At 55.5% G+C, this 69,926-nt stretch overlaps 1 protein-coding gene across 1 annotated transcript; it reads right to left on the reverse strand.

Moving 5' to 3' along the window:
• Positions 1 to 9,395: 9,395 nt before the first annotated feature.
• Positions 9,396 to 21,646, reverse strand: SHH (sonic hedgehog signaling molecule). Its single transcript, XM_024991301.2, has 3 exons — positions 20,859 to 21,646; positions 15,459 to 15,720; positions 9,396 to 12,813 (listed from the first exon to the last, which is right to left on the reverse strand). The coding sequence occupies exons 1-3, from the start codon at positions 21,165 to 21,167 to the stop codon at positions 11,990 to 11,992; spliced, it is 1,395 nt and encodes a 464-aa protein (XP_024847069.1). The 5' UTR covers positions 21,168 to 21,646; the 3' UTR covers positions 9,396 to 11,989.
• Positions 21,647 to 69,926: the final 48,280 nt, after the last annotated feature.

The raw sequence follows: 69,926 nt of genomic DNA on the forward strand, positions 1-69,926 counted from the left end.
TCTATGGGCTTCCTTGGTGGCCCAGTGCTTAAGACTCTGCCTGCCAAAGCAGGGGACATGGGTTCAATCCCTGGTCCAGGAGGATCCCACGTGCTGCTGGTCAATTAAGCCGTGCCGCAACTACTGAGCCTGTGCTCTAGAGTCTGGGAGCCCCAACTACTCTGCAATAAGAGAAGCCACTGCAACGAGAGTCCTGTGTCTTGCAACGAAGAGCAGTCCCTGCCCCTCACATAGCAGCGAAAACCCAGCACAACCTACAAGAAAAGAAAAGGAGACAACGTCTATAGCGTATCGAGTACACTGATCGTAAGATACTTCTCTCACCCTCGACGTCTCTGAGATGGGTGTGTCTGACACTTGCCATGGAAGCACTCAGGGCACAGTTGCACACATTGTTAATCTCGAAGGCGTCATCAGACAGCGGCGGCCTTGACATTTCAGAAAGCAACCACCGAGGAAGGACCGTGTTGTTCAACTGCTAAGTCGTGTCTTTTTGCGCCCCATGGACTGCAGCACGCCAGCCTTCCCTGTCTCTCACCATCTCCCAAAGTTTGCTCAAACTCATGTCCATTGAGTCAGTGATGCCATCCACCCATCTCATCCTCTGTCGTCCCCTTCTCCTCAATCTTTCTCAGCATCAGAGTCTTTTCCAATGAGCTGGCCCTTTGCTTCAGGTGGCTAGAATACTGGAGCTTCAGCTTCAGCATCAGTCCTTCCAATGAATATTTGGTGTTGATTTCCTTTAGAATTGTCTGATTTCATCTCCTTGCAGTTCGAGGGACTGTCAAGGGTCTTCTCCAACACCACAATTTGAAAGCATCAATTCTTCCCTAAACAGCCTTCTTAATATCCAGCTCTCACACCCACACATGACTACTGGAAAAACCACAGCTTTGACTACGCAGACCTTTGTCAGCAAAGTGAAGTCTCTGCTTTTCAATATGCTTTCTAGGTTGTTCATAGCTTTCCTTCCAAGGTGGGTGGAAACTCCGGCCTGCGCCCTCACAGATAAGTTAGGCAGCTTCGATCAGATAGCACGTGTAACAGCTGCTGTCTACCGGATACTTGTAAGTGCTGGGCACCTGCAACGTGTGCCGTGTTACTTATAATCTATAGCACACGCACACACAGTGTCCAAGGTGCGTTGTGAACTTGTGTCAGCGACTGCTGCGTCCGAGAGGAAGCCACGCAGTGTGGCTCAGTTGTCAGGTTAATGCCGTGAAGAGTCTTAAGACACACAAGAAGCTCATGGGGAATTCGGAGCTTTGGAAATCCCGCTTTGGGGTTGAAGATACAGAATCTTTCTAAGCGGGGGCCCAGGAGCGGATGGAAGTGCAGGGCTGGGCGGGGTCTCCCGGCCCCCCTGAGGCTCCTCCCCTCCGCTCTGCCGGGCCGGGGCCCCCACGTGTCCCGGCATCAGTCCCCTCCCTGCTCCGTTCCTCTCCAGACCGGTCCTCAGAAGAGCTGATCCTGAAGAAGTGAGGACAGGACAGCCTGCACTCCCCCGAGGCGCGGCGTTTCTCTGCAGGGGGACGGCTGACTTCCGCACTGCGGGCAGAATCTGGAATCTGGCTGCTCCCCCCACCTGCCCCGAGTCTGGAGCGCTGTTCCCTCCCCTCTGCGGAAGGAGGATGGGCCTCGCTCTGCGCCCCCAGACAGCGCCAGCAGGCTCCTCCCCCACCCCGCCGCTCGCGCAGACACACGTGTGTACACACACAACTCAGGCAGCATACTTGCAGACATGCCCACACTCCAGTCACACAGGGCACACGCTCAAACCCACACACTCACACGTACACACACGAGTACACTCACATGCTCAGACCCACATGCTCATAAGTATGTACATTCACGCTCACAGGAACACACACGAAGACACACACACTTGTGTGTGTGTGGTCTGAGGACCCACACACTCCCATATATGCACACTCACGAGTACACACACATACGCTCAGACCCACATACTCACACATAAGCACACTCATGAGTACACTCTGAATGTGTATTCAGACCCACATGCTCGCACACTCATGAGTACACTTACATGCTCAGACCCACATGCTCACACATGTGCACACTCGCAAGTACACTCACATGCTCAGACTCTCACACATATGCACACTCATGAGTACACACATATGCTCCTATGTGCAGCCACACCCTCAAACACTATCATGATGCCAGTGTGTTGAGCTGTGTATCTGCATCTTACTAGGGTCAGGGCAAACAGCAGGGCCTTGCCCTGGGGGTGTCTGTCTGCCCTGGGGGGTTGTGTCTGCCCTGGGCGTGTCTGTCTGCCCTGAGGGGTGTCTGTCTGCCCTGAAGAGTGTCTGTCTGCCCTGGGGGTGTCTGTCCACCCTGGGATGTGTGCCTGCCCTGGGGCAAGTCTGTCTGCCCTGGGGGGATCTTCTGCGAACCTGGGGACTGAAGTCACAGCTGGTAGGAGGGCCAGGAGGCCCCTTGGCCTGTACCCTTGAGGAGCAAGGGCCCAGGCGTGTCCCCCCACCTCCCTGGGTTCAGTGGGGAGGCTGGCCCCCGGCCTGGGGTCAGGGGGTCCATCTGGAAGAGGCTGAGGCCGGGGAGGCTGTGCCCTGCCTGGCACACTTGCAGACAAGGTATTTTTAAACTCATTTCCATGACCTAAAAAGGCTCTTTTTGGACTGAACACCTAGTCTTTGGGACAGACCCCGACACCGCCTATGAATAGCTTGAAACACCCAGGGAGGCGGTGATGGCGTCCAGGAGGCCCGGTGTGGGGTACCCCACGGGGGTGCCCGGGTAGATTTCCTTTATTTTTCCACTGTTGCACTTCATTTATTCCCTTGTCTCTGGCTGTGCTGGGCCTTCCTTGCGGCTCACACGTGCGCTCTCTCCAGGAGCGGCACACAGCCTTCCCGTTGTGGAGCGCGGGCTCCAAGCGCATGCGCATGGTGACCAGTGGGCGGCTCCGCGGCTTGAGCGATCCTCCCGGACCGCGGACCGAACCTGCGTCCCCGGCGTTGGACCGCTAATGAAATCCACAGGCTGTTTTGAATCGCACAGGCTGGAAGAGACGAAACGGGGCCAGCCAGGCCCGCGAGGGCATCCCAGGGTGGGACGAAGGGCTGTAGGGCAGAGGGCGGCCTGGCCGCACTGGTGGGACCTGAGTTCCTGGAATTTACAAACACGCGATGGAAGTGTGCTCCTTACACTGAACTAGGAGAAAGGAACACATCTACATATATCCACAGAGCTCCTTACGCCCTGGCCTGTGCCGGCTGTGTTCCGGAGTCCCTGTGCCAGTGGCGCCCTAAACCCCCCACCCCGGGGCTTCCCCTGCCCATCTTGGCCACCTGCCCACTTTGGGGCATCTGGGCTTCTTGGCTGAGGGTGGGCCGTGTTATTCCTCAGATGCATCTGAGCTCACACTGGCTGCCTCAGTTTCCCTTCTCACGCTCAGTGCTCACCTTCCTGACTCCCATCTTTCCTGCTTCCTTGTGCACGGGGTGGTGGCCAGGAGGGGACGTGAGGATATGGGGCTGCAGTGAGAGCTGGCCCGTGAGGGGTTGGATCGAGCTTGGGGCTGCCTGGAGGAGGCACCCTTTGCTCCTAGGGTGCAGGGCAGTCACTTGAAAGCTTCTCCTGCAGCCCACAGGCTGTCCTGAGGTCAGTGGCTCCCTCAGTTCAGTTCAACTGGTCAGTTGTGTCTGACCCTTTGCGACTCCATGGTCTGCAGCATGCCAGGGTTTCCTGTCCTTCACCAACTCCCAGAGCTTACTCAAACTCATGACCATCAAGTTGGTGATGCCATCCAACCATCTCATCCTCTGTCATCCCCTTCTCCTCCCACCTTCAATCTTTCCCAGCATCAGGGTCTTTTCCAAAGTGTCAGTTCTTCGCATCAGGTGGCCAAAGTATTGGAGTTTCAGCTTCAGCATCCGTCCTTCCAATGAATATTTAGGACTGACTTCCTTTAGGATGGACTGGTTGGATCTCCTTGCAGTCCAAGGGACTCTCAAGAGTCTTCTCCAACACCACACTTCAAAGGAATCAATTCTTCGGCGCTCAGCTTTCTTTATGGTCTAATTCTCATATCCATGACTACTGGAAAAACCATAGCTTTGATTACATGGACCTTTGCTGGCAAAGTAATGTCTCTGCATTTTAATATGCTGTCTAGGTTGGTCATAGATTTTCTTCCAAGGAGCAAGAGTCTTTTAATTTCATGGCCGCAATCACTGTCTGCAGTGATTTTGGAGCCCAAGAGAAAGTCTGTCACTGTTTCCACTGTTTCCCCATCTATTCGCCATGAAGTGATGGGACCGGATGCCATGATCTTTGTTTTTTGGATGTTGAATTTTAAGCCAACTTTTTCACTCTCCTCTTTCACTTTCATCAAGAGGCTCTTTAGCTCTTCGCTCTCTGCCATTATGGTGGTGTCATCTGCGTATCTGAGGTTATTGATATTTCTCCCGGCAATCTTGATTCCAGCCTGTGCTTTATCCAGCCTGGCATTTTGCATGATCTAATCTGTATCTATGTTAAATAAGCAGGGTGACAACAACATACAGCCTTGATGTGCTCCTTTCCCAATTTGGGATCCTTATGATTATACAGTGGAAGTGACAAATAGATTCAAGGGATTAGATCTGATAGGCAGAGTGCCTGAAGAACTATGGATGGAGGTTCATGACATTGCACAGGAGGCAATGATCAAGACCAACCCCAAGAAAAAGAAATGCAAAAAGGCAAAACAGTTGTCTGAGGGGGTCTTACAAATAGCTGAGAAAAGAGAAACTAAAGGCAAAGGAGAAGAGGAAAGATATACCTATTTGAATTCAGAGTTCTAAAGAAAAGAAAGAAGAGATAAGAAAGCCTTTCTCAGTGATCAAGGCAAAACAGAGGAAAACAATAGAATAGGAAAGACTAGAGATCACTTCAAGAAAATTAGAGACACCAAGGGAACATTTCATGCAAAGTTGGGCTCAATAAAGGACAGAAATAGTATGGACCTAACAGAAGCAGAAGATATTAAGAAGAGGTGCAAAAATACACAGAAGAACTGTACAAAAAAGATATCTATGACCCAGATAACCATGATGGTGTGATCACTCACCTAGAGCCAGACATCCTGGAATGTAAAGTCAAGTGGGAAGCATCACTACGAACAAAGCTAGTGGAGGTGATGGCATTTCAGTTGAGCTATTTCAAATCCTAAAAGATGATGCTGTGAAAGTGCTGCACTCAATATGCCAGCAAATTTGGGAAACTCAGCAGTGGCCACAGGACTGGAAAAGGTCAGTTTTCATTCCAATCCCAAAGAAAGGCAATGCCAAAGAATGTTCAAACTATTGCACAATTGCTCATCTCACATGCTAGCAAAGTAATGCTCAAAATTCTCCAAGCTAGGCTTCAACAGTACGTGAATCATGAACTTCCAGACGTTTAAGCTGGATTTAGAAAAGACAGAGGAACCAGAGATCAAATTGCCAACATCTGTTGGATCATAGAAAAAGGGAGAGAGTTCCAGAAAAACAGCTACATCTGCTTTATTGACTATGCCAAAGCCTTCAACTGTATGGATCATAACACACTCTGGAAAATCCTTAAAGTGGCTCCCTGGGCGCGGATAAACAGGAGGGCGAAGGCGGTGTGTACTGCAGGCTGGCGGTGGGGGGGCGGGTGGGGTGGGGTGGGTGGCGGTGGCGATGGTGACCATGTGGCGGGTGTGGGGGGGAGTGGGCTTCTTGTGTGGACGCACCACGGGCTAGTCAGTCGTGATGCTCAGCATGCACCAGCAGGGAAGGAGTTCTGGGCGCGTGGTCAGTGTCAGTCTGCCAGGCTTTTTCTTTCTTCTTGAACATCTTCCTTGGAGAAGAGAAAGGGCTGAAAAGATGTGTTCCCGACAGCAGTGTCCGTGCTGGGCTCTTTGCGGGAGGGACCGGCCGTGGATGAAGACCAGCGGGCTCCTCCCACCCTGGTTGTGCACCAGCCAGCCCTGGGTTCAGCGGGAGAGGGGTTCTCTTAGTGCCTCTGGCCCCTACATGTAGCCACAGGGGACACTGGCGCAGGGCAGATGGCTCAGTCCCTTTCCACTGAGAATGTCATCCATGGAGGGATGGTCCCCGGGGAGACCACCCAAGGGAAGGGTTCTGGGGGTGTCTGTCACTCAGGAGACAGCTGGTGATAGCTCAGGATCTCCACGGAGCCGACCCCGAAGGCTGGTTCACAGAGATTCAGATGCCTTCATCTGGAATTTTCCAAGATCACAAGGTCATCCTTTTTCTTGTGTGAAGACAGTGTGGCCGAGTCCAGGTGAGGCCTGTGCCTGGGAGGCGCGGTCCAGCCTCAGAGCAGACGTTTCTGAGTTGGAAGGGCCCCAGTGTCCCCCACCCCGTCTCCCTGGGGATGGACCAGAGAGGGGGCTTAATGCCCCTGGCCAAAGGGCCACGGCAGGGCAGAGCCCAGCAACCCCCATCCTGGTGGGAGCAGAGTCTGTGGCTCTTGCTTCCTACCAGCTTCGCACAGGCCATCTGCTCAGCCCATGGTCATGGGGACTCCTTTCCAGGCCCTGGAACCCCTGCAAGGGTCCACATGCCCAGGAACCCGGACCCTCAGGGGCAGGGCCCGGTGGGCCGCACCCCCGGCCCGTGCCTTGCTCTGAAGGTGCTGCAGCCTGGCTGGACGGGGGGCCCTCCAGCCTGGGAACCCTAGGCCCCAGTGAAGGGAGACGAAGGGTCTGAGCCTGGCACGGCCCCAAGGGCCCCACCCTGCCCCGCCGCCCGCGTTTCCAGCCTCTGCTTTTTCCAACACGGTCACTTTCTTCCCTTTTGTGACCCCTGATATCCTTCAGAGCACCTTGCCCTGGCCCGGGGCTCTGGGGCGGCGTGAACGGTTGGGCTTCAGCTGGGGCCACTGAGAGTGTGGGGTGGGGCACGGGTGCTTCCGGCTTCACCCCGATACGGCAGGTCTCCCCGGGGCCTGCCTGGCCGCCGCCGCCCTCTCCCTGAAGGTGGGTTCCGACGTTCGGGATGCTCACGCCCCAGCCGGTCGGCACAGCCCTGCTGGCCCCTCCTGGCCACCGGCCCGAGTTCCGCGCCGTGACCAGCAGAGGGCGCTCGGACTCCACGCAGGGCCTCCGTCCCGCCCGCCCGGCCCTGCGGATGCTGGACCCCGGGGAAGCTTGGGCGGAGAGGAGGCTGCTCCCGACGACGGAGGGTGCCGCCTGACCCAGCACGGCCGCCGCTCCGCTGCCCGGGGCAGTGGCCGGGGAGACGAGAGGCCGCCCGGGAGTCCTGGCGCTAAGAGGAGGGGCCGGCACCCTCGGGAGGCGTCCACGGGAAGGGCAGTGGCCGCCCAGCGCTGGAAGCGACGGGCGCTGACCCTCAGAAGGATGCTGTCTTCTCCTACAGAGGCCACGGAGTAACAGCACCCGCAGCCACAAGTTGCCAGGCCAGTCTCCACTCGGTCACCCCAAGCTGAGGCCTGCACTTCAGGGCTCTGACACGGCACCCCCACCCCAGCCCCTCAGCCCGCCTCTGCTGTAGATCCTGTTTTCTGGGTTCGTGTCTGTTGGGTCTGGCTCGAGGGTTTCAGCTGGGATGCTGATGACATGGACCAGCTGGGTGACAGACACAGGGACCCAGAGCCCAAAGCTCCTTTCAAAGGAGGGCTGGTTTCCCTGCCTTCTGGTTGCCTGGCTCAGAGAGGGAAGCCTTGAGCCCTCCTGGGGTATGGAAAAGGGGCATCCAGCAGAAAAGGTGTCCCCCTCCCCTGGAGGCAGACACACAGGCCCCGGGACCCAGAGCAGAAGGTTCTGTCCACCAAGCAGCTCGGTCGGATGGGGGAGCCCTTGGATTTTTGGCATCATATTTCTTCGAATTTATCTTTTGGGATTTCTGGGTCCTCTTATCTAAACCAGTCTCCCCCTTCTGGGAACATAGCCGCCCTCATCCTGGAAACCAAAGATCCCACTGGAAACCCAAACCTTCACACTGTTCCCCTGTCTCCTCCCTGGGGCCCGGAGCCTGTGTACAGAGTCGCGGATCACTGTCAGATTCTCGTTCATCTTAGAAAATCAAAGCTCAGCCAGGAAAAGCCAGGAGGGCTACCTCCAAATGCAGGCTCCCTAGCTTCTCAGCGGGGGCGGTTTTCACCGGGTGAGGTGAAGCCCGCGTGGCTTCCAGCGTCTGCCTGTGGGTCTGTCTCCAGTTTGTCTCCAGACTGGCATCAAGTTCGCCTGTTACAGCAGCAGGTCTTCCTGGATTTGTTACACAGTGAGGAGCATGGCAGCCTTTGAACCCCAGTAGAAGATGCAGTGTGCTGGCCACACCCCAGAACGTCCCAGGGTACCCCACTGCAGCCCCCCCACCTCCATCGCGTAAGTGACAGTCACTCAGTCGTGTCTGACTCTTTGTGACCCCATGGACTGTAGCCCACCAGGCTCCTCTGTCCATGGGATTCTGTAGGCAAGAGTACTGGAGTGGGTTGCCGTGCCCTCCTCCAGGGGATCTTCCCAGCCCAGGGATTGAACCCGGGTCTCCTGCATTTGCAGGCAGATTCTTTAGTGTCTGAGCCACCAGGGTTTCCATGTGAGATTTGCAAAGACCCAGAGAGTACACATTTCAGGCTCTGCGGGCCATGTGGCCTCCAGTGCAGCTTCTCAGCCATGAGAGCCCTGGGTGGGAGAAGGCAGTAGTGGGCAGAGGAATGAGCCACGCGGGGCAGATGCAGGGGCCTGAGGGTCCAAGGGGAACTTACTGGTTGGAAACTGAGTTATGAATTTGATAGAATTTTCACACATAAAATATCCTTCTTCTTTAGCTGTTTTGTTTTCAACTACTTAACGTGGAAAACCCCATCTCAGCTCCCGGGCTGCACGAACACAGGCCGCTGGCCAGATCTGTCCCTGGGCCGAGGATGGCCGATAAGAAATCCTGTGAAGGTCACTTCCCTGGGCCTCTCCACCCCTCGAGTGGACTGTTCTTTCACAAGGATGGACTGGCCACTTCTCTGCGTCACTGGGGAACCCAGCTCCTTCCCGCCACCCCCGCCCCGGACCTGGAGCTGGCTCACGGGCAGGCACTGTGTTGATTTCTTGCCACATCTTGCGGCCGGCCAGCATTCTTTGCATGTCAGCCCACTCCATGCGGAGGTGATGCTGACAGCCAGGGGTCTCCACCAGGGGAGGAGGGGTCTGTCTCTCCCAGGCCCCCGCTGGCAGCTTGCTCAGATGGATGGGCTCCGGCTGGGCCCCAGGGCCCGGCCCTCCCCTCCCCGATGGGTCTGCAGCGTGCACGCTCTGCATGAAGTGTTTTCTTTCACGTTTTGGGGACACCGTGGTGGAAGAACGCGTGAGCCGCGGATGACGGGAGGGGACAGCGGTCCTCCCACAGAACAGACACAGCACAGCGTCTCTGTGACTTCTTTAATTTTTCAAACAATAGAGCACAAAGACAACAGGTTCAAGTACATTCGGATATGCGTGTTTGACAAACAGACGTGCATTTAGCCACGAGGGAGGCGGCAGCAAGACCACACGCACGCCTGGCACCAACGGTCGGTTGGTCCTGACACCTCCGACCACGGAGAAGTGGGCCCTGGGCCGGCGTCAGCCTGCACTGATCCTTGCCAGGTGCTTGGTCTGTCTACATGGTGGAGGTGGAAAAGAGAATTCTCACCAGGAAGCTGGGAAGGGCCTTGAAAGGTGGGATCCCCGAGGGGCGGGACCACCTCGCCCGGCCAGGAGGGGGCCTGGCCTCTCTCTGACCGCTAATGAGTCAGGGGGTCACCCAGGCCTGAGCCCACGGTGTGCCCGGTTAACTGAACACTCAGACTTGAGACTTGAACAGTCACCAGAGCAGAAACCCCCAGACTCAGCAGGGCTTGTAACCTGGCTGACCCCCTAGGAGACCAAGGAGAATCAGGGACCACTCCTGCCTGGACGGCAAGCTCCGGCCCCCAGCCCTGTCCATCAGGGCCCTGGCCTCGTGGAAAAGCCACGTCTCACCAGACCTGGAGCACAGAGGCCCCCAGGGGCCTCAGGAGTGGCTTCCCCAGACCCTGCCCCGGTGGGAAGGAGGGGGGCCCAGGCCATCGGCTTCAGTCCTGTGCCCTCGCCCCAGGCCGGCCTCCAGACAGGCTTCATCCGCTGAGAAGCCCTGGGACCTACACGGCCCACCTGCCCAAAGCACAGGCTCACACCGGGGCTCGAAGTGCCCAGTGTGAGCATGGTCTTCACTGGACGGAAGCCCCCAGAGCGACCCGCTGAGGCGGCCAAGCAGCAGGCGTGGGGCACCAGCAGCTCATGGAAGGAGGGGTGTGACCTGGGGACAAAGGTCCTTGCCTGGCGCCACTCAAGACAGCTTGGAGACCCGGCGTGGCCCGAGGACCCCAGCACCCCCAGGCTCTAGGCGTCTGTGGGCAAGGCGCGAAGGCCAACGGCCACACTGAGCAGGCGGGGAGCATGTGGGCAGTGCGTGGCCCTCTCCTTGGGGACCCTTCTGAAAAGGGCACCCCAGGACTTCAGAAAGCAGTGAAGGACTGTCTCCCTGCAAGGCCGGGGCGGTGCACCCCCACCTGGGGCCACCAAGCTGGGGGAGCAGAGTCAGCCACGACGACACGGAGCCTGGGGAGGAAGTTCTGGGTGACCGAGCCCCTCCGGACGGGTTAACCTATGAGGAGGCAAGGGTTGGCGGGTACCCAGCTCGGCACCGCCATCCTTGGAGTAGAGCAACTTTCACACAATAAATACAGAGCTGAGGTTTCTCCAGTGACCAAAACAAACAAGTCAGTTTGGTTACCTGCTTTGGTTCCCTAAGCAAGCTGATCTGAACTCACAGTTTGAGCAAAACATCTAAATACAATACTGGGAACTCCTGTTAGCACTAGGTTTCCCAAACAAAGAAGCCAAAAAAGCGAAGCAACAGGAATTCTTAGTGATTATACACTAACCAGTCTGTGCGCGGCACATTTTATTTCTATAAAACTATTACAAAATATTCAAAAATACATTTTAGTAAATTTACAGCAGTTATTTCTCAACTTATTAATGCAAAAACATCCTTTGTTTTTCTCTGTACAAACTACAGGCTCCATCCTTGTGGGCTCATCACTATGTGCGCTTTTAAAAAATATTATTTTCTAATAAATTCTTTGACGTTAAAAATAAGAGTTCTTCCAGTTTGTCCAAGAAAAAAAAAAGTTATGTGTGAGTGAGTGAGTGAGTGTGTAACAGTCTTGACTTCCAAGAATGTGGCCAAAATGGTGATGAGAAAGCAAATATTAAACCCAGAAGACAATACAGGCGATGGCTGTGACATTGGAAGGTAGTTAAATTAAAATAATATATTTTCATATTTTACACTATTTCAAAAATGAAATGTAATTCAGTTAAGTATTGATCTCTCAAAAATCTAATTTACAATTCTGTGTATAAAAATATAATTTGTGGACCCCCATGAAGCTTGTTTTAGTTTACACTTGCCGAAAAGCAGGAGCGTTGCAAAGGAGGAGTGGAGAGGACAGAATTCTGCTTTCTGAAAGTCAGGTCGAGGGGCATGTAGAAAAATAGACTCTGAGCGGGTGGCTTGGCCTCACAAAATAATCTTTTCCCCTGTGAGTACAGTTCACATGATAATAATAAATTATCCAAGAAACAAACTATTTAAGGCTCTTGAAGGTCCGGTTCATATTATTTTAAAACATCTATTCATACCAAACAAATAAATAGCCAGGAGAGGTGAAAAAAAAAATAACCAAAATTAAAACAAGAATCAAAAAGTCAAAAATATATATATATATATAAACTAAAGACGACGACAGAATTTCTCGGGGTCTTTGATTCCTTATAGTCTACTTTGGACTGTCCTACTTTATTCTTATTCTTACTCTTATTATAATTAAAGTCTCATTGCGTGCGCTGTTGCCGTGTGTCCTTTGCGGCGTCCGGCCCCCCCACCCCGCCCGCCCCGCCCCCCTCCGGTGCCCTCCCCGGCCCCCGTGGCCTTCAGCTGGACTTGACCGCCATGCCCAGCGGATGCAAAGCCTCGCTGTCCAACAGCCAGGTGCCTATTTGGTAGAGCAGCTCCGAGTACCAGTGGATGCCCGCGGCGCCCGGCGCGTCGGCCGACCCCGGCGCCCCCGGCGCGGGCGAGGGGACGCGGCCGCCGCCCCCGCCGTCGCCGGCTCCGCCGCGGTCCGTGCGCCCGGGCGCCAGCGCGGCCAGGAGCGCGTGCGCCAGGCGGTAGGGCGCGAAGGCCCCGTGCGCCCAGCTGTGCTCCTCGATGACCGCGTAGCACGAGGCCAGCACCCGGTTGATGAGGATGGTCCCGTGCGCCGTCAGCGGCGCGTAGGCGCCCGCCGTCTCCTCGCGCAGCGTCACGCTGTGCACCGCGGCGGGCAGCAGCCGCCGGGCCCCGCCGCGCTCGGCCACCACGTACACGTGCTGGCCCGGCCGCACGCGGCTGGCGAAGAGCGCCCGGCGCCCGGGCGCGCCCCCGCCCGCCGCCGCCGCCGCGGCCGCCGCCGTCGCCCCCTCGGGCGCCCCCGCGGCCGAGCCGTTGTGCGGCGCCACGAAGAGCAGGTGCGCGGCGGTGAGCAGCAGGCGCTCGCGAGGCTCCCGCGTCTCGATGGCGTAGAAGACCTTCTTGGCGCCGCGGTCGCGGTCCAGGAAGGTGAGGAAGTCGCTGTAGAGCAGCCGGCCCTCGTCGTCGGCCGCCAGCACGCGGTCCCCGGGCCGCAGGTCCTTCACCAGCTTGGTTCCGCCCTGCTCCAAGTGCACCGTGGCCGAGCCCGGGAAGCAGCCGCCCGACTTGGCCGCCACCGAGTTCTCTGCGGGGAGGGAGAGGCGAGACAAGGGGAGACGGGGGGGCGGGGGGGAGGGGGTGGCGGTGAGTCCGAGAAGGAGGCGCCGGTGGAAAGGGCGGGGGCGCACGCTTGCGTCCCGCGCGCCCAGGCTGGGGATACCTGCGGCTCCGGGGCGCGGGGGAGACAGTCCGGCCTGGGCGCGCGCAGACCTCCCTCCCTCATCCCCGCCCCGGAGGCCGATTTCAGATGCAGACGCATTCCTTAACGACTCTCTTAGGGCTGGACCGGCGGTGCCAAAGGTCGGCTGGCGTCTCCGGCGGGAGGCCGGTTCCCCTCCTTCCCTTCCGCCTCCCTCACCCCCACCGCCGGCTTCGCACACACCCAACCTCGCCGCGAATTCACAGGGTATTTGCTCTCCACTTGGAGTCCTCAGGAAGCCTCCTCGAGCTTACCCGCGCGCCGGGGCGCACCCTCCTTCCCTCCCGCCTCGGCGGGGGGCGCGACGCCCCTGCCTTCGTGCTCTCCGCACCCAGGCCGCGCGGCTGGCACCCTGGGCCGCCCACCCCCAGCGCCCAGCGGGGTTGGAGTGGGGGGGCTTGGGGGTCGGCCGGCTGGTGTGTGTGTGTGTGTGTCGGGGGGAGTGCGGTGAAAAATAGCTGTAGTAGTTGTAGCAACTGGACAAACATTCCAGAGCTTTTCCTGAGGTGTGAAAACCCGGGGCTGTGTGGATTTTCTAATTAAAATCCAATAAAGGGCTCGCCATTGTCATTGTGATTTCTGCACCAAACAGGAGGCGCTCTTGGAAGAGGGGACCCTTCCCCCCCGCCCCCCTACTTTCTCCGCGCGGCCGCCCCCCTCCCTGTTTGCTCAGGTGCAACGCCCCTCCCCCCGCCCCGCAGCGATTCACACGCGGGCCCTCCAGAGGCCCGGGCCTCACAAGCACTATTTGCACAGCCAGGCCTCTCTTGCAAGCACTCAAGATGTGTATTTGAATTTTAAATGGCGGGGCCTGCTCCGCGCTCGGGAAGCCCCGGGTTCTCAAGGCCCCTTGACTACCGGCTTTCTCCGGCCTCCGTCGCTCTCTGAGGCTCACTGTCCCCGGGACAATAATCCCGAGGAGTCGGGCGGCGCGCGGGGGGCCGGGGAGGAGGGGCGGGACGGCCCCCCGTCTTCTTTGCATTCCAATCTCCGGGATCAGGCTTTTGGCAAATAGAGATCGCCAGAAAGAATCTTCCTGCTGGAATTACTGAGGGTATTTAATCTTCTCATCGTTTTCTCGGGCATGAAGTGCAGGGGCCGGCCTTTGGAGGCCCGCCGCAGCCGCCCGCAATGCGCCCGGGACTCAGGCGAGCCCGAGTCGTCGAGTCGCACGACCCTGCCTGACACGCACCGCCCCGCGCCCGGCCCGCGTGAGCGGAATGCCAATGAGCGGCTCTGCTGCACGCCCGGCCCCGCGCCCCCGCCGGGGTCCCGGGCCGGACGACCGTTGCTCATTTGCGCGGAGACCTCCTGGGACCACCCCCACCCACGCCAGCCCCGCCAGGGGGGGACCCCGCGGACCGGGGCGGCCGGGAGGGGGCCGCGCGCCGCGCCTCCGTTTGGGAGCCCCGCGCAGGGGCGGGGATGGGGGGCGCGCCTCCGCGCCCTCCAGCGGCTGAGACCCTTTTTCGGGCTATAAACCCAGACCTTCTGCCCACCGTCCACACCTTGTGTGCCAAGAAGCCATTATTTTCCTTTCCTCCAAAGTGTGACGACACTTCGCAAGTGTTTTTCCTCCTAACATGTGCTAGTAAAACACAGGTTAGGAGACAAACAGGCAAACCCAGGGGTGAGGGAGACGCAGCTCCTCCGACATCCCCTGTGGACTGCTCTGCTGAAGGCGCAGCTTCTGCAGCGGGGTGGCGGGACCGCCCGGCCGAGTCGGGGCCTGCGCTCGCGCGCGCGCCTGACTCCCGGAGCTGTTCCTCGCCCGCAACAGCGAGTGGCGTTGCAGGCCCAGGGAAGCGGCCTAGCGGCGCAGGGCGGCTAGGCTGGTTCCCGGGGAGGACGGGCGCTCCGGGCTGGCGCCCTCCAGATGTTGGAAGCCGTAACTACTGGCTTTGTGGCCGGCCGCCGGGCTTCGTCCCCCGGGCCGGGTGAGCCGGGTTAGCCTAGGCTCCGGCGGGGCGGGGAGGGGCCGGGGTTTCCACCCGGGGCGGCTCCTCCCGCGCAGGGGGGCGGGGGCGGAGTGGGGAGTGGTTCCTTCTTAAGCCCTCCGGAGACAAAGGCTCCGGGCCAGAGCTGGCTGTCTGGGCTGGGCTGCCCTCTTTCACCCGGAAAGTACCCCCAACCCCGCCCCGCCACCCCCAATCTCCCAGTCTCCTGCCACCTGCACTGGGAGCTCGGGAAACCGGGCTGGAGGAAGGCTCGGGAAGCCAGATACGCTCTGCATCTGGACTCCGAGGACGTGGGCCTCTGCAGCCTCCAAGGTGGGGCATGGCGAAGGGCCTCAGAGAGCACGGCTGTCCCCCCTCCCCGCCCCCCCCCGCAAACAGCAGTCGGCCTCCAGGGCCCTCCCTGCCCGTCCCCCACCTATCTTCCTCCGGGCCTGGCGTCAGCCTGTGGGGTGCAGAGCTGGAGGGGGGCGGGAGGGGGGCGTGCTGCCGGCAGGGGCGGGCCCGGCCCCTCACCTGCTTTCACGGAGCAGTGGATGTGCGCCTTGGACTCGTAGTAGACCCAGTCGAAGCCGGCCTCCACGGCCAGGCGCGCCAGCATGCCGTACTTGCTGCGGTCGCGGTCCGAGGTGGTGATGTCCACTGCGCGGCCCTCGTAGTGCAGCGACTCTTCCGAGTGGTGGCCATCCTCGTCCCAGCCCTCGGTCACCCGCAGCTTCACGCCCGGCCACTGGTTCATCACGGAGATGGCTAAGGCGTTCAGCTTGTCCTTGCACCTCTGTGAGGAGAAGAGGACACCCCAGAGATGTTAGCATCCAGGCCTGCCAGCCACCCCTACCACGGGCCACCCTATGCCTCCCCACCCTATGCCACCCCCGTCCCTGTGGGCTGTTCAGCCCAGCCCCCCAAGATGCAGACTGTCCAGAGAAGGAAGGAGACAAGGCCTGGACCGGGCACTTGGGTAGGAGGGGTCCTGGCATCTGGGGGATGAGTCAGTTCCCTCGGAGACGACCTGGGGACTTTCTCTGCATCTGAAACAGCAGAGGCTGGATCGTGGCCCGAGAAGCAGATGAAATTTCTCTGCAACAAGTCAACTGTGCGTTTCTGGATGATGGCGGCAGGCCTGCACCCTCGGCCAGGGTGCCCTCCAGCCCTGCCCTCTCCTGCTTGGCCCCATCGCCCAGCACCTGTGCGAGGCTCCACCCCTCTCCCTGGACAAACCCCTCGTCTGGAGGCCGCAGAGACGCCGGGGCGCAACGTTGCCGCAAAAAGAAAAATACACTGCTTCTCAAAGAATTAAAAGCCTTGCCTTATCTCTGTGCCCTCCCGCCTGCCCTGTGCCTATCTGGGGCAAGACTTAAGCCAAAGGTAGAGAGGCAGGTGGGACGCTGATAGCGACTCGAGGGGCGGGGGAGCCGGGAGTGAAAGGCAACCAGGTGAGTTATAATTTTCTATAAGGCCAGGGCCGGATGGCAAACATTCTTTATCTGGACAGCCGCATTCCTTTTCCCCGTGGAACTCTTTTTTTCCCCAGCTTTTCTGCGGTCTGATTGTGACTCTTGTTTTCCTTAACCTGTTCCCTTCCCCCCTCTTGTTTTCTTGGCCGGCTCAGAATGGTGTCCTGCAAGTTTGAAGAGCAAACTTAAGAGCTGGAGGAGGGGTGGGGAGGGGTGGGGAGGGGAGGGGTGGGGTGCAGTGGGGTGGGGTAGGGGGGATGGGGGATGGGGAGGGGGGAGGGTGAACTGGAGGCTGGAGGTGGGGGGGGCCCTGAGCCCTTGTCTTGGGGAGCCTCCTTCTGGAAACTGTCCTTGGGGTTCCCCCTCCTCCCCACAAGGAAGCTGCCTTCCCTGTGGGGTAAAGAAGCAGTGGATAGGCGGGACTCGAGCCAAGGCAAAGTTGTGGGAGTTCCTGCAGGATTCTTGGGTCCCATTCAGATAAGGATGCGAGAGAGCCTTGGATCACGTGTGCGTTGCTGTGGACAGCAGCTCACTGGACTGTTGCACCGCGGGTGGTGGGTGCGGGATTGCAAAATGCGGGAGTGGTGACCAAGTCAGGACGGGGGCATCCCCCAAAGAGGCAGACTCGAGGGGGAGGTAGGTGACAACTCCAAGCTGACTTGTGCAGAGGGTGGGGCTGACCTCCAGCGGGGACCCCGGATCCCGAGATGACACGACGCCCCCCGCCGGGACCCTGATTATGGCTGGGGGTGGGGCCCGTCCTACGGAGTGGGGGTGGGGGGTGCCGAGGGCTCTGGCAAGGGCTGCTGCCTCATTTTAAGGGGACGTGACCGATTGCGCAACAGGAATAGTCTTGTGTATTTGGCAGCAATAAATACCAGTCTATGGTTGTAGGGTTAAACATACAACAAATGTGTGTGTTGGGGGGGGGGGATGCGGGCAGAGGACTAGGGGGCGGCTCTGGTAACAGGTCAGCGCTTGCAGGTTTCTGGGCCCGCCAACAGTTTTCTTAAAAAAAAAAAAAAGTCGGAAGGACAGAGTTTGAGTGAGGTCATCTCGAGGACTGAATGCGTTTTACATGAAAATCAATCAGTAAACCAGGGGCAGTTTCGAGCCGGGATGTGGAAGGCGCTGCGCAGGCGCACACCACGACGCGCACACGCAGACACTCGCCTCCCGAGCCCCCATGGCACCCCGGCTCCCTGCTTTCGGGGGGCAGGCGGAGCTTTTTGATGGCTTCCTCGGGGGCCGCTGGCGAGGGGGAGGGCGGGCTGAGGAGCACCTGTACCGGCCCCCCGCCTTCTGAGCTGCGCCACCCGCGCAGGCGATGGAGAAGCCGGGCGAGGAGCCCCCGGGCCGCGCCAAGGCAGGCCCGAGTCGGCTCCCCGCGCCCCACGCGCGCTCCCCCCGCTCGGCCGGGCGCCGGGGGCGGGGGGGCCTCGGCCCCGCGGCTGCAGGACGCTCCGCGCCCCGGCCGGGCGGGGTCGTCGCAGGCAGAGCCGGGAAGGCTGAGCCGGTGATCAATTCACTGGGTCGTGTGCCGCGAATCAAGCCCGCCTCTGTGCAGCCACCGTGAAGCCCGGCGGGGCCGGCGGGCCCGGCTTTGTGTCGGCGGAAGGCCGAGCTGTTCCCCACGCCTGGGCTCCCGCCGCCTCCCCCGTCTGCGCAGCCGCTCCGCGCCCCGGGCAGCCAAGCGGGGGCTGTCGCCGCCGACGGGCTTCCCCGGCGCGGGGGAGGGGTGCCCCAACTTCACAAGGGTCCCCCCCCCCGTCCCGCACGCGCCTCTCTCCACGCCTCCGCCCCCACTGCAGAAAACCAGGCCCCTCCCGTGGAACCCATCGCGGAGCGCCGCTCCCCGGGAACCGCCACCCACCCCCCGGAAATCTGGCGGTCCCCACCGCCGCCCCCGACCGGCCCCCGGCGGCCCCCTGCCCCCTCGGAGCCCCCAGGCACCCATGGCCGGCCTGCGGGGAGAGCGCGTCGGTCTGCGCTCCCCCTTCCCCGCCCCGAGTTAATATTAACAGGAGCGCCTGCGTTCCTGAACTGCTCTCAAAGTTCCACTGGGGACGATCTCGCCATGGTTGAGGGACTTGGGCGGCAGTCCCATTAGAGAGACAGGGACGCACAGAGACAGGGGAGGAGGGACACGCACCTGAGAACAGTCTGGGCGGTTATCTTAAGTGGGGGGCCCGCGGGGCGCAGGTGCCCGCTCCCCCCCCTTCGCCGGCCCTGCCCTCCCCGCCCAGGTCTCCCGCCTTCCGCGCTTTAACTCTTAGGTCGGGGGCGCGGGAAGGACGCGGTGGCGGAGAGCAAGGGGGCACCTCTCAGGCCGCCCCCCGGCCAGCCTCCCCATTTTCAGGGGGCGTTGGGGGGGGTCCCGGCTTCGATCCTGGCCCGCCCTGCCCCACCCCGCCCCCTCGCCGGCTGCCCCTCCCCCCTCCTTTTGTGTTGGGAACGGGAATAGCCACTGCCCAAGGAAAAAAAGTATTTGTTTTCGTTTCGTTCGTCTGAGGGAAGTTGACAGAAGGTCAGAAGTTCAAATGCTGCCAGCGCACACGGCGGCCGGAGCGGCCCGGCGTCGGGCCGCGCGGCCGTGGGTCCCGGCGGGGGCGACTAGGGCCCGGCGTGGGGCTCGGCCGGGCGCCCTGGCCCGGGAGGCGCCCCCGCCCGGGAACCGGCCTGCCCCCTCCCGCCCGGTGCCGCCCGGTGCCGCCCCTGCCAGCCTGGCCGTCGGAGCGCCGCCGGGAGCCCTTGGCCGAGCCCGCGCTCGGGCGCGTGGAGGGGCCGGCGGGAGGCCGCGGTCCAGCCCCGCGCGCACTGAAACCCGAGCCGCGGGATCGATAACCCGGGAGTAAGTGGAGCCGGGATGCGTCCGCCCGGGTGCGCGGCTCCGCGAGCTCGGCCCGGGTGGCGGGGCTGCGAGGCCTGCGGCCCCGGCAGGGTGCGGGCCGGGGACCCCGCGCCCTCCCGCGCCGGCCCCGAGAGGAGCGCGGCGCACGCCGAGCCCTCTGGCTCGGGGACCACCGGCGCCCCCGCCCCCGCCGCTTTCTCCGGGATCGCGCCCCTCTCGCCTGGCTCCGAGGGGTCCTGGGAAGGCCCCTTCCGTCCCGCGGGGGTCGAGCGTGAGCCGGGGGTAGGAACCCCGCACGCGCCGGGCCCCCCGCGGCCTGCGCAGAGTTAACTGCGGCTCTCGCCGCTCCCGGCACCGGCGCGCGCGTCCGCACTCGCGGGCCAGATTTAAGGTGGTCGGGAGCAGATGCCAGCGAGCCGGGGAGAAGGACCTTCTCCTCCCCCGCTCCCTCGCCGCCCTCTGCCCGTCCGCGGAAGCCCGCTGCCCCGCCGGGCCCTCGCCCTTCTCGGCTCCGCCGCAAGGCCGGGCAGCGGGCCGGGGAGCGCCGCGGCCCCGGAGGTGGCTCCCGGGTCGCTCCCGCCCCCAGCCTCCCCCGCACCAGCGCCCCGCCAGCGCCGCTCCGTCAGCGGCGGTGCGCTCCTGGCCCTAAAGGTAGGACTCGAATATTTTAATAGGGCAATAAAAAGGATGTTGACCTATATTCCTCAGGAAATCCATTTCTAGCTTCAGTCCTACGTGCGTGGAGTTGGCGGAAAGTCTCCCACTGGCGGGGAGATGGGCAGTCAGGAGTCTTCAGCGGAGGTAGGGAGGGCGAGAGGAATGTGTGTTTCGCTTTGGTTCGTCTCTCCAGCCCCCTCCCGCTGATACCGAGTCTCTCCTAATTCCTAGGCAAGCAGGTTGAAAACTAGCGTGATGCAATGCCAGTAAGTTCTAAGTCCCTCCCCTCAAGTACCGCGGGCTCGGGAGAATCAGAGGGCATCCTTAAAGAAATATCGATACATTCACACTCGGATGGGCACAACCGCCCGCGACCGAGTGGCGGTGGAAGCTCTGTGATCCGGGCAGGGGCCAGCCCGGCTGCTTCTGGAACCCCGACCCTTTGTCAGCACTGCCTGTGGAGGGGCTTCGGTGGGGTGGGGGCGACAGAGCGGGGGTAGCGGTGGGAAAAGCAAAGCACCGAGGAGAAAGGAGAGGGTAAGCGCAGAGGCTACACCTGCCCGGTGACCCCGACACCCCTTGACGCTGCCTCCTTGCCTCCTCCCAACTTGGAAAGGACAGATGACCCCAAAAGGAAGGTCTCCCCAAGTTTCCAGCCAGAGCCAGGCAGGATGGAAAGGCCATCCCAGCAGGATGCATGCGGTCAGGGGCTCCCGTGGACCGCATGTCCTGGCGTCCTTACCCCCCACCCCCACCCACAACTTGTCCATCTGGACCCTTCACCTCCATTCCCCTCCAGGAAGAGGAAGGCACCCGGAGGCCCGCAGGTGGGTGGGGAAGGAGCGGGCAAAATCGCCTTTCTACCTGCCTGAAGAGCAAACAGACCGAACTGCATGGTTACACATAACCCCTTGAAAGCAACACACTCCACGCCCCGCGCTGGGTTTCTACCTGAGTCATCAGCCGGTCCGCTCCAGTGTTTTCTTCATCCTTAAATATGATGTCGGGGTTGTAATTGGGGGTGAGTTCCTTAAATCGCTCTGAGTTTCTGGTGATCTTCCCCTCATATCTTCCACTGGCCCCTAGGGTCTTCTCCGCCACGTTGGGGATAAACTGCTTGTAGGCTAAAGGGGTCAGCTTTTTGGGGTTCCGCCTCTTGCCAAATCCCCTGCCGGGTCCGCACGCCAGCCCCGAGCACATCAACAGCGAGGAGACAAGCAGCACCAGCAGACATCTCGCCAGCAGCAGCATCTCGTCCATGGAGCCCGGGGACCTGGCGGCCGGCCGGCGCAGGTCCGAGTGCGCGAGGGTGCGGGTGTGCGAGTGTGCGCGCTCTGCCTCCCTCGCTCCGGCTGGCTGCTGGCGCCCGCGCGCCCTGCCTCGCTCTTTCTTTTCCTATATAACCTTGCCCGCCGCCGCCGCTGCGGGGGACTCGCCACCGATCCGCACCCAGACGGGGGCTGGGACGGCAGGCTGCTGGCCGCTGATAACGGAACGCATCGGAGTTGGGGCTCAAGACAGCCGGCAGAAGACAAAAAGAGTCTGATTTTAAATGGTAGCAAGCCTGAGAGCTTGTGCGAGAGGCTGTCTTCAGTACTATATTATAGCTGGCAGGGCGGATCTGATTGGCCGAAGCCGCACAAGCTTGTCTTCTGATGTTTAACCCTAAAAAAGACTCATTTTTTTCCCCCTCTGTTGCTGCTGTGGCTTTATTTTTACCTGAAGGCTTCTAGTTAAGAGAGGAAAACATCTTCACCGAAACAAAGGTGAGAGGGAGGGAGGAGACAGGCGGATGAGGATAACCTCAGTTACCCCTGCCCTGCACACACCTCCCATTCCCCCTTCCCTTCCTCCAGAATGGTAGATGCTTCAGTTAAAACCAACTTAAGTTTTTAAAGGACAATCTAGACTCAGTGTCCCCCACCCTCAAGCTTCCATCACCAAACAAATAGTCTCACAAATTGTTGGGCAGAGCTGCCCAGGTCTTATTTAAATGTTTTCCCAGGGACTTTATCATGCAGGCCAGGTCTCCCTGCAGTTGAAAGACAGGGGTGGGGGGGCGTCCTCTGCTCCTGAAGGTTCCAGTCGCTACAACTGGTCAGGACGCACATCACACACCATGTGGTGCTGTTTGAGGAGCTTCTGACACCTTAAAACAACGCGAACCTGCTGCTCTTTATTGTGCTTCACTTAATGCATTATTTTTAATGCCCTGAAAGTAGAATGGAGATGAGCTCAGGGGCTGGTGCAGAGTGAGCCGAGGGGATGGGCCGGCCGGCTGGGCCCGAGTGAGTCTGGGGGGCTGCACCCCAGCTCAGAGCAGAGGACAGTGCTGGTGCGTGTGGTGGGCGGAGGCCCACTGTGCTGGGGACGGAGGCGGGCAGCGGTGAGTGGACAAGGCTGTGCACACACCGCCCCCACGATTGCATCGATCGGAGCAAAGTGCAGGCCAGGGATGAGGTGAATGTGGAATTCAGGCTCCTTGCACATCACGCCGAGCTGGCTTTCCCTGGAGCTGGGCAAGCCAGTCATCGTGCCCTGGGGGCTGCAGCCTGGGGTGGGGCAGGGTGCTGGGGGCACACCGTCCTGGTCAGAGAGGGGCGTCCAGGAGCGAGCTCAGCGCTCAGGGCCGGCAACGCTGGAGCTCTCAGGTCCTGCCTTTAAAGAACAAACTCAAAGTCTTATTTCAACCAGAAAAAGAAAAGCAAAGATCCACCCCCCCCACCCTTTTGTAGAATATGCCCTCCTTCTGGGCCCTGCCCTATTGCTCAGACACAGTAACTGCTGGGAGTGGGGTAGGGGGCGGGGCTCTCCACGTGGAGAGGACTGAGCGAGGCCTGGGACTCACTCTGCAGTTAAGAGCTGTCGCTGGGCCCCAGCCACAGTCCGGGCGAGCTCCACGCAGACACGCTTTGCTGGGGGTGGCATGGAAGGGGGGAGTCGTCAGAGTCTGCAATGCGGCCCTCACAGACACCCAGCATCACCGAGGCTCTGCCGTCCAGGAGCCCCTCCCCTCTCCATGCTGGTCTATGATTCGTGGGGCATCAACCCAACTTCCTCAAGGCCTCCCAGTGGGACAGAAGCGAAGGGTCACACAGGCCTGGACCCCGGAGGTCGGTCTGCTTGGGGCGGTGGCCTCGTGCAGCTCAGTGTGGTCGTGACACAGATGGAGGTGGGGGCTTGTCCTCAAGCCCCTGGGCCCTGGGGACACTCCAGCCTCTTGACCGCCCTCCCCCGGACACTGAGTGGCGTCTCCCTCCCTCCAGCCCCTTCCCTCCCCTCGCCTTTTCCTCTCTTAGAAAGGCAAAAGGCCTGCAGCACTGGGTCTCGGACCCCGCAGCCGGAAACCCAGGACCCATGTAGCCACCATGCGAGCAGGAATGCTCCCCCAGAATCCCGCCAGGACCCCAGACCGGCCAGGCACCAGAGCGAGGCTGGCACTTGGGGAACCAAAGCCTGAGTTCCTCAGCTGCAGAGGGCTTGGAGACCTGGGGCCTCGGGGAGCGGGCACTTGGCCCGTCACTCCCAGGAGGTGGGAGGTCCCTTCTTCTGCCCCAGCGGTGGGGGGCGGGGGTTGGGCTGAGGCCCTCCGTGCCCCCCAGCCCAGGACACCCTGAGAGCCTGCCAGGGCTGCCTGCTCAGAGACTGGCGGATCCTCAGTAATGAAAAAGCAATAGGCCGTCCACCCACCACTGATGCCTGAATTCCAAGGACCTGCTCCCTGTCGTTGGGGCAGGGGTTGGGGAATCAAGACAAGTCAACTGCAGTTTGCATCTCTTGCCCTAGAAATGAGGGCATCTGCCGCGCGCCCTGAGAAGCTGAGGTCTCGCCCTCCCCCCACGTCCCCTTCCTTTCAGCCCACCCCTCCCACCTCCCAGACACCAGACACGGTTGTCTTCCACCTCCAGACGCCAGATGGCTCCCTCTCTTTGCCTTTACCCCTCCAGACGGTCCGGGCCCCTCCCCTTGCGGGTCCGAGGTTCCAAGCCCCAGCCTCTGCCCGCGCTGACCCGGCCTCCCATGTAACCCCGAGGGTCCCTTGCTGACCCGTCTGGGCCCTGCCGGCCTTTCCCGCGGTCATCTCCTTCCTCCCTCCACCCCGCCCCACTCCCCGCAGGCTCCCATCCTCCCATCCCTCGCCAGCATCCTTGCTGAGGACAGGTGGCTGCCCGGTTCCTGCCCCCGCTCCCAGGAGGCGCCTCCAGGCCGGCCCCCGCCGCCCCGCCGGCCCCCGCCGCTAGATGGCCCCGTCAGTCTGCCTACAGGCTCCGCTCTGCCCGTGTGGGAGCCGCGTGCCGCCCGGGTCGGGAGGCCCCGCAAGCGGGGCTAGACGGCGTGCTCCTCGTCCGCGGCCCCGTCTTTAGTTTACACGATCGCCCCTTCCCTTTTCCGGTTTGGCTGGGCCCTGCCGCGGGAGCGCTGGCCTCCCCATCAGAGCGGCATGGCCACACCGCTGCAGGGTTGCCTGGACCGCGGATCCTACCTCCCTCCTCCATGTGTCCCCAGCTCTGACTTCTTTTCCCCGATCACACTCGTACTCAGTCTCTTGCTATCCAATCATCCAGTTTCAATTGCTTTCACATTTTTGTTCCAGCTTTGGCAAATTGACTCTCTGCTGTTCCAGTTCTCCTAGGGATTGCCAGCCAGGCCCCGCTTGGGATGCTGGAGGGATGCACCCTTCTCCACTGCAGGCCTCGCCCCATGTTCCCTGCCCGACGGACTTGGCCCTGGGCCAAGGGTCCCCGGCCTCCTGGGGTGTCCAGGCAGGGCCCTGCTGGCCCCAGCGGGAGCCCCCCCGCCCCTCCGCGGGTCAATGGCAGCTGCCGGCCGCCCTTCATCCGTATCCCCATCACGCTGTGGCTGAGAGGCGGGCAGGGCTGGGAGGAACTGAGGAGGAGGCCCCCAGCCCTGGCACGCTGGCATGAAGGGCCAGCAGGGCAATGCTGTCTGCACGGGCTGGCGCCTGCATGGCCATGTCTCTCAGCGTTCAGAGCCAAGAGAGGGCCCTGCCCGGGGATGGGCACGGGCCTGGGGGGCAGACCCAGGGTTTTCCAGGCCTCAGTCAGTCTCTGAAGTAGGAGCGGAGGGGACAGTGAGCTCCCCTTCCCCCCGCCCCGGAGGACCTGTGATCTGCTCCTGGAGGGCCGTGCGTCTCTCCCAGGGACAGGATGAGCCCAGAACCAGAGCCGACTGGCCACGGGTCCTGGAGCAGGGTTTGGAGCGGCCCGGGTCAGACTCAGCCCTGCCTCTGGGAGTGGGCACCCTGGACAAGGGCACCTGTCTGGGGAGTGGAGACTCGGGGCCACATCCGGCTGCGCCTGCCATCTCCTGGATGGGGGTGGGGGACTCTGGCCACCGCCGCTGGCACTGCTGCGTTGGAGGAGGATGGCTGCGACCCTTCTTGGCAGCTAGCAGGGCGCTTGCGTCATCTGGGCAACTTCTGCCCAAAGGTTTTATTTTAGATGGAAAATGATGCAGTGCTGACATGCAGGAACACTGAGGCTGTCACCCCCTCCCAGAGAGGAGGGAGCGCGGAGACCTCGGGGTGGGCTGGGGTGGGGGGCATGGCGTTTGCTGGCAGCTCTGCTGCTCCAGGTCTGCCCTCCTCCGCCCTCTCCCTCTTGACCGGTCACCTGACCGCTTGTGACCCCCAGCGAATGGTGGTCTTTGAGCCTGTGATTCCGTGTTGACCTTGGCCAGCAGTTGGTCTAGGGTGGAGCCTGGGAGCCAGCCCCTTCTGCTACTCTGAGCCCCCTACCCCCGCTGGCCCCCTAGGTGTGCAGATTTGACACTTTGGCCCAATCCTGCCCTCCTGCAGGGAGGCACTGGTGGTTTGGGCTGGCCTCCCAGGAGCCTTCTGGCTCTGCCAGGCACCAGTCCTGTGTGGAGCTGGGGTGGGGGCCCTCGGGGTCCTGCTTGGCCAGCCGCTCCTCCTGGACCCTCAACTCCACCCCCCAACAGAGTATCCCCTTCCTTTGCTGCCTTGAAAGGGGGTCATGCGCTTCCTCCTTTTCTAAAGATGCTTTTTGACATGGACCACTTTTAAAGTCTTTATTGAATCTCTTGCAGTACCGTTTCTGTCTTCTGTTTTGTTTTTTTTTGGCCCCGAGGTATGTGGATCTTAGCTCCCTGACTGGGGATTGAACTTGTACCACCTGCATTGGAAGGGGAAGTCTTAACCCTTGGACTGCTGGGGACGTCCTGCCTCATCCCTCTTAAGGTGCCCAGGCAAGACCCAGAAACACAGAGGAATCGGGAGGAGGGGGCTGAGAGGTGGCAGCCGGAGTGGCAGGAGGTGGGAGACGGAACAGAAGGGGAAACTGAGGAGTGAACGCACACTCTTGGGCTTCGCACCATTAGAACAAGTCCCTGGAACCTCAGCAGCTCATCTACCCCAGCACTTGGGAGGCAGTGTTGACAAGACTGCCTGGGAGGGTTGTCGGTGCCTCTGGCAGGGGGGTGAGGAGTTTCCTGGGGAGACTGAAGCTGCACTCCAGGGGGAGGCCCTGTGGGGGGAGGTCCAGAGGGGAGGCGCGCGGTGGATGCAGGAGGCACTTTCCCTGGGGGCCCGTGGCCCCTCGCCTGGTGGGGAATATGGCACAGGGCCCTTGCTCACAGTGGTGCCCTCCTGTGTGTTTGCCCAGCATCTCACCCAGAGAGTGCCGCGTGGCAAGAAGTTAAATCTCACCTGTAGCTTTGGGTATTCATATTTGCTCATTCATTGTTTATGATACATTTTCATTGTGCTTGGATGATATTCAGTTAATCAAGGCGCAGGACCCTATCAAGCAGGCACCACTTGCAGCTGAGTAAAATGAGACGCAGAGAGGGGAGACCTCTTGCCCAGGCACCTGCGGAAGATGAGGCAGAAGGGTGGCAGAGGGTGGCCCTGCCCTGGAGGCATGCTCGCAGCCTCTGCTGGGCTGGGGCCGCATGCATGAGCTGCAGGCAGCTCTGCCCAAGGCCACTTGGCAGTGAGAGGTCAGCGTGGACCAGACTGACCTCCATCTCCAAGCTCTGGGTTCTGCACTCCTGAGGCCCAGGAGAGACAGCCAGCAAGGCTGCATTTCCTGGGTGACCATGAGACTGGCCCCTGAGGTGTGGACAGAAGCGGGGGTTCCAGGTTAGGTGTGCTCAAGGACGCTGCTTCTATGAATCCTTGAATTATTGACCGCTCAGGTGACTGTGGAAAAGAACACAGAACAGCATGAAAGAAACCTTTAAAAATAAGAGCAGTCTTCCCTGGCCAGCCTCTCCAAGAGATGTCTCTGTTTTAGAACCTGGGACCTTCACTTGGAGGGGACAGCTGCTAGTTGGGAATGACAGAGATTTTCAGATGTAGGACTTCCCTTACCTACGGGTCCTCTGTTATTGTTACTCAGCGTTCTGTTTACCATGTGACAACGTGTGGGTCTCCAGGGCCTTTGACCAGGCCAGTCAGAGAGGGGGCAGCACCCACGTTGTGTGTTATCCATCTGCAGGATGGAGAGCGGAGGTGATCGGATGCACGCCCACCATCCCCCGCTGGGATGCTGAGCCTTTCTTTCCTCCTTGCCAGATCTCAGCGTTTGCTCATTCCAATTTTATTTTTCCAACAGATGATTGGTTTAAAGCGGCTTATGGGATACTCAGATCCAGGCAGACAACGAGATTCCCTGCAGCTGAGTGAGCCGGGTCCTCTCGTGTCCTTGTCTCCACAGGGTTGGGCAGGATAGACCGTCTGGAAGTCTCACTGACTGCCTCTTGCCTCTTGGTCCCTGAGTGTGTTCATTTTCACACCATTCTGCTCTCCGTCTTGGTTGTCTTGTTGTGGGCTAGCTCCCCCGGGCTGCAGTGACCAAGCGCCACGAAAGGCTTAAGACAACGGAGTACGTTATTTCATAGTCTGGAGGTCAGATGTTTGCAGGGCCATGTCCCGCGAGATGCCAGGGAGGGCAGTCTCCCAGCATCCTCTCAGCCTCCGGCATTGTATCTTATGGGTTGTTGACGCTTCACACCTGGCCAGCTCCTCCCCACGCGTCTGTGCGTCTCTCCTCTTAGAACCACGCCAGTCTCTGGCTTAGGGCTCACCCCATGCCAGTGTGGCCTCATCTTCCCTAATTCCACCTGCAGAGAACCTAACTCCCACTAAGGCCCCATTCGCAGGTACTGGGCTGGTCTTGTTGTTCAGCCACTCAGTCGTGTCCAACTCTTTGCCACCCCATGGACTGCAGCACACCAGGCCTCCCTGTCCATCACCATCTCCTGGAGTTTACTCAAACTCATGTCCATGGAGTCGGTGACGCCATCCATCTCATCCTCTGTCGTCCCTTCTCCTCTTGGACATGACTTTTGGCCCCCGCTGAGCCCACCAAAGATGGATTAAGTGTTGGCTCTTCAGTGAGAGGCCAGATTCTCTCCGCCCCGCAGGTGAACTCCTGGTCAGGACCGCCTGGGACCCTGTTTCCTGCTGGGGTGAGCGGAGGCAGTCAGGACCCTGGAACTGCAAGTTGGGCCACCGCAGCTCGTTGCTGCCTCCGTTTGTGGGGCGGAGGCCGCGTCACAGACGGCGCTCTGCCTGTGTCTGCAGTATCCCCCAGCTCCTCATGTGCATGCACGTGTTTGCAGATCTCGCTGGAGCCCCGGCAGCTGCTGTCACAGGTCAGAATCCGTCCTGAGAGCTGGCACCTGATCTGGCCATTCCAGCCCCCCCAAAGAAAAGCTGCAGCCCATGGTACCAGGGTCTTTAGTCACAAACATCTCTTTCGATTAACTTAGATGGGCTGATTCCAAGTTTCTTGCTCTCCCGCATTTCCGTCCGCCGCCCTTGGGTCTTGCATGCCATCCTTGCAAGACCCGCAGTCAGCCCGTGACCGGGCCCAGGAATGCCTCCATCACTTGCCCTCTGTGCCTCACGTCCATCTTTGGGGCCAGCTGTGGCCTCTCGCCCTCCATGGAGTCTGTCTATCTCCCAGTATCCCCACCGCGACTTGTGGACCCCAGAGCTCGCCACGTTCCACCCTCAGCGTTGAGCTGATGGCCCCTGTGTTGCTGCTCACAGCAGCTTTGGCTTCAGGGGTGGTGGTTTGCCTTGAGTCACTGGGGAGCTATTTGTATCCTCAACACGTTTGCTAATTTCCAGAAGAGCCTTCAGGGTGTGAGTCTTATTCATCTCTGTTTAAGTCGAGCAGCTCCTGCTCAGAAGATGCTCAATAAATATTTGTCAATTGACAGATGTTTCTTATTAATTAGCCAGTTCGACTGGTGACGTGCTGTGAGATGCACTCTGGTGGACGCTGCTTAAAAAGTAACCCAAGAAGGCAAAGCGAGCAAAGAGCAACAACGGAAATCTCCACGTCAGGTCAGAGTCTGGGTACTTCCAAGGCCTCGGTCTTGCTTCGCTGTGATCGCAGAGGGGCTGCGGGGCGGCGGGTCTCCTCCTGTTCCCACACATAGCACCCCGGGCGCTGACCACAGCAGCCGCAGGGCCTCAGAGTGCAGCCCGAGTCAGGCCCGGTCTCTGCGGCCCGCAGGACTTGAGCCGGGGCGGGATCCCCGTCTGTGAAACGAGATGAACGCCCGGGTGGCAGGGCTCACTGGGCAGGTGACCGGTGCCTGGCAGTGCCTGGCCCCGCGTGGGCGATGAGCTGAACAAACGTGGTTTTGCGTAGACTGGTGGACACGGCCACTCGATTCTCGTTGCGGGGAACTGGGCGTCAAGCAATGCCACCTTTTCTCACCAGAGTGGGTCTACGCCAGGTGGCTTCTTCAGTCCGATGAAAAGGACACTGGACCCAACTGAGAATTTAGATCATATTCTTGCCTTCGTGGCTCCTTTTCCTCACCCTGCAGGTTCCCCTGTCTCAACACCACCTGGGCCCCGGTTGCATCCATGAAGGGTGTCTGGCAGGGGCCCAAAGGGGCCTCAGAGGGCCGTCCCAGGCGAGGATGTGTGAGCCCCACAGCGAAGCTCTGAGATCAGGGTGAACACCAGACAGGACCCCAGAGTGACTCGCTCAGCCTCTGGCTTGGCCCCGGCTCTTCTGCTCAGGCGTGGAATGAGCTTGCACTTGGTGGCCCTGGATGCTACCTTTTCCACCGTGAAGCTTGAGTGGCTGGTGTGCCTGGGGCCTGCTGAGCTCTGAACGACTTCCTTTTCCATGTAGGGAGCTTTCCCTCGTTTTCTGCGCTGACTCCCTCCCGCAGGATCTGGGATGTCCCTACCAGCGTCTTATCCACAGGGAAGGGAGACTCCCGATTGGCGTGTCCCCTTGAGCGCTCCATGCTTCTTTCCATGGAGGGGAAGGTGGGGACAGCCTGGGGGAGGTGGGCCAGGGGCGGGGGGTGGTGCGGAGAGGGTGGGATGCCAAGAGAAACCTGAGGGCACGGGATCAAGTCAAACCCGACACCGCTCCTCCGGGCCTTTTCAGTGTGAGGACGGCTCACCCCAGAGTACACAAACCGACAGACTGCATCCCAGCTCTCCCTGTTTGAGCAGCGCCCAGACAAAGCCTGCCCTCCGAGCCCTCCCTCGGGCCGGCCCCGTCCGCCATGGTAACCGCTGACTCCCTGGCCCTGGGAACCGGCCAAGTATGTGCCCGACTGCCCTGGATTCCCTTGCTTCTTCCCCGTCAGCGGATGGCACTGGCTGTTGTGCACGTGTGTTCTTTCTTGCCCTGATGTATTTATGCCCTAATTTTCTCGTGCTTTGTTTGGGGGAGGATGGGTGGGGTGGGAGGCTGTGGAGTGGCCAGGGGAATCTTTTGTATCAGATTGGCCAAGAATGTGTGTCCCTTGGGTTCTTGAAAGGCCACCGCCAAGACGCTGGGTGAGCCAGTGTTCCGCAGGACGCAGCTCTCGATGCGCTCGGAGCGACGTAGCACCTCACGCCAGTGTGATCATGTGGCATCCTGATTCCGCTATTAAGGAAGAAGTAGGTAAAAAGGCCATGGACACCTCAGGCAACAGTTGTTCAAAGGAGGCAGTAAAACGTGTCATTAGGCAAATCCAGTAAGGCGTGGCGGCAGCTTTCAGCCATCCAGCCGCATATCACCTCTGTAATTCACTGTGTTTCAACGAGGTCCGTCTTTTTATAATTTCCTGTTAAAAGCCACGGCAGAAGCACGATTCATTTTTAAATCTCTAACTCAGAGTGTTCAGACAGGCACAGCGTGGTTTCTTCCGGGTGAGGAGGGTGGGATCTTTCAAGGACAAGCCTGGAATTCTGTTAGCTTTAAGTCCACAGACCTGCGTCCAGAGGAATCCCTGAGTCTTAACGGTCTCTCTTCCCACTGAATGTCAGGTAGCTCCACCCCTTTAACAATTACACAGTTTTGCCCAAATCTGCTATAACAGGACAACTAATCTATCGGTCACCTTTCTCTGTAGAAATAATCAATTCTAATCAGTAATTGCTTTTGGGCAGTAGTTCAGTTCTGCTGTCATCTTTTGGCTCATGGCATCACAGCATCATCCGAGTAGCTCTAAGGGCAAGAACACATTTCACGATGACGGTGTTCAAGGCCAGACAGCATTTATTCCTGTGCGTAACTATTAGGTTGGTATGCAGTGCCTGTGTCCACACTTTATTCTCCACTTCCACCGGGCAGAGATGTGCGTAGGAGTCTGTGTCTTCAGAATGTCAAACATCTGAGTCTCTGGGAGAGGTCATCTTTTCTTAGTTTTTGGAGAAAGATTTGGTGCCAGGTGAGCACAACCCAGGATTATTGAAGTGGATTTTCTGGGGAAGCTTTTATAAGGTCTTAGATTCAGCACAGGAGGAGGGAACGGCGTTAAGTCAGAGGTGAACCAAGAATCTCATGCAAACAGTTTTCAAACCCCGACCCATATCCCTGTGGCTGAGTCATGCTGGAAGGGTGGAAGCCAGTGCTGGCAGGTTTGGCCGTGGGCAGCAACTTGAGGACCTCGGTCCCCGCCTCTGTGACCCATCCCCAGAACTTCTGTTTCCACATCCTCCCAGAGCTGGGCCCCCTCCCTTCCCCGGTCTAGGTAAGTCTTACTAATAAGTTTGGGCTGTTAGATGACTCAGTTATGGGATTTTCTGTGGTCTAACTTGGGCTTCCCTGATAGCTCAGTTGGTAAAGTATCTGCCTGCAATGCAGGAAACCCTGGTTTGATCCCTGGATCAGGAAGATCCCCTGGAGAGGGGATAGGCTACCTACTTCAGTATTTTTGGGCTTCCCTTGTGGCTCAGCTGGTAAAGAATCTGCCTGAAATGTGGGAGACCTGGGTTGGGAAGATTCCCCTGGAGAAGGGAACAGCTACCCAGTCAAGTATTCTGGCCTGGAGAATTCCATGGACTGTACAGTCCACGGGGTTGCAAAGAGTCGGACACGACCCAGTCACTTTCACAACTTGGCTTTATAATTTCCCCAACTGGAGGTTTAAATATCCAGTATGTCTTATTTACTCAATAATATAGTCCTTGAGAAGTTGAGTTAAAAGTGGGCGTATCTGTTCCTGACTGCCCTCTTGGGGTGTTGGTGGGGGTGGAGCTTGCAGATGAGCAGAGTGGGCTTAAACCAGCTGTAACTGCCACCTACTCCTCAGGGACTTTAAAAACTGTGACCATTTTCTTGAATTTTTTTCTCTCTCTCTCTAGTGTAGGTTTTGTAGGAGAGAAACACGGAATTTGCTCCTAGTGCAAAGTTTTCCAAAATATATGTTATAAAGAAATAAAAACCCTATTAAAATATTTATAAATCTAAACAACCCCAGAAGCCACACACACAATTAAGCCTTTCAACCTTCTATTCTGAAAGCCAGATAAATCATCATTCAGAGAGTGAAGATGAAAAATCAAAACACACACAGAGTGCTCAGATGGCTGCCATAAAAGAAGGCTCGGAATGCGGTCTAGAAAATTACCCTCGTTTCTGATCCATGCACGGTGCACAGACATCCCAGGAAATCTTTGAGTTTCTGACTCATCAAAAAAAAAAAAAAAAGCTTGTGTGATGTCATCTTTGGAGAGCATCACTGAAGTTTAAGGACTCTAGCAGGAAAATGGGAAATCTGATTCAACCCCTGACATTATAGATGGGGAAACTGAGGTTCATCGAACTCAAGTCCCTTGCTCCTGTCAAAGGGTGGAGAGTTTACAAAGCCAGGGCTAGAGCAGGCCCTTCCCACCCTTAGATCAGGCCCGGCTTTCATGTCCGTCTCATCCCAGAGATTCAGAGTCCAGCCTGTGAACCAGCCCTTGGAGCCCAAGAACCACACATCTTATTCTTCAGGTGTAGGAGACACTGGAAAAAGCTTGTTCACCGGTTCATCTCCTACCGTGTATCCACACTTCTGCTTAGTCATTCATTTCACTGACATGCACTTGACTCCTAGGAGGTGCTAACACGGGCTCAGAAGTCCTTTCCTACAAACTCAGGAACCATCTGCTGACATCACGTTCAGTCTGCGGAAGAGATGTGATCGTGGAAACTGCTAAGGCTCGTCCCAGAGTCAAGGGCAAGGGCTGCTACCCCTGGAAATGAAGCCCTGGGGTTTCACACCTGCTTCTGCCCCTGGGGTTGGCATTAATTTCTCAGGCAGGGGCCTCCTGGTAGTGTCAGTTTGGAGACCACATCCGTCCATCTATGGCTGGGCTGGGGGGGGGGGGGTGTCTCCCTTTTCCCTTGGGGCGGTGGGGGTGGGGTTCAGTTCCTGACACCAAATCCTGGCTAGAGTTTCTTTACTTCTCCAAATTGAGGGGTAGGGTTTCCGCAGCTGCCTCCCAGTTTCTTCCCTGCAGGAGAGGCCCTTGCGCGTGGCTCTCCTGTCTATCACAGGGGCCACTAAAGCCAGCTCCCAGGGTCCACAGCAGGTCTGACTGCCCCCCTAGGGCTGTGGCAACGTCGGTTTCTAAGAGTAAGGATCTTAGCGTTTGCTCTGTAGCTGCTGGAAAATTCCTCTTTGCAGGTATGTTTCAGCACCTTCCAACGGGGATGTTGCTCAGCACGTGCGCGGTGTGCTTGTCGCAGGTCCTGAGGCCCCAGCCTGGCTCAGTCCGAGGTGCTGGCAAGACCCTGCCCACTTCCTCGCCAGGCAGCTCTGCGAGCGGCGGCAGCTCCTAGCAGCCCCTGCTTTCCTGGCTCGCCGCCCGCCCCTCCCCCGCGCCGGGCGCTGGCTGTGTGCAGGTGCAGGCTGTCTGGATCCGCAGGCTGCGCGGGCCGCTCGTGGCGGGTGGGGGGCGGGGAGCCCTTTGATTGACAGCCTCGCCCGGTGGGCGTGAGGCTGAGGACGGCCCTCACAGCTGGAGGGGCCTCGGTGATGTGGGTGGCGACGGCGCCTCTTCCGTTTGGTCTTCTCGGTCGAGGCTGTCTGGACTCCCGGGGAGGGTGTCACCTGGTGACCTCCGGCTTGTGGGGCGTGTGGCGGGTGCCTGGAAAGTGCTCACCTCGGCTGCCGGATGCCACGTCTCCTCCAGGATGCGAAGGGGTCCAGCCTGTGTCCCCGTCCGTCTGCTGCCTTCCTTTGAGGCAGTGGCCCGGGCAGGGCCGGAGCAGGGCGGAGAGGTGCGAGAGGGGGCCGGGCCACGACCCCCGAAGGGCATCGGCAGTCGGGGAGCCCCGGTGCCGGTCCGCGGTAGCCTCTGGCCTCCCTCCTGGGCGCTCATCACTGGGAAGGACCGATGACAGCGTGACGGGGAGAAACGCCCCCCAGGAGAGGGCCCGGCTCAGCCTGGCCCGCCCCGCCCCTCCGGCCGGGCGTGCGGAGGGGAGGGGAGGGCACCGCCGGCCGGAGGGAGGGAGGTCGTCCGGCTGCGGATGAGGGTCCCGCCCAGTCCTCCGTGCGGGGCCAGGGTCGCTGTCCATGGTTCTGTCGTTCAGCGTTCTCCGCAGGCTCCCCCTGTGCCGCTGTGAATGCGCTTCTAGACCAGGTTGGGCGGTGGGGGAACTGAGGGGGCCCGTGTTCATCACGTAAGGCCGGGGATTCCACGAGTGAGACGCAGCTCTGCAGTGAGGCCGAGGGGAGGGCCTGAAAAAGCAGGGGGCTCGAGAGAGGGGGCCTCTGAGCTGCATGACCCCGGGGCAGGGGGCTCCGCTACTCTGGGACCCTGGGGGGAGGGGAGCTCCTGTGGGTGCACGTGCACAGGAAACGGGGTCAGGGGCTCCCCGGGAGCCAGGAGCCGCGGGGAGGACGCTGTCTAAACAGGGCTGGATTTAACGTCTTCTTTTTCAAGTGCCTTTTGGGTTCCAGGCAGGAAGGGGCGGGGGAGGAGAGGAGGCTTGGCCCAGGCCCCCAGGCCTTCCCTGGAGACTGCCCTGAGTCACTGCGGAAGCAGCACCCAGATAGAAGTGCCCGGTGTGCAGGGGCGAGGGCATCCGTGCTCTAGAGGACACGGGCCCCCAGCTTCTCAGAGCTCCTCCTCTCTTTGATGGAACCTTCCCAGCAATCTATAGGGGAGGCACTGACAGTCCTGGGGGCTTCCCTTGGGGCTCAGACTGTAAAGAATCCGCCTGCAATGCAGGAGACCTGGGTTCAATCCCTGAGTTGGGAAGACCCCTTGGAGAAGGGATTGGCAACCCACTTCCGTGTTCTTGCCTGGAGAATCCCATGGACAGAGGAGCCCGGCAGGCAGCATCCACGGGGTTGCAGAGAGTTGGACACGACTGAGCGACGAACGCACACACACCAACAGTCCCATGTTACAGAGGAGCAAACTCAGCCCTCTAGGACGGCACACCGGGTCGGGAGGTGTTTGTCTGTGGCGGGGGTGTCCTTCCAGGCGTGGAGCGGGTGTCGCTCTGCACGCTGGCATGGTCCCTAGCCTTGCAACCCCTGAGCCTCCAAGAGACCTCACAGGGCCCCACCCCGCAGCCTGAAACCTCACAGACGCCCACTGTCAGGAAGACAGGACAGTTGTCAAAGCGCTCTTCACTATTCCTCCAAGGAATTAGAAGGCCTCCAGGCCCCTCCCTTGTAGCTCTCATAACCCACGGCCAGGGACACCAGGGAACAACCCAGCAAGGCCTTTCACAAATGCACTAACTGTAGGGAGGACTCCTGCAAACAGACACCTAGACGGAACCCATCTTACATGGCAGCTTCACTTATTCAGAACACACCCAGTAACCAGAAGAAGAGTGAAAAGGCCCCTGTGTGTGCTCCATCACTCAGCTGTGTCCAACTCTTAATGACCCCAAGACTGTAGCCCACCAGGCTCCTCTGTATATGGGATTCTCCAGGCGAGAATACTGGAGTGGGTTGCCATGCCCTCCACCAGGGGATCTTCCTGACCCAGGGATCAAACCTGCATCTCTCGGGTCTCCTGCATTGGCAGGTGAGCTCTTTACCACTAAAAAGGACTCTGGATGCCCAGATAGATGTACTAGGTCCATACCCATCCCGTCCAGACCCTCACCTGCAATCTTCATGCTCTTGAGAAATTTATAACTTGGTTTTCTGGTTATGAGCATCCGGCATTTTTAGAAATAAAACATCCAAGACAGAAGAGAGCTTCCTACAGGTTGGCATCACTAGAGCCCAGATGAAATGAGGGAAGAGACAGGAAAATGAACTACCCTGGGCCAGGCTCAGGGGCTCCAGGAGCCAGTGGCCGGGTGCCTGGGGGAGCTGGCAGCCGGAAGCACTGGGCAGGGTTCAACTTCTGCAGAAGGCAGTAACTCAAGCTCATGGAGCAGGTGGATTTTGTTCAGTTTGAAGTTTAATAAAGTGGAGAGATGGTGCAACATTTCTCCAGAGACATTCTAGTCCAATGTGAAGAGCAGGCTAACTGGGATGACAGTTAGCCCTGGATTCCTGGAAGGCTGCCCCCTGGGAGGGTGGGCACTTGCGTCTCAGCTGAGTGGTGACCCCCCCACCCTTGGGAACTTGGCTGCCCTCGGGCCAGTGGGGACAGGTTGGAGATTGACCTCCACTCTGGAGATGGTGGCAGCCTGAGCCGGGCAGGAGCTTTGCTGTTGGGGGTGGGGACAGTGTGTCTGTTCCCTAGGACTGGTGGCGGTGGTGGCGGGGCCGTCCTCAAGCCCACGGCAGGAACTGACTGGAGCTTTTCTCACTCTAGGAGGCTGGTTTTTAAACTGCTTTGTTAAGCTTCCCTGGTGGCTCAAATGGTAAAGAATCTGCCTGCAATGCCAGAGACCTGGGTTCAATCCCTGGGTTGGGAAGATCCCCTGGGGAAATGGCAACCTGCTCCAGTATTTTTGCCTGGAGAATTTCATGGACAGAGGAGACTGGCGGGCTACAGTCCATGGGGTCACAAAGAGTCGGACACGACTAAGTGACTAACTTTGACTTTGTAGAGATGGAATTCACAGACCCTACAACTCATCTGTTTAAAGTGTGATTCAGTGGTTTCTAGAATAATCAAAGATATGTGCAGCCATCACCCCAGTTTAGAACATTTTCACGACCTTCAAAGGCAGCCTTTAGTTACAGCTCTCCTGCCTCTTCACTGCCCGTCCCCTCAGCCCGGCCCAAGGCCGACCTGCTCTCTGCTCTATCACGGTCCCTGTGCTGGACGTTCAGGGCGACAGGACGCGTGGCCTTCCGTGACTGGCTTTTCCGCACAGCGTGACGTTTCCAAGGTTCATCCGTGTTGTAGCCTGTGTCCGTGCGTCACGCCTTTTTCTAATAGTAGAAATATATGTCCTTGTATGAAAAGGGCATGTTTGTTTATCCCTTCTTTCATCTCCCCCTGCCCCAGATATGCAGAATCGTGTTGTCAGCTGCCCCCATCGCGTTGTAGATGACGTGCCCAGGGCTCGTTTGCACCTTTTGCTCACCTTCACCTGTTTCGTCCCCCTTCCCCGTCCCTGCCTCTGGTCACCACCAGTCTGTTCTCTGCCTTTATGAGTTTGGAGTGTGTGTGTTTAGAGAAGGCATGTCAGATCGTACAGGGTTGGTCTTGCTCTGTCTGACTTATTTACCTTAGCAAAATGCCCTCAGGCTCCATCTGTGTTGTTGCAAATGGCGGGATTTCCTTCTTTTTATGGCTGAATAACCTACCACTGCTGAGTGTAATGTGAAACTATCATGCGTGGATATAGGCCGTTTTTCTTTATCCACTCCTCTGTCAGCGGACACCTGGGTTCTTTCCATGTCTCTGCTACTATAAATAATGCTTCAACAAACATGGGGATTCAGATATCTTTTTACGATGCTGATTTTTCCTCCGATAAATACCCAGAAATAGAATTGCTTGATCAAATGGCAGTTCTATTTTTTTTTTTGAGGAACCTCCATACTGTTTTCTATAGTGGCTGTACCAATTTCCATTCTCCCCAACAGTGTACCAGGGCTCCCTTTTCTCCACGTCCTCTCCAACTCTTGTGGTCTCTTGTCTTTTTGACGACAACCATCCTAACAGACATGAGTTCGTCTCTCACTGTGGTTCTGATCTGCGTTTCCCTGGTGATTAGTGGTGTTGAGCATCTTTTCGTGTACTTGTTGGCCACCTGTGTGTCTTCTTTGGACAAATGTCTATTCAGCTCCTCTGTCCATTTTTTAATCATATTATTATTTGATATTGAGTGGTATGTGTTCTTTATATATTTTGGATATCAACTCCTTATCAGATATATGATTTGCAAATTTTTTTCTTATTCAGTAATTTGCTTTTTAATTTTGTTGATGGTTTCCTTTGCTGCACAGATTTTTAGTTTGATGTAAACCCACTTGTTTATTTTTGCTTCTGTTGCCTTTGATTTTGGAGTCAAATCCAAAAAATCATTGCCAAGACCCACATCAGGGAGTTTGCCTCATTTTTACTTCTAGGAGTTTTATGGTTTTGGATCTTACAGTCAAGTCTTTAACCCATTTTGAGTTGATTTTTGTGAGTGGAGTAAGATAGTAATTTCTTTCACATGTGGCTGGCCAGGTTTTCCAAATCTATGTATTGAAGAGACTATCCTTTGACCACTGAATATTCTTAGTGCTCTTGTCAAATATTCCTTGACCATATACGCAGGACTTTATTTCTAGGCTGTGTATTATCTTCTGTGGGTCTACGTGTCTATTTTTATGCCGGTATCGTACTGTTCTGATAACCACAGTTTTGTCGTACAGTTTGAAATCAGGAAATGTGATGCCTCTTCATTCATTTTCAGTATTGTTTTAGCTATTTGGGATCTTTTGTGGTTTCCTACAAATTTTAGAATTGTTTTTTCTACTTTCGTGAAAAATGCCATTAGAATTTTGATAGGGATTGCACTGAATCTATAGATGGCTTTGGGCAGTATAGACAGTTTAATAATATTAATATCTCCAATCCGTGAACATAGGATACTGCTCCATTTATTTGTGTCATCTTCAATTTCTTTCATCAATATCAGACAAATTTCAATGTACAGGTCTTTCACCTCCTTGGTTAAATTTCTTCCTAGATATTTTATTCTTTTTATGAAACTGTAAATAGGATTATTTTCTTGATTTCTCTTTCTGATAGTACATTGTTCAGTTCAGTTCAGTTGCTCAGTCATGTCCAACTCTTTGCGATCCTATGGACTGCTGCACGCCAGGCCTTCCTGTCCATCACCAACTCCCAGAGCCTGCTCAAACTCGTGTCCATCGAGTTGGTGATGCCATCCAACCATCTCATCCTCTGTCGTCCCCTTCTCCTCTTGCCTTCAGTCTTTCCCAACATCAGGGTCTTTTCCAATGAGTTAGTTCTTTGCATCAGGTGGCCAAAGTGTTGGAGCTTCAGCTTCAGCATCAGTCCTTCCAGTGAATATTCAGGACTGATTTCCTTTAGGATGGACTGGTTGGATCTCCTTGCAGTCCAAGGGACTCTCAGGAGTCTTCTCCAACACCGCAGTTCAAAAGCATCAGTTATTTGGTTCTCAGCTTTCCAGTCCAACTCTCACATCCATACATGACCACTGGAAAAACCACACCTTTGACTAGACGGACCTTTATTGGCAAAGTAATATCTCTACTTTTTAATGTGCTGTCTAGATTGGTAATAACTTTTCTTCCAAGGAGCAAGCGCCTTTTAATTTCATGGCTGCAGTCACCATCTGCAGTGATTTTGGAGCCCAAGTAAATAAAGTCTGACACTGTTTCCATTGTTTCCCCATTTATTTGCCATGAAGTGATGGGAGCGGATGCCATGATCTTCGTTTTCTGAATGTTGAGTTTCAAGCCAACTTTTTCACTCTCCTTTTTCCCTTTCATCAAGAGGCTCTTTAGTTCCTCTTCACTTTCTGCCTTAAAGATGGTGTCATCTGCGTGTCTGAGGTTATTGATATTTCTCCCTGCAATCTTGATTCCAGCCTGTGCTTCATCCAGCCTGGCATTTTGCATGATGTACTCTGCATATAAGTTAAATAAGCAGGGTGACAATATACAGCCTTGACGTACTCCTTTCCCAGTTTGGAACCAGTCCGTTGTTCCATGTTTGGTTCTAACTGTTGCTTCCTCACCTGCATACAGATTTCTCAGGAGGCAGGTAAGGTGGTCTGGTATTCCCATCTCTTGAAGAATTTCCTACAGTTTGTTGTGATCTGCACAGTCAAAGGCTTTAGCTTAGTTGATTAAGCAGAAATAGATGTTCTTCTGGAATTCTCTTGCTTTTTCTATGATCCAACAGATGTTGGCACTTTGATCTCTGATTCCTCTGCCTTTTCTAAATCCAGCTTGAACATCTTGAAGTTTACAGTTCACGAACTGTTGAAGCCTGGCTTGGAGAATTTTGAGCATTACTTTGCTAGCATGTGAGATGAGCGCAATTGTGCAGTACTTTGAGCATTCTTTGGCATTGCCTTTCTTTGGGATTGGAAAGAAAACTGATCTTTCTCAGTCCTGTGGCCACTGCTGAGTTTTCCAGATTTGCTGGCACATTGAGTGCAGCACTTTCACAGCATCATCTTCTAGGATTTGAAATAGCTCAGCTGGAACTCCATCACCTTCATTAGCTTTATTCATAGTGATTCTTCCTAAGGCCCACTTGGCTTTGCACTCCAGGATGTCTGGCTATAGGTGAGTGATCACACCATCACGGTTATCTGGGTCATGAAGATCTTTTTTTGTACAGTTCTTCTGTGTAGTCTTGGCACCTCTTCTTAATATCTTCTGCTTCTGTTAGGTCCATACCATTTCTGTCCCTTATGGAGCTCACCTTCGCATGAAATGTTCCCTTGGTATCTCTAATTTTCTTGAAGAGATATCTAGTCTTTCCCGTTCTATCATTCTCCTCTATTTCTTTGCACTGATCAATGAGGAAGGTTTTCTTATCTCTCCTTGCTATTTGTTGGAACTCTGCATTCAGATGGGTATATCTTTCCTTTTCTCCTTTGCCTTTCACTTCTCTTCTTTTTCTCAGCTATTTGTAAGGCATCCTCAGACAGCCATTGTTGTACATTTTTAGAAATACACCTAACTTTTGCATATTAATTTTGTATCCTTCAGCTTTACTGAATCCATTTAATCATTGTCGTATATATTTTTTTGGTGGAGTCTTTAAGATTTTCCCTGTGTAGTGTCATGTCATGTACAAACGAGACACTTTTACTTTTTCTTTTCTCGTTTGGAGGGCTTTATTCCTTTTCCTTGTGCAGTCGCTCTAGCTAGCACTTCCAGTGCTGTATAGTATAAAAATGGAGAGAGTGGGCATCCTGTCTTGTTCCTGATCTTAGCGTGGAAGTTTAGCTAGGAGCTTTTCACCTTTGAGCATGAGGTTGGCTGTGGGCTTTTCTTACATGGCCTTTCGTATGTTGAGGTAGGTTCCCTCTATGCCTGCTTTGTTGAGAGCTTTTGCTTTTGGCTAGAGGTGCTGCCATGACCATTTGTGGACTAGTCTCTGGGTGGATGTGTGCTCCCAGAGAGGATTCATCAGAGCCTGGTCAGGAGACAGAGGCCAGGGGTGAGGACTTGCTCAGAGGCCAGGAGGGGCTAGCTCCCTGCTCTGCCCCAAGCCTGTGGTCACTCTCAGGGTTACCCTCGTGAGAGCTGATCCGCAGGTGTATTCTCTGAAGACAGTTGAGTGTCTGAGCTCCTGGCCCCACAAAGGTGTTTGAGTTCTTTCCTATAATCCTTATAATTCTTATGTATCCTGTCATCAATGGTTTATGAACTCGTCTGTGCAGAAATCACTCCTGCGTGGACTCTCCTGTGATTCTGCGGGTACAGTGACCTAAGAGAACAGACGCTGCAGTGAGGAAATGCAGAGTCAGCTCGGTCCTAGGCTCGGAATGGGTGTCAGGGCCCGCTGCCTCGGTTCCTGATCCTGAAGACATTGGGGTGCACCTGCCGAGATGTCTCTGAGGTCCCCAGCCCTGGCATCTATGGGTGTAGCCAACCTTGTTGACAGAGTGAGGTGCACGCAGGGTCCACCCTGCTTCTCTAGGGGCCTCTGCTGCCCCCGCAGAAAAGCCACAGTCCTTGGACTCGGTTGTCCGGTCAGAGTCTGGGCTCCTGTCTGGAGAGCCGGCAAGGGCCCTGGCCACTAGTGGCTGGATGCTGGCCGCCCGGCTTCCTGTCCCCTAGGCATGGTGCTGTCCATGTCCTGTGTGAGATGTAAACCCTGTCCAGGGAGGAGATGCCACAGCCCCGCTGGGTGTACAGCACCCCTGGAATGGGCGGGGTCTCTTAGGAACTCGGTCTTGGAGGGTCGTGAGCTTTCCTACTCTGCCGATGCCTTCTTTTGTATTTTTTAGTATTTATTTATGTATTTGGCTGCATCGGGTCTTAATGGTGGAATGTGGTGTTCCGTCGTGGCGTACTGACTCTCCAGCTATCGCGTGTAGGCTTCGTTAGTCCGCAGCTTGTGGGATCTTAGTTCCCTGACCAGGGATTGAATCTGCGCCCCCTGCATTGTAAGCAGGGAGTCTTAACCACTGGACCACCACAGAGGTCCCTATGTCTTCTGAATCCCACCTGTCTATCCCCCTAACCCCAGCTCCTACTACTGTTCTAGGTAAGCAAAGGTGTTTAATAAACACTTGTAAACTGCTTGAAGAATTAAGCGGTGTTCTCAGAGCTCCCTGGATTCAGACATCACTGGAAAGCAATTGAAGTTGTTCACATGCCTTGGGCTCTTAGCCAGGATGGCTGTGACCTGGCCGCAATCTACTCGTCATGCTGAGGACACATTCCCCACTTCACACTGCCTCCCTGGGCCTCGCCTGGCCAAGGCTCTGAGTCACTGCACGTTTGTGACGATGGCCCTTTTAACCAAGAGAGACCCAACTACAGAGCCAGGTTTGTGCAAGAATCTATGTCTGCTGATCATTCATATAAGGGCTTTCCTCGATCTTGCCTTTCATTAAGAATGACAGTCCAGAACTTCTCCGGGTCTAGAGACAGAGCCGTCACTAGGGCACGGAGACCACCCCCCGCCCCCCAACTCCTCTGCTCTAAGAAGGCATCTGTTCTGACTCCTCTTGAGCCAGGACTTGGGAAAATCACTTGTCCGGAGTTTCTTAGTGGTGAAGAGGGAAGATGCACCTCTGTTATCCTGAGGGTCTGCACTGAGTTGGGCTTGGGGGTGGATGTGAAGTGATGATGTTGAGATCCGGCCAGAAAAGAGGTCCATCTGGCCGTCATTCTGATTGTCCCATGACCAGCTTGTTTGCTTCTGCTGGACGTTGTCTTGGTGCACACGCGAGTACACCCAGCATTGTTCCACTCATCCTGCGTCGTCCACAGTGGAGTGGATGTTCTTTCAAAGACAGCGTCAAGGGCTTCCAGTTGTTAGGAGGTGAGACAGCAAACTGTAGTCTGAGAAGCTTCAGCAACACTTCTGCAAGAGCACCTTGGTTCTGTGAACCGAATGGAGGGGTCCGAGAGAAAGCTAGAGGAACTTTGGTTGTTTGCTGAAGTGTTGGCTGTAAGGAACTTCCCTGGTGGCTTGGACAGTAAGGAATCTGCCTGCAATGCAGGAGACCTGGGTTCAATCTCTGGGTTGGGAAGATCCCTGGAGAAGACAATGGCAACCCACTGCAGTATTCTTGCCTGGAGAATCCCGTGGGCAGAGGAGCCTGGCGGGTTACAGTCCGTGCAAAGAGTCAGACACGACTGAGCGACTATCACTTTCACTTTTTAACTGTAACAGAGGCTTCAAGTTCAATGAACTGAATTAGGAAAAAATATATAAGTTACTGGGTGTAATGCCCTTGATGTCCCATGACATTTTCTTAAAATTTTGGCACCCCCCCCACCTCCGTAAAGTGCATTAAGATGGCAAAAAACACATAAACACATAAAACAGAGGTATTAAGTGTGGACATTTTCAAGAAGAATTACGTTTTTACACTGACTTATTTTTTGTGGACATGGACGCTTATGGTTGTGATTATCCACCGAAACACTGAGAAAGTCAAATTGAATAAAACCTTTTTTGTGATTGCCCTAGAAAGACAAATGCTTCTTGATAGTCTTAAAAAACTGCTGTGTCTTTCTAGAAGAGAGCTGGAAATCCTGCTCTTTGGTGGAGAGGCCAGACCACCTCCCAGGTGAAAGACTTGAATCTCAGTGTCCCCAAGAAGGGGGCTGAGGATTTAGGGTCAGACACACGAGTTCATTTCCCTGGAACACTGGGAGCCAAGCTCGAAGGCACAGAGTGGATGCTTTACTCTGAAATGACAGCGGAGAGACGGGAAAGCAGCCCAGCGACTCAGAGCTCTCTGTAGTCAGCAGCTCTTCTGGACGAAGCTATGCAAATATGCTCAGCCGGCTGTTTAATTGTGATGCTCCTTGGGGCTCTGGCAGTCTCAGAACCACTGACTCGGGAAAATTCCTGACTTTCGGGGCCCGGAAGTCTCAGGAGGGTGCAGCCTGTCAGGCGCGGGGTGCAGCGTGGGGCCTGCTCTGCAGGTTCACGCCGTCAGCAGCGGCAGGACGGCTGCCATGACTGCACCCATCTGCTGTCAAAGAGGAAGTCTTATCTTCACTCACTAAATACACAAGGGCTGGGATTTCCACTTGGCAAATGCTGCTGTTTACCTGAAGGCTGCTTCTCTCTGAACTCAGGTAAAGTTCATCCGCAGCTGTTCCCAGAGACGGGCCGCCCGCTGATGCCCACGACTATGCCCTCAGCGGGAGGAGGCTCCTGCCCGGCCTGGACGAGGACGGTCAGCCTTCTGACGGAGGAGGGTCAGCCGTCTGATGGAGGAGGGCCCTGGGACCTCGCCTCGGGGAGGCCAGACCTCCACCCTCTCTCCGTCTTTGTAGATTCTGGAGCCCGAGTCCCTGCTGGGCTTGTAAAGCCGGGCGTTTATTGGAGTTCATGACGAGGTTTCCCCTCGGCATCACAGACTGTTTAATTGCATTTCTCACAGATGCGCCTTTCAGCCAAGTTCGGGTAGGCTGTATTTTAAGTAGAGCTGAGATAAGTAATGCAGATTTCTAAAACATACCTGAACGCAGATTTTTGAGATTTTTGTTTTATGTTGGCGTGTAGTTGATTTACAGCGCCACGGTAGTCTCCCATTAGCTCTTGGAAAAGACGGGCGACGAGGTGCCTGTAAGCTGTGAGATCTCCAGCCACTTACCTGTGAGTCTGTTAACCCGACAAGGCCTCAGAACAAGGCGTGTCACACCCACATGTGTACACACACACACGCACGCACATGCAAACCCTGGCAAGGAACAACACGCACTTCCCTCAGCCAACACACAGGCCCACATACACCCCGTGCAGGCTTCTCCCCCAGGGCCGGGCCTCGGGACGCCGAGCCCTCAGGCAGTCTGAGCCTGTGGACGCCCGCTCACTGCCTGGATTTGCCTTCTAGCGTCTCTGGCTGTGGTGAAAAAGGAAATTCTCTTAGAGGACAAGCACTGGTCACTTCTGAGGACTTCTGGAAAATGTGCTTCAGCTTCTGAGCAGCTGTGGTGTGGATGTCTGGTGGGGGCGGGGCAGGTTTGCGGCAGGGGCGGGGCAGGGCCCATGGTGGGAGCGGGGCAGGGGCCCATGGTGAGGCGGGGCAGGGGCCCATGGAAGGGGCAGGGGCCCATGATGGGGGCGGGGCAGGGGCCCATGGCAGGGGCGGGGCAGATCTATGGTGGGGGAGGAGCAGGGGCCCATGGTGGGAGTGGGACAGGTCTATGGTGGGGGCGGGACAGGGCCCATGGCGGGGGCGGGGCAGGGCCCATGGAGGGTGAGGGGCAGGGCCCATGGCAGGGGCGGGGCAGGTCTATGGTGGGGGCGGGGCAGGTCTATGGTGGGGGGCGGGGCAGGGCCCATGGCGGGGGTGGGGCAGGGCCCATGGGGGTGGAGTCGGGTGGGTGGGTAGAAGCCCTGCCCTGTGTCTTAAGGTCCGGGTCTTGTTCTCCTTGTTTGAGGCAGGGGGCCGGAGGCTCAGGAATGGGACTGAGTCACACAGTCCCCTGTTGGCCCAAGAGTCGTCTTTGGTCTTCCCTTGGGCTACTCTCACTTTGAAAATTTCTGCCCTTCTTGATCAAGTACTGCACGCAGTTATCTCGTTTTCAGTCTTAAGTCAGATCAGCACTGCTAGCTTCTGGGTGGAATTTGGATTTTTGCCTGCTTGGCCTTGCTTCATTTCGGACAGTTCCTGACTCGGGAACCAGGCCCACCCGCCCTGCCAAGGTTTGCCAACAGGGATGCGCTGGAGGCGGGCGGGGCCTGGCATCCCTGCCCAGGTTGTGCCTGGGTGTGCGGCATCTCCGCTGCAGAGGCCAGCTTGTCCTCAGGACGGCGTTAAGCTGTGTTGGCCCTCACTCCTCTCTGTGAGGCTTGCACTGCCCTTGGTTCCCTGCCGGCCCCAGGGCGGGTGACGCACCGCCCCAGAGAAAAGCCAGCCCCACTGTCAACGCCTGCCTGTGTGCCCTGGAGGTCTCAGCCCGGCGGGCACCCACCCTCATGGGCACGTGCCGTCCTTTCAGTTTTGAGAAAAAACATTTATTTTTATTCCTGCAGGAGCTTCACCTTGAAACTGAAAGAGTGGCTCCCATCCGCATCTACAGATTCCTGCTGCCCCATCCCGGTTAAGACTCCGTCTCGTGGGAGGACAAGCAGCCGGACAATTTATTACCGTCATTTCTACGTCCATTCCGCTTTGCATTTTGATATTAAATTATCTGCCATAAAGTGGGAGGAATTATGGTCTGTGGGCCTTTCCCTTCTCCCTGCTCTTTATGTGGACAGGCTGCTGGGAAGAATGCCCCTTCTCAACCAGAGGATGTGGCGGGTCAGGAAGTCGGAGGGTCACACCTCGGAGCCACTTTCTGCTTCTCCATCGGCCAGTATTTGCCTCATGTCTGCCCGGAGGAGGTGTAGGGGTGGATGGCTCTTTGTGTGGACCACACGAAGCTTCCAGTCTATTCCAGGAACATAGGAGACGGGCATGCTGAGCAGCAATGCTGTCGGGGGTGGAAGGACCTCTAGCAGCTGGGATGTGGGGACAGGTGTCCCAGAGCCCTGGGCGGGGTTTCCCAGAAAGATGGTCAGCACAGCCCCGAGCTGGGCGGCGGCCAGAGTGGGAGGAGGATGCTGGAAGCCGGGGCGTGAGCCTGGAGCCCTAGCCAGGGGACCCCCAGGCTGAACAGACAAGCGATCGCCCCAGGCTTGCACCAGGAAGACGGAGGGCCAGGAACCTCTCATCGTGGACCCACTGCTTTGAATCTCACTCAAGAGGTGAGGCTGACGACGTGAGATGTCCTTGGAGGTGAGGACTTTGGAGTTTATCCGGAGGGCCTGCTCACAGCCACCCCGAGAGGGGCTGTCACGCACGGGCCCCCTCCCAGGTCGCAGCTGTGCAGGGGTGGACTCGGGGCCCCTGGAGCTCAGAGGAGCCGTGGGAGTGCTGTTCTTTGTCCCCGACATGCGGGCTCTGTCTTACACGCACGGGGGCTGGAGGTCTTTTGGGTCCCCGATGACAGAATGTTGGGCAGAAGGTGCTACAATGTCTCTGCTTAGTTCGGAGGCCTCTTTCTTTTGGGCAGGGGGCTTTGGGGGGCTTCCCCTCCCCCACATCCAGACACTGCCCAGGTCCTGGAGCAAGTTTAGGGCGTCCAGAAGTAACCGTCCACTGGCAGTGGGTGAGGACGGCCCCCAGTTGCCACCTCAGGCTTGGCAGAGGTCACTCTCTCTTTCAGGATGGCACCAGGCCATCTGGGTCAGCAGGAGGGTATTGGTCCCGGAGCCACATTGGCCTTGGGCCGGTTATTTCGGTACCAGTGTCAGGGTTCTTGTGGGGGTTAAAGTGATCCCAAAAACCTCTTAGCTGAGGGCCTTGAGTGTTAGCCCTCAATAGGTAGGTGTTAGTTATAATTCTTCAGTTCTTAAAGCACCTCTGAGATAGTTTTTATTATCCTTATTTTATAGATGAGGACAATGGGGCTCAAAGAGGTGAAGTGATCTCCCCAAGGTCACACAGCTGGGGATCTGTGTTTGGGTCCCTGACGCTCGGCAGTCTTGGCCTTGTTTCCAGGCTCCTCTGTGCATTCTGTATGCTGGCACCTCTTTCTGAGCATCTGAGCAGCCCAGCCCGGTGCCCCTTGCCCCTCCCTCCGGGCTCCTCTCCCCCTTTGCTGTCCCTGGGGACCACCGATCTGTGGTTTGAGGTCTTTGCTGTTGATTCTGAGGATGGGTCCCTTCTGTCTCACTGGCTCAGCTTCCTCCTGGATGAACTGGAAGTGGCCACAGTGGCTGATTCCTGGGTCGCCGAATGGTCACACGATGTTAGCGTCCAAGGATGGAGCCCAAGGTGAGGGGGACCCTGGGCTTGCAGGTGCCTCCTTGCGGGCACTCAGGATGGGAGGGAGGGCTCCAGGAAACATGGAGGATTTGAAGGCTCGACTTTCAGGCAGCCTCACCAAGGGAGGTCTAACTGGTCAGTGTGCTTCCAGCAGGACTGAAGCAGCTCGTCACCAGAGACTGCAGGGCCCCTGGGGTGCCTGGAGCCTGTTGTACACAGCTGTGCAGGCCTCTGAGGCCCTGAGACCTAGGGCTCCTCTCTCCCGGGGCAGGGAGGAATCCAGGAGGAGACAGAGCGTTTTAAATGACCTCATCTGCTACCCACTCTCAGGCTCCAAAGACAAAGCTGACGTCAGCTCATATTTGCAATCATTTTTCCTCTTTCCTGCAAAACGGCCCCTGCTGCTGGGAGAGCATTTGGCAGCTGGCCCCGTTGTGGGCTTGCCAAGGCACAGTTCCATCCCTGGGAACATTTCTCAAGTGCCCACCGTGGGGGCGGGGAGGCCGCAGCTCCCCAGCAAGGGTCTCTGATGCGGCTGGGGCCTCTCCAGGCCCAGGTCTCAGGGGGCATCTGGCGCTGCTCCCCCCAGACCTGGAGAAGCACCAAAGAGCTGGATCTTCTCCGACCCTGGAAAGGGCCCTCGGGGTTGGGGGGGAGGATCGCTGCCAGGCTTGTCTGGTGGAGGAGCTGAGACTGCGGTCCTGCCCTCTGAGCAGGCATGTCTTGGCACGGACCCCGGGAAGGAGGCTGGGAAGGCTGGGGGGCAGGAGACCCAGGGTCCCCCCCAGGAGTGGATGGTGGAGCTTGGTGTCTCCCGGCCAGGAGGGCGAGGCAGAGAGGCAAGTGGCTGCGTCGGCCCAGCCGAGTCGCCAAGAGTTTACAGAAAATCCCCCCCCCCGAGTGATCGCTCCAATTTTGTAAGTGCATTTCCACCACAGAGCAGCCCCCTGTAGACCCATAAATAGTGAGCTGTGAAATGTCTCTGTTGCCAGGTTGCTGTCCCCAGCGCACGCAGTGGAAAGGGGGCCCAGCCTGTCCAGCCGGCAGATGCGTCTCCAGTCCTCACCTTCTCGGGCTCCCGAGGGGGCTCCCATCCCCTCCCCTGTCCAGGCCACCCTCCCCCGGGCTCCTGACTTCACCCCAACATAAGGGCTGCATATTGATGTTCAGGTTACATCTCAAGCTCGGGTGTTCCTACAGGAAAGACAATCACCTGTTGATCCACAAGTGTTTACAGGTAGGTCCGTGCCAGGACCTACCTGCTCAGAGGGTGTGACCATGAGCTCAGCTCTTCTACTGGGCAAGCCTGGCAGCAGTGCCCACGAGCACCCTTTCCCCGGAACGTAGAACAGTTAAGATGCTGGCTCACAAGGAAGCATTATGAGCACAGGCTTGCAACTGTGCATCTCACCTTCATTCAGAGTGCACGTGATCAGTGCCCACCGAGGCCAGCGCAGGGGACCTTGGGGGCCGATGTTTACTCAGTGGGAAGAATATGGAGCTTTCTTATCTCATCCCCCATCCTGAGGCCAAGGAGACGCGCCCCACCTGCCAGGGGCAGCCCCAGCTCTATCGATTGGTGACTCAGGCTTTACAGGTGAGTGTGCGATTCTGCAGGCTGCGAACGTCTGCTCTGCTGCAAACAGCCCGCCTCGCCCTGCATACATGTCCCACCACACACGTGCCCACGACGGCTCTCCTCACGGCTCCGTCTTTGTCCTGAACGTGATTTCAGGGGCACAGACTCCAGGATTGTTGAGTTCTGTTTGCAGTTTAAAAAAGTGGAATGCAAAGTTCCACTTGCAAATGAACTGGGGTTTAGCGTGCTGATAAATAGCACAGGTCGCTGCCCTGCCTTTCTGGAAGGCCACCACCCGCGAATTCAGGCGGTGCAAAGCTGGTCCGAGGTGGCAAGATGCTGCTCCTCAGGTTTAACCCCAGTCCTGATGGGTGGCTGTCCCTTCAAGGGGTCCCAGTTCAGACGGCAGGGACCCCTGAGTCTGTGGCCTCTGGCCTCCCTGTGGCTCTGCACAAGCTTGACTTGGCAGGTGCAAGAAAACCTTCAGGCCAGTGAGCTGGGCCCCGGCCCCACCCTCTGAATCCTCCCGCCTGGATGCTTAGGGTCTCTGTGCCTCAGGGCCTCGTCTGGGAAGAGGGCTGCCGGCCCCTGCCCCTTGGGTCTCATGAGGGTTCTGTGAGAGCTGCCGGTGAAGGCGGGGAGGGAGCGAGCAGGTGTTTCGTGGCCGTCGGGTCCATCCGTGCTGGGTTCTGGCATCGCATGTCCCCAGAAGCCCTGGGTGACCGTGGAGGCCGCCTCTCCAGGGGTCGCTGGCCCTGGGCCCCAGGCCACCCTCCACCACCCCCAAACCCTCACACAGGCCTCCTCAATCTCACGGGTCCGTGTTTCCATGCGCCCGCCTCGCTGGGTTTTTGATGTACTTTCTTTGTTTCCTGGTGCTTTTTGAGGAGAGAAGACACTTTGTAAAAGTCTTTTAAACCACCTGAAATACTTCAAAGTCAGTTCTTGGCTTTCCACCTTTATCTGGAGATGCACACGGCCATGGCTGGCTTCTCATGGAGATGGCAGGGCGAGGCTGGCCTGATGTGGCCACAGACTAAGATTATCAGGAGGCCTCCCCATGCGTCCACAGGACATGGCGGGTGGCCTCCCATGTCCCCCTTCCTCTGCGCCCCTTCAGGCCACTCGCCGCCCCAAACATGGCCCCGGTCTGGGGCCCCAGGATGTCCATGCACTGGGGTGGCCTCGTGGATTTGGGGCTCACAGAGGCACAGGGCTCACAGGGGCCACCAGAGGCCTCCTGGCCTCGCCCCTCCACTGGGGCTCTCTACACAGTGACTCTGACGGGCCCCTTGATCCCAGGCATGCATCGAGGACTTGCTTCAGCAAACAAGAGCGGTTCCAGGACTGCCGACTCTTGGACTCTCCGCACCGGGCCTGATGGGCCATGGCCGTTCCTCTGGAGGCCCAGTCCAGACCCTCACGCCCCGGGGTGTGCCTTTCTCAGCATAAAAGGCAAACTTCTCGCTGAGTGGGTGGGTGTGTGACCCTCCAAGACAGCGGGGTCAGAAGGGCATCTTCTTGCTTCCCCCAAGGTGGTGACCCTGGGGTCCCCTCAGGAAGGGTTAGGGTACTGTGGGCGCAGGTCCCCTCCATGCAGCTCCTTCCCCCGTCCCCTCTGCGTCCCCGACCCCAAGGCAGCAGCCGGGCCTTCACGGTGCTCGGCTCTGGGCCCCCTGCCTTCCCCCCTCTTCCAGTTCCACGTGAGCACCTTCCCACACCCCAGTTAACCAGGTTTAGCTGTCGGGTGCAGCCTCAGGCTCAGAGATGCCCACCATGGTGCTTAAATGAGCCCGGGAGTTATTCCTCTCGCATGCAGAGGCCTGGAAATCTCTGCTCCCCCCAGACCAACGTGAGCTTCTGGTCTGTCTGGTCCAGACTCCTTTGGAACAACACTCCGGCCACAGAGGAGGGGACGGGAGAAGACGAGATGCGATGGCTGCGAAGGTGGTGACAGGGTTGCAAGGTCACTTCCCTTCACGTTCCACCAGGGAGAGCCCTGCCTGCTCGGACTGAGCTCTGGGGAGGGGGCACGTGGCCTCCACTGAGGCCAGGGCCGGGAGGCCCTGTGTGAAGGGAAGGGAGGGGGTATCCGGCTTGACTGAAGCTCCACCACCGTGGTCCTCGCCTCTGGTCTTTCCTGTAGGCACCCTGTTCCCACAGGGATTTTCCCAGAGTGCCTTGTGTGGTGGGGGAGGGGGGATGCTCACGGAGGCCGTTTGCTTTCTCGCTTCTGCTGGCAACTCTGGTCGCAGGATCTGGCCTGATTGACCAGAAGAAAGCTGGCCGCCGAGGTTTCTTGTGGCCCCTGAAGGACTCCCAGGCCTTCTCCTGGGGGGTGGAGGAGGCTGAACGGTGGGCATCCCTTTCAGACCACGTTTCCGATGCTTGGACCTGGTGCTGTGGTTCGATCCTGGCAAGGACCCGGGGTGGGCAGCACCCAGGCTGCGTCCTGACGTCTGCTGCAAGCCCTGCCACCCTTGGTCTCCTCTGCATTTTTCACTCTCTTCCCACCCCCACTGCTAGGGCTCGGGCCTAGGGGCCTGACAGCCACTGTCCTGACGGCCTCTGCTCATGCCTCTTCACCCAGACCCAGCTCCGAGGCCTCCAGCTTTCAGCCTCACCAGGGGAAAATGTCGGTGCCTTTCCAGAAAGGTTGAAGGATCTGTCCCCCTGGAGGAGGCCATGGTGCTCCCTGTGCCCTGGGGAGGACCAGGTGAGGGCGTGGGGAAGTGTCCGTGTGGGAGGTGGTCCCAGGAGTCAGGGGTGAGCGAGGAGCGGCTGGGGGCTGTGTGCAGGAGGATGGGGGCTCCGCTCTGTGAGGCAGGGACGCCCCTGGAGTTGCCTCTCAGTGGGGAGGGGGCGGGCCTCTGCCCACAGCTGTCCTCCCCCGGCTGGGGTGGGGGGCTGCCTCCGGGGGTGTCGCAGAAGAGCCTGAGGACCAGCACAGGGAGCTCTCGGAGGGCAGGGAGTGGCACGGAGCTGTCCAACACCCTGATGGAGTCAGGCAGCTCAAGAAACTCCCCCCACTCCCCCGCCGAAGACAGGCTCCACACGCCCGGCGAGAACTGTCGCCCAGACACCGACGCCAGTCAAGACCGCCTGCCACGCTGTGCTCCCCGTGTTCCACGCCACTCACAGGATTTTGCGCCTGGTTTTCTGTGTGTAGATGCTATTTTCCAGTCTGTCCTGGGAAAACTCATAACCCACCATCCACTTGTCTCCCTCCCACCCAGGACAGAGCGCAGGAGATGGGCTCCCAAGACCAGGGTCCTTTACGATTGGAGAGGGGACTTCCCACAGAAACTCAGAACATGGCATTTTCACTCTAGCAAGTAACTTTGATGCAAGGAACATTCCCCCTCGGTTGACAGGGGACCCTGAAGGTGGATTCACAGAGATTTAAGCCCCTGGTCTGAAGGGAACAGTCTTTACACAGTCATCGTCGTATAAATGCACTTAACGTTTTAAAAACTTTTATTTATCTTTGATAATCAACCTAGGAATACAGCCCAGAAGACTTAATTATGGCTTCAGGAGTGAATGCCAGTGTTAGTATTCCTGACAGCGTGAAATAAAATCAGCAAAGTGGTAGAGAGCGCAGAGAGGAGGGAGGGGGAGGTGCCCTGCCCCTGTTCTGCAGAGCGGGTGTCAGGAGAAGTCTGGACAGCTGGCAGAAGGGACAAAGTGTATCATCTCAATGTATCAACTTGAGTCAGAGGAGAACTGAAACTATTGGATAGTAACATAGCTACTGGGATTCTCTCCTGGTGCAGTGGATCAGAATCCACCTACCAATGCAGGGGATGCGGGTTCAATCCCTGGTCGGGGAAGATCCCACGTCCAGCAGAGCAATGAAGCCCGTGCACCACAGCTACTGAAGCTGGAGCGCCCTAGAGCCGCTGCTCCGCAACAAGAGAAGCCGCTGCGATGAGACGCCCCTGCACCGCAGGGAGGGGTAGCCCCAGCTCACCCCGACTAGAGAAGATCCCAGTGCAGAGATGAGGACCCAGAGCTGCCAACCCCCCCCAAAAAAAAAACCCCAAAAAACACGTAGCTACCATATGACCGGGGGTCTTGAGAAGCAGTGAGTGAGGGGCCCTTTGCTTGTCTCGAGCGGCCCCCACAGAGAGTTTCTAAAGCTGAAAACTTGAAGGAATAGAGGCTGTCCTGCCGGGACAGACAAGGCTGTGCTGTTTACAAACAGGCTCAGAAGTGTCAGCTGTGCAGCTTCGAGGGAAGGTTATTTCCAGCTCCTGTTAACTGGGGGGTTGGGGGTGGAGGTGCAGCCTCGGCTGTGGTTTCGGCCGGGGAGGCAGCTTCCGCCGGCGCTGAGGATCTGTGTCCCTGAGATGAGCCGGTGCTGAGAAGTGTGACCCGGCCCCTCTCCTCCTGCGGGGTCCCTTGGATGGGGCAACCACCTCCTGGGTCAGAGGTCAACAAACCTGGCTGGCCACTCATTTTTAGGTGACTGTTGAATTGAGCAGTTTTTCCTTTTTAGATGATTGGAAAAAAATCAAAAGGTTAGAAATAACCCATGACATGTGAAAATTATATGAAATTCAAATTTCAGTCCCTAAACCACATTTTATTGCAAAAAAAAAAAAAAAAAATCAGAAGGTTCTAAAAGGCAAAACTTGAATTTGCTGTAGGCTGGCCGCCATTTATACACTACTTACACTGTATGAAGTATTATAAACAACAAAAGCGTGGGGAGGGTGTGCATAGGTTATATGCAAATACTGTGCCGTTTTATGTGACAGCCTGGAGCATCCTTGGATACTGGTGCCCATGGGAGTCCTGGGTCCAGTGCCCCCACAGATACCTGGCTACAGCTGCTTGCCATCTGCCCTTCACGGGACAGGTTTGCCTGGATGCTCCTTAGGGGTGGGCATTCGCTTGGCCCTCCCCAGCAGGAGGATTCATTCATTCGTTCATGCACACCTTCATCCCGCAAATGTTTAATGAGCACTGACTTCATTAGAGGATCCACCCCCTGGAGATGTTGGTGCCACAAAAGTATATGAAGGATATGTTTCCTCCTCAAGAACAGCGGATCTGAACTAGCCATTGAGGCCCCCTCTGTCTCAGACTGGGGCCCTTCCTGCAATTCCCCCACTGTCCGCTGTCATCAAGCCTGGGGTCCCCAGAGGATCAGCAGCATGAGTTGTCTGAGTTCAGCTTTTCCAAAGAGAGGCATTACCCTGGAGGTGGAGTGGGTCCCATTTTCCTCTGAGGAGCTCAGAGACCCAGATGTTGCTGGACGGGGCAGCCTCGTGGGTCCCAGGTCGTGTCTCACTAACCGAGGAGTCCCTGAGGGCGTGAAATAGACCAGCCAAAGAGCCCCCAGACCCTCAGCCCCTCTCCAAAGCAGGTCTGACTTGGTTTACAAACATTTCGTGGAGTTGTTCACGCACAGATGGGGAGAATAGAGGGCTCAGAATTAATGACCCGATTTTGCGGGGAAAGTTCTCAAGAAGGTGCAGAGTGAGGGCTACGATCTGATGGGGGTTTGGTGCGCTCGGCCAGGAGGGGCGGCCAGGATGGAGTTGGGGGTGGTGCAGGGGTTTCCAGCTGCTGCAGGCGGTCCTCCCACCTGAGGGCAGGTGGGCTTTAAAAATGTCTCGTCCTCCACCCAGTCCCGTCCGGCATCCCACCTCCATCGTGGTCCAGAGGTCATGTGGGGCAGAGGTCATCTTCCTGAACGCCAGCCCTCCCCCCTCACCCCGCCCCCCGCCCTCCCCGGACCGGGCACGGCCTCCATCATTCTCCTGTCCCCTGATAGAAGGAGCAATGAAGTAAATGTGCCTCCGTCAGCCGTGTCTGCTCTTGGTGGGGTGAAGGAGAGGCACCCGTCTTCACGCACAGGCAGCGTCGCTTGTATGAAGGGGCCCCCAGAGCCTGGGTTTCAGCGATACCTCCGCCCGCTTCCTCACAAGTCTCCCCTTCCCCGGGGCTGATCCAGACGCCCTCTGTGCCCCAGACGCGGCCCCACTCCACCGCTGAGCACAGTGCACGTGTCCCTCCGCGTTCACGTTTCTCCAGGACCCGGCACGGTGCCGCGCTTCCGCTGCCGTCCTCACCTTGGGGCTTCCCGGTGGCCAGGCACGCCCGGCTGGGCTGCGCAGGGAGCGTTCGGGGGCTTGCTTCCCCGGGCAGTGGGTGCCACCCGGCGTGGGGGGCTGGTCGAACGCGCTGAGCCGCCTCCCCAGACCGCCGCTCACTCGTGGCTCTTCCTCTCCCCTGGATGTTTGGGTTTAGTCACGTGCTCTGCGTAAGTTTCCCGCAGAAATGGAGCCTCTCCCAGTCCTGGGGGCTGGAGTCCAAGCTTCAGATGTGGGCAGGGCGGGCTCCTCCTGAGGCCTCTCTGCTTTTCTCCCCGTGTCCTCACGGCGTCACCCCTCTGCGTGCCTGTGTCCTGACCTCTTACAAGGACACCAGTCAGATTAGACCTCATTCACCTTAATCACCATTAAGGCCCCATCTCCAAATGCAGTCAGTCACATGCTGAAGTCCAGGGGTTAGGACTCTGACATATGAACTGGGGTGGGGGTGTGTGCACAATTCAACCCATAACAAATTCTGAAAATAAATGAAATTGAAGCTATTATTTGAAGAAACATCAATGAGTTTTTTTTTTAATTATTTATTTTAATTGGAGGCTAATTACTTTACAATATTATGGTGGTTCTTGCCATACATTGACATGAATCAGCCACGGGTGTACATGTGTCCCCCATCCTGAACTCCCCTCCCTCCACCGTCCTCACCCCATCCCTCAGAGTCATCCCAGTGCACCAGCCCTGAGCACCCTGTCTCATGCATCAAACCTGGACTGGAGATCTGTTTCACATGTGGTTAATATACATGTTTCAATGCTATTTTCTCAAATTCATCCCACCCTTGCCTTCTCCCACAGAGTCCAAAAGTCTGTTCTTTACATCTGTGTCTCTTTTGCTGTCTCGCATATAAGGTCATCGTTACCATCTTTCTAAATTCCATATATATGTTAATATACTGTGTTGGTGTTTTTCTTTCTGACTTAACTTCATTATGTATAATGGGCTCCAGTTTCATCCACCTCATTCGAGCTGATTAAAATGAATTCTTTTTAATTGCTGAGTAATATTCCATTGTGTACATATACACACAAAGGCCAATAAGTTAAAAAAAATCACTCAGATGGATACTAAGCATCTCATCATTCACAAAATGCTGCGTTTTGGAGAATTATTAGAAGGGTAACATCGAGCTCTATGTGCCCATAGACGATACGGTCCAGAATGCTTAAAATGCCAATTTTTTTTAAAAGATAAGAATGGATATAAGCATGACCTGAAGCAAGCCCATCGGAGGCAAGTTGACCTCTCAGCACCCTGTTGGGGTGTCTGGCCTCCAGTGACTGGGGAAGCAGGTGAGCGTATCTGCTGCCTGGGAGGAGATGGGCAGGGAGGCGGCAGCTCTTGCCTCTGGTCTCGGATGACAGGGACTTTGGCTGGGGGCCTGGGCGCCTGGTCTCCCGTCTTTCCTGCACCCCTCCTCCCATCTGGCTGGCTGTGGAGTCCTGACCCTCCCCAGCAGGGAGGCTGGGTGGCATTGCCCCCAGCACTTTAGCTGGTCTTTGCCCCTCCTGGGCAACCAGGGGCCGCTCGTGGGTAGACCGATGCTCCTTCTCTCCACTCCTCGCAGAATGGCACTCCTCTTAATCCATTTTCAGTATTTCTGGACAATCAGCCCAGGTTTCGTGTTGCCAAATTACAGCTACCCCCTCCCCAGACTGGAATGCAGGAGTGTTTTTGTCTAGAACAGTCACCGAGTCCCAAGGAGTGAAAATCTTTTGAAGAGTAGTATTGGATACACTATCTCAACTGGCAACTGCCTATGTTTTATTTACAGCTTCGCATTTCCTTAGTTCCGAGGATAATGTTATTTTTGTCCTGAAAATTCAGCCTTCCTATTAATAACAAATGTAAACCCGTGGCCATATCCTGCCACCGTTCCGTGCTCAGATCAATGGCAGGATGCTGCTTCTGCTGTATGTGTGTGTGTGTGTTTTTTTTTACTGAGAAAACATTTTGTTTCACTGTGTCTAGTACTCTTTAGGTATGATTTGTCCAGAGTGCTTGAATGGGTCCCGATAGCTGATAGGTTATCACCAAGCACAGATGACTCACAGGAATTTTAGTCCAGTTTTTAGAGGCAGAATTTTGGAGGGTAAAGAAGATGTTAAGACCGTGGGCTTTTGCAGCCTCATCGCAGAGATGAAAAGGAGGAAGGAAGAGAACCTAGAGGGTGCAGGTCCTCTGTGAGTTAGCAGCACAGTCAGTGCTGGAACGCTGGGACCCTCTTTTTAGTGGGACATTTCCTCTTTGCTGATGCTTCCTTGACTGAAGCATGGATTCATGGAGTTGGCCATCCTGCAGCTTGGAGTCTGCTCTGTGGACCGTCCGTGATGTTAAATGACGCAGAGCCAGGCCGTCGAGAGGGAATTGTTTGCATGACCTGGATTTCCAACCGCCTGGTCGTCCTGGTGGCGAATCGCAGCGCCTTCATTTTCCGATTGGTTCGCCCAGAGTCGCTTTTGTCTGGTAATTGCCCAGCTGCCCATGCTGTTATTGGTATTGGCGTCTCATGTGTGCACGGGGCTGGAACTGATTGGCTGAACTGCTGGATCAAGCCAGAAACATATAACCATCCTTCAAGAATCCAATTAGACATTTAGGGAAATAGCAGTTCCCCTACCACGTCCCTCCCCCCCAGAGTCTCTATCTGCACAGTTCAGATGGGAAGCAATCTTGGAACCATCTGAAAACACGCACGAGCCCGCCGCCGCTCCCTGGAGGGAGGGAGGATCGATCTTGTGCTGCTTCTATTGATTTAATGTCACCTCCGTGATTTAATCATGTTTTCTCTCCTCTCTGTTTGCAGTCTTTCTTCTATTGTCTGAAAGGCTCAAGGCCTTTCAGCCGCTGAGCTGGTCAAAATAACTTTGTTTTCTATTTGCATTGTTTTGAAGAAATGATTAAACCACCAGGGTGGGACATCGGTGGCTGGTGTTTTGAGGGGTGTGTGATGTTGCAGGGTGCCCGAGTCTTGGCCTTGGAGTCCCAGCCGCAGGGTTGGTAGGTGTCTTGGCCCCAGGGGCAGGGGTGGCTTCCCCTTCAGCTCCGAGGGAAGCGCTTGCTCTGTGGACGATGCCCTTCTTGCCCCTCCTCCTCCCCTGGGCCACAGAAACCATGGTCGAGATGGCCGCTTGCTTGGAAGGAGGACTGGTCCAAAGGGAGACTTTGGGACGCACCTTGTTTTAGAGTCGCTTTGATCATTAGGATAACTCTGATCGGTGCCAGCGTGGCAGCCCCGAGGGGCGGCAGACACCTAGGGGGCTGCTGCAGGCGGCGGGGAGGCCGTGGCCATCCATGAGTCCTCGCCGGCCGTCACCGAGTTGTGCTGTCTGTCCCTGTCTGGGCAGAAGATCCCAAGACACGCAAGTCTGTGTCGTGTGGAGGGGATGAGAGTCTTCTCTGGAACGCCTCCAACTCTAGAGCTTTGCTTTAAGATTTTAAAAAAGGTGCTTTTTACTTTTCTTAGAGAAACTTTTCCCTTTATTTTTTCAGAAGCGATAGACATAGAGAGGCAGTCAGGGAGAAGGAGAGAGGGGATGAGAGAGAGAGGCAGGGAGGGAGAAATAGCTACCTGGTTCTAATCAGCGATCTCCATGAACGTTGGCAAGGACTGGTCTGGGGGTCCAGACCCTGGTGGGTCCTCCTTCCCTGGGGCTGAGACTGAGGTTCCCTGGGCTCTGAATCTGCCCTGACTGTGCTCAGCTTTCTGTCTCCCTTCAGGCGGTACCCTCTGCCTTCCCCTCCTTCTTCATCCATGAAGATCAGGATGAAATGCTGCCTCCAACTTGACTAAATGTTTTAGCCCCAAACTCAGGAGATAGTGGAGGATGGAGGAGCCTGGCGTGCTACCATCCATGAGGTCGCAGAGAGTCAGACATGACTTAGCTACCCAACAACAACAACTGAACCTCCTAGAAGTTAAGAGTCACTTAATAAACAAGGTGCCTGAAAGAAGGGATAAAAATGGCACTTACTGTTGCGTTAGGATGGACGAAGCCCTGTGTGTTATTAAGTCCATGGGAGTGCCCCTAGTAGTATCCATGAACATTTGTAGGGTTCAGCTCATTCATTAACATACAGAAGAAGGTAAACGAATATGCCAGACATGCAAGAAGCTAAGACAGGAGCAAAGACAACAAGCACGAGCACAAAGCAAGAAAGCAGGGAAAGCAAATGACATGCAGAAATTAGCATGAGCTGTCTGCTTGGGAAGAAATGATAAAGACATCCAAAAAATGAAATACAAAGAAATGAAATGTACAGCATTGGAAAATACAAATATATCGTGTTAGAAGATGAGATCCAAGCATGGAGATGTCGTTATTAAGAGTAAACCTGAGAATGAGTATGACCGTAATGTAATTCTCTGCCTGTAAATGTGTGGATTTTTCACACACTGAATTGTTTCCTGGGAGAATACAGATACACAAAACAGGCTCAATAAGAGGTCTGAAGCATGGATGGATTGATGTCCTGGGAATAAATTGTTCATGTTGTTAAAAGAGTTACTACCAAACTGGAAACATAAGTCTGAGAGTTTTAGCAGCAAATTCTTTTAAACCTCCAGGGAAGGGATAGTTTTCTTTAACAGATTATTTTCTTTAGAGCAGTTTTGGGTCACAGCAAGCCTGAAGGGCACATGCAGACATTTGCCATGTACCTGCTGCCCCACTCATGCATCTGTTGGTGTTGTTCAGTCTATTGAGTCAAAGAGTCGTGTGCAACTCTTTGCGACCCCATGGACTGCATCACACCAGGTTCCTCTGTCCTTCATTGTCTCCCCGAGTTTGCTCAAATTCATGTCCATTGAGTGGGTGATGCCATCCGACCATCTCATCCTCTGTCGTCTCCTTCTCCTCCTGACTTCAATCTTTCCCAGCATCAGGGTCTTTTCCGATGAGTCAGCTCTTCGAGTGAGGTGGCCAAAGGATTGGAGCTTCAGTTTCAGTCCTTCCAATGAATATTCAGGGTTAATTTCCTTTAGGATTGACTGGTTTGCACTCCTTGCAGTCCAAAGAACTCTCAAGAGTCTTTTCCAACACCACAGTTCAAAAGCATTAACCACTCATGCATAACTTTTCCCATTACCAACTTCCCCCAGCACCCAGCAGAAGGTTTTGTTTGTTTGTTTGTTTTAAACCAAGGTTGCATCTACATTGACACCATCATCACCCAAAGTCCATAGTTCACAGCAGGGTTCACTCTGGTGCTGAACACTGTGGGTTGTATGCGTATCCATTACGGCGTCATATGGAGTGGTTCTCCTGCCCTGAAAATCCTCTGTGCTTATCCACCTAGGCCCCTGCCCCAGTCCCTGGCCACCACCCGCCTCTGTGCTGTCTTCTGAGTTTTGCCTTTTCCAGGATGTTGTGTGGTTGGGATCACAGTGTGTAACCTCTTGCAGACAGGTTTCTGTCGCTCAGTCATCAACATTTAAATTTCCTCCACGTCTCTCTATGGCTTGACAGCTCATTTCTTTTTAGCGTTGAATAATGTTCCATTGGGCTTCGCTGGTGGCTCAGATGGTAAAGAATCGGCCTGTAATGCTGGAGATCTGGGTTCGATCCCTGGGTCAGGAAGATCCCCTGGAGAAGGGAACCACCACCCATTCCAGTCTGCTTGCCTGGAGAATCCCATGGACAGAGGAGCCTGGAGGGCTACAGTCCATGGGGTCGCAGATAGTCGGGCATGACTGAGTGGTTTTCACACTTTGCAACATTCCATTGTCTAGATACACCACAGTTTATTTATCCACTGAAGGACATCTTTGTTGCATCCAGGTTTTGGCAATTAAGAATGAAATGACTATAAACATTCACGTGCACATTTTTGCAGAGACATAAGTTTTCAGCTCCTTTGGGTAAATAGCAAGGAGAATGATCGCTGGATTGTATGGTAAGAGTATGCTTAGTTTTGTAAGAAGTAAATTGAAAGAGAATACATTGAAAATGCTACTGAGACTATTAAGATAGTTTGTGCTCAGTAGGCTACTTACGGTGAAAAACATTAACCAGGAGGTGTTCTACCTGTTTGCAACCACTGGTTGGAAATTTTAAAGGGAAAAAATATCATATTCATTATAGTATATAAATTGTCTTGGAATAAATTTAAGAAGCATACAGAACTCATAACAAACAACCAAAACATTTTCATTTAATGAAATGGAAAGGTACGCTATGTTCCCAAATGTAAAAAATCATTATTATAAAGATGTAGTTTTCTCATAATTAATTAAAAATAAAATATAACTCAAACAGAAACAGACTCACAGACATAGGAAAAAAACTTCCGGTCACCAGAGGGGAAAGTGAAGTGAAGTGAAGTCGCTCAGTCGTGTCTGACTCTTTGTGACCCCGTGGACTGTAGCCCGCCAGACCCTTCTGTCCATGGGATTCTCCAGGCAAGAGCACTGCAGTGGGTTGTCATTTCCTCCTCCAGGGGATTTTCCCAACCCAGGGATCAGCTCCAGGTCTCCTGCAAAAGGGGAGAGGAGAAGGGGTGGATGCGGAGTATGAAATCAACAGATTCAAACCACTATACAAAGAACAGGTAAACGCCAGGCACTCACTGATGGCACACGGAACTGTATCCAATGTCTCGTAATAACCTTAGTGGAAAATGATCTGAAAAAGTACGTATGTACATACAGTTTATGTATATACAGTTTCACATATACAGTTTCATATATGTAAAAATATATACAGTTTCATATATGTAAAAAAGTGGACCACTCTTTGCTGTACACTTGAAACAGCACAATATTGTTCAATTAAAAAAATATACCTGTACCTGTTTGCAACAACTAGCTGGAAAATTTATTAAAAATAAAAATACTTCAACTAAAAAAATACATCAGTTAAAAAAATACTATATTTCAATTAAAAAAATATAATGTAATCTCAACCAAAATTGTGTAAGGATATTTTTGGAACTTGACCAAGTAATTCTAAATTAAAGAGATAACAAATAAGTGGGAATAGAGAAAGATTTTTAGAAAAGCATATTAATAGTATATTTGCTATCCCAGATTAAAAGTATTGTGAGGACATATTGAATCCACCAGTGTGAAAATAGGAAATCAGTAGGGAAAAAAAAGAAGACTGAGAAACTGATGCAATATTTAAAAATAATCTAGTATTTAATAAAATGTGCCTTTCACATTAGTGGGGAAAGAGTGAGCTATTCATGAAAGGTGATGGGACACCATGTCACTACTCAGAGAAGAAGGATTTGGGTTATACTTCCTATCAGACATCAGAAGAGCCTTCCTGTGGATTAAATAATTCCATGAGAGAAGAAAATGAATTGGGAAAAAAAGAGAGCAGTGTTTATCTGACCTTAGAAAGCAGAGGTGGAGAAGGCAATGGCACCCCACTCCAGTACCCTTGCCTGGCAAATCCCATGGACGGAGGAGCCTGGTGGGCTGCAGTCCATGGGGTCGCTAAGAGTCAAACACGACGGAGTGACTTCACTTTCACTTTTCACTTTCATGCATTGGAGAAGGAAATGGCAACCCACTCCAGTATTCTTGCCTGGAGAATCCCAGGGATGGGAGAGCCTGGTGGGCTGCCATCTCTGGGGTCGCACGGAGTCGGACACGTCTGAAGTGACTTAGCAGCAGCAGCAGCAGCAGCAGAAAGGAGAGGACCCTATAAAGGCAAAGACTGGGGTTTGACTATGTTAAATTTTAAATATCTGCAAATTAAAAATAGTATTTCAAGTTAAAATGCAAACGAAATGTACTGGGAAAAATCCACACATCACAAAGGGGTAAAATTCTTAAATACAAACATTCCTATGAGGATCCATAAGAAAAAGTGGAACATTCAAGGAGAAAAGTGAGCAAATAACATCAATAGACTATTCACTGAAGCAAAACAAATTGCCAGCGAGAGTAAGCAAAGTATTCAACCCCACTAGTAGTTAAATAACTAACAGTATAATTAAAATAATAGCTTTTAATGATCAAATGGGCAGAGATAAAATACTGAGATAACAACCAGCCCAGACTGGCAAAAGACTGAGTGACAGAACTCTTGTGTCCACATGTGAGTGAATTGGTACGATTTTCTGGGAGCACTTTTATTACTTTTAATCAAGCTTCTTAATGCTTAAACCACTTGACCTAGCAATAAACCTCTCCTAGGAATTTATCCTAAAAATAATTTTAAAAAGCTGCATGCAATAATTTTTATTTCAATGTCATAAATTGTCCCAAAAGATTGAAGACAACATCAATAGCTAAAACGGGAGATTGTCCAATAAAAAAGCCCTATTTATATAATGTGATACCACAGTCATAAGTATGAAGAATATCTAGCCAGTTGGAAAATTTGCATCATGTAATAAGTGACAGAAAGGATGCTTCTTGTAAGAAATTTCCTAAAGTCCAATAAATGTTCTGTAGGTATAAGTCCTTAAAATAGTTATTGTTTGACTCTAGCTGGTACAATTAGGGCAGATTGAAAGCTACCTTTGTGTAGCTTCCGAATTTTGTACAATGAACACGTATTACTTTTATAATCGTGGGGGAAAAGGGAGTGCTGTGAGGCTGAAGGAAGGGCTTAGGGGAGGAAGGAAGTGTTAAGAGGGCGCCGGGTACCTGGCGTGCCTTCAGGAGTCCTCGTCCACAGGACCAGCATCCCGACTGCGGAAGCAGGCTTGCAGGTGTACCCTCGGCTTCTCTGCTGGGGGCCCTTGGAGGGGCTGCCTTGTCCTCATGCCCTGTGCTGTGCACGTGCTGAATGCTGGCCCTCCCTTGCAGAAGAGGGGTTTCTGGGGTGGGGGGGTGTTGGAGGGCATCCCCTCCCCTCCCCCTGTTCCCAGCCCTGTTGTGGATCTGTTTTGGGCTCAGGGGAGCTGGCTAGTCCCCCCTAGAGGGTCAGAGATGCCCTAGTTGACATTTTTTACACTTGGATCTTGTGAAGGCCTGGGATCCCATGACGTTGTTTAATAGCTCCTCCTCCAGAGCTGCAGAAAGCCTGAGAAAGACCCGCCGCGTACTGGAGGCAGGAGAGGTCGGAGCTGAATTCCCCGCAGGGCAGGCATTTATTCCATCACATCCTGCACTCTTTGCTCGCAGTTGCACACTTTGAACAGAAGCATCACACTTTCGGAGCTATGTTTCTCAACATGGGATCCAGGGATTCTGCGTCAGAACCGAACTGCTCAGAGGCGGGGACATCTCTTCTTCAGCCCTGTCCCTCCTTGTCCCCAGCTCCTGCCCTGCCTCTCTCACCACCGCGTCCGCTCTGCCCTGAGCCCCGTGTTCCCAGCCCATCTCTCCTGTAACATGCATCTAAAGACAGCTACTGTGTTTGTTTTGCCAGGATATCTTTTACAGTACAAAGATGATAGTCATAATTCAGCGAATTTGCTGGGTGCTGACTTTGAGACTGGCATCGTGACCTACCTAATTATCTCAGTTAGAGAAAGTGTCTAAATTATTCTTCTTTCTCAGATGAGAGAGCAGTGGCTCAGAGAGGATAAGTAAGTTGTCTGCAGTGACACAGCTGCATAATGAGCGGTAGATTGGGAGTGGCCCACAAAGCCCACCTTCTCTCGTCTGTTCCACACGTTCTTCTTGGGACCGAGTCCAGCTTGCTTCAGTTGTTGTTTAGTTGCTAAATTGTGTCCGACTCTTGGTGACCCCACCGACTGCAGCACGCCAGGCTTCCCTGTCCTGCACTGTCTTCTGGAGCTTGCTTGAACTCATGTCCATCTCGTCCTCTGTTGTCCCCTTCTCCTCCTGCCCTTAATCTTCCCCAGCATCAGGGTCTTTTCCAGTGTGTCAGCTCTTTGCATCAGGTGGCCAAAATATTGGAGTTTCAGCTTCAGCATCAGTCCTTCCCATGAATATTCAGGGTTGATTTCCTTTAGGATGGACTGGTTTGACCTCCTTGCAGTCCAAGGGACTCTCAAGAGTCTTCTCTGACCACAGTTCGAAAGCATCAATTCTTCAGCACTCGGCCTTCATTATGGTCCAACTCTCACGTCCATACATGACTACTGGAAAAACCATAGCTTTGACTAGACGGACCTCTGTCAGCAAACTGACGTCTCTGCTTTTTAATACCTTGTCTAGGTTTATCATAGCTTTCCTTCCAAGGAGCAGGCATCTGTTAATTTCATGGCTGCAGACACTGTCCGTGGTGATTTTGGAGCCCAAGGAAATAAAGTCTGCCACCGTTTCTAATTTTTCCCCATCTATTTGCCATGTAGTGATGGGACCGGATGCCATGATTCTAGTTTTTTGAATGTGGCTTGCTTCAGAGTTGGCCTCAAAAGTGTCCAGATCTGGAATCAATATGCTGAATTTGGTTCCAGCTGGAGCCTGAATATTAAATCCTATGGAGGTAGCCCAAACTTGTGTTATTTTTATTGTAGTTTTCAGATCTGTCACATTGGCAATACACGCTCTTGGTCTTCTTCACATGTTCTAAATTACGTCTCCTCCAGCTTACACCACATGGTTAGTTGCGTTTAGCATTTGTATTCGTGTTGGATAAATTCCATCTTATTAGTTTTGCTGTATATCTAGACTCTATTTAAAAATTTTTTAATCCCGTCATTTGAATACTGTTGTTCAGTTGCTAAGTTGTGTCCGACCCCTTGTGACCCCATGGACTATAGCCTGCTAGGTTCCTCTGTCCATGAGAATTCCCAGGCAAGAATACTGGAGTGGGTTGCCATTTCCTTCTTCAGGGATCTTCCCGACCCAGGGATTGAACCCACACGTCCTGCATTGGCAGGTGAGTTCTTTACCGTCAGCTACTAGGGAGGCCCTTTGCGTATTAACTGCATCTTAAGGTTTGTATCAGCCTCAAACCCAGGCCTCACACGTGGCAGGTGAGAATTTTACCACTGAACCACCAATGCCTCAGAGAGAGGCTTGCTGTATATCTAGACTCTTTATTTAATTGTTTTTGATGCAGTCTTTTGAATATTGTTGTTTAGTTGCTAAGTTGTGTTTGACCCCTTGTGACCCCACGGACTGTAGCCCGCTAGGTTCGTCTCTCCATGAGCTTTTCTAGACAAGAATACTGGAATGGGCTGCCATTTCCTCCTTCAGGGGATCTTCCTGACCCAGGGACTGAACGCACATCTCTTGCACTGGCATGCGGATTCTTTACCATGATCCACCAGGGAAGCCCTCTGAATGTTAGCTGCATCTTAAGGTTTCTATCAGCCTCAGATTTTCCGAGCAGGTTGGCCTTTTCTATGTGGGTTCAATGTGGAGGAGCCCAGCTCTGGGGGCAGGGGATGGACACCATCTCCCTCCTCAGGAAATGGGCCACTCAGCCCTGTCCTTACACCCTGGAAATGGTGCTGTCTAAAGCAGTCCACCACACGAGTGTGTTTAAACGAGATTTCTCAGCTTCTAGCAGTAGACTCAAGAGAGGGTGCAAGGCAACCTTGTGAGGGAGTTTTGTGCCTGTTGTTATCTGGGCCCAGGGTGCTTCCTCCTGGGCCACGGTCTTCTCAGGGGGCTCTCCAGGCCGCTGCTCACCACTCTGGGGCTTCCGTGTCTTCACCAGCGTTCCCACCCTTCTGTTGGTGCTTCCTGTCCTCTGCAGGCTCACCACAGACGTCCGGTGGATCTAAGAATGTCCGACCACTAAGAGAGCGTGCCGCTCCCCAGAGAGTCTGATCTCACTCGTGTCTTCCTGGGCTTGACTTCACGCTTGGTGTGCAGGTCACATGGCCAGTAGTCACACCCCTGTAACACGACCGTGAAACAGTGGGTGCTAAAGCCGCACAAGACCGTCCCTGTGGTTCTGTCGAGAAGTGCTGCAGGCATTTATGTGCGATGAAGAGTGTCCACTGGGGCAAGTTCTGAAGTGCGGCCTGAACACGCTGACTGCAGTTTAAGTGAGCCCCACGGTTTTCCGGTTTCCCTCCTGTTTTCCAGGAGTTCAGTCCTCACTCTGGAGCAGCTTGCAGGGCTGAGCTGTGGCCTTTCCAGGAGCCAGCTCACCTTGGAGTGTGACCTCACACGGTTCTCCCCAGCCCCCACTTGCCTGCAGCGGCTCAGAGCTCCCTGCCTTGGACAGTGGTCTCGCCAGGGTCATGTCCAGGTTGGGGTGGCGGTGTCTGCGAAACTCAGGCAGTGAGTGACCGTTGGACACACATGAGAGGGTATATCTACTCTCTCATCTGGAGACGCGTTGATTTCCGCCCCTTGGAGACAGTGTCTGGTGAGGGGGCCCAGGTGGGGAGGAATGTTCTCCGTGGACTCTGGGTGCGATCTGGGCTCCAGGAGAATTCTCGGTTCAGCCCATGCTTTGCCCGTCTCCATGGCCAAGCACCTCGGAGGGGAGTGTGGCTCCCCTGGGTGTGGACTGAGTACCACCCCTGGCTGGAGCTCGTGGGAGACAGTGGTCCCTTCCAGGCCTCCTGAGCTATTGTCTTCTCACCTCTTGGTGGGACAAATCATTATGGTCTTCTTTTGAAATACACCCCCCCAGGGGTCTCCAGGGGCAGCGTGGCAGCTATGGGAGACCCCCAACCCCATGGGCACTTGCATGCAGCATGCTGGCCTCTGTACATCCTCCTGGCAAACAGAGCTGCTTCCTACTCTTGGAGAAAGCGTCCTAATGGAGATCACAAATTCACAGGAACTCAGATCCAGACGGTAAAGAATCCACCTGCGATGCAGGAGACCCGGGTTTGATCCCTGGATGGGGAACATATCCCTGGAGAAGGGAATGGCAACCCACTCCAGTATTCTTGCCTGGAGAATCCCAGGGACAGAGGAGCCTGCAGGTTACAGGCCACGGGGTCACAAGAGTTAGACACGACTGAGGGACTAAAGCACCCCCACCAGGAGCGCAGGACCTGAGGTCTCGAGCGGGTCTCCCTCCGTTTCGCCCACGGTGGCCCCACTTTGTATACAACAACCCCAAATGCCCCCCAAACCGTGGGGCCTGTAGTGCTAAAGAACCTGCCTGCCAATGCAGGAGACCCAAGAGACCCGGGTTCCACTCCTGGGTCGGGAAGATCCCCTGGAGAAGGGCATGACAATCCACTCCAATAGTCTTGCCTGGAGAATCCCATGGACGGGGGGCCTGGAGGGCTACAGTCCACAGGGTCGCAAAGAGTTGGACACGACTGAAGCGACTGAGCATGCATGCAACCCCAAATGCCTTATTCATAGGGCTTCCACTTTTCATGGAAACTTTTTGTTGTGAAACCTAAGGCATGCAGGGAGGGACATAATGGATAATGAACAGGGTGAGGAGGGGTCGTAAACAGTAACATGACCCCCAATAAACTCGAGAAGCAGAACACAGCTGTCTCCCCAGGAGTTCCCCAACTTACTCCTCACTTCGTTTGGTAAGCATCCGGCTATCCTGTACCTTTGACAGCATGCACCTTCTTAGTTCAGTTCAGTCGCTCAGTCATGTCTGACTCCTTTCGACCCCATGGACTGCAGCACACCAGCCCTCCCTGTCCATCACCAACTCCCAGAGCTTACTCAAACTCTTGTCCATCGAGTCAGTGATGCCATCCAACCATCTCATCCTTCTAATTGCCATAGAATATTCTGGTAACAAGAACAACCAAATAAAAACTACAAGCAACAACACGGATTAATCTTAAAACATGACGATGAGCAAACAAAACAAGAGTCGGAAGAACAGATACAGAGGAATCCCGCTGGTGCAAAGCTCACACAGAGGCAACCTTTGGGCCCGATGGAGGGAGA

Source organism: Bos taurus, chromosome 4, assembly GCF_002263795.3.
Source record: "Bos taurus isolate L1 Dominette 01449 registration number 42190680 breed Hereford chromosome 4, ARS-UCD2.0, whole genome shotgun sequence".
Classification (NCBI taxonomy): Eukaryota; Metazoa; Chordata; class Mammalia; order Artiodactyla; family Bovidae; genus Bos; species Bos taurus.

Excerpts from the sequence above, each read along its gene's own strand:
- SHH (XM_024991301.2), bottom strand. The coding sequence starts at position 21,167 with ATGGACGAGATGCTGCTGCTGGCGAGATGTCTGCTGGTGCTGCTTGTC. Across the intron at positions 15,721-20,858 it reads CGGACCGGCTGATGACTCAG|AGGTGCAAGGACAAGCTGAA; the intron begins GTAGAAACCCAG and ends TTCTCCTCACAG. Across the intron at positions 12,814-15,458 it reads CCACTGCTCCGTGAAAGCAG|AGAACTCGGTGGCGGCCAAG; the intron begins GTGAGGGGCCGG and ends CCCTCCCCGCAG.